This window comes from Elaeis guineensis, chromosome 4 (assembly GCF_000442705.2).
Source record: "Elaeis guineensis isolate ETL-2024a chromosome 4, EG11, whole genome shotgun sequence".
Classification (NCBI taxonomy): domain Eukaryota; kingdom Viridiplantae; phylum Streptophyta; class Magnoliopsida; order Arecales; family Arecaceae; genus Elaeis; species Elaeis guineensis.
Window position 1 is genome coordinate 128,649,964 of NC_025996.2, and position 66,608 is coordinate 128,716,571.

Sequence of the window (66,608 nt, forward strand, 5' to 3'; positions counted from 1 at the left end):
GTCAACTCAACCTTCTTTGAGTTGGCTCAGTTCCTCACTGGGTCGACTCACAAACCCTCTGGGTCCACTTAGTATCAGGTGGCTGAAAATTGACTTTTTGTTTTGACTTCTTCAATGCATTTTGATCGACTTAAACCCTGTCTGGGTCACTCAGTTGATATCTGGATCGATTCAGTGACCATTTGGTCAGCTCAGTAGATTTGATAAAAAAATTCATATTTATGTCTCTATCTATCTTCTAAGACTGGATCGGCTCACTGATCTTCTAGGTCAACTAACTTCCTATCTGGATCGGCTTATCTGAAACTTGGTTGGCTTACTGAATATTGCTTAAAAATTTTGTCTTTGATCTTTTATTGCCTTCTGAGACTGAATCGACTCAAACTTTTATTGGATCGACTCAGCTAGCATGCCAAGTGTGCCATGGGTTCTTAAATAATCTTTCTTCTCTAATTTAATTTCTAGACTAGATTTGCCTTCTTAACTTGATTTAATCTTCATTAAAATTTCTTTCAAGATGTGTCTAGTCCAGAGTTTCTTTACTAAGCTCTTGAGTGGTGGTTCTTCATTTAGTTATCAAAAAATATTTAAAAATTATGGACACTTGAAATTTGAAACTACACATCCTCATAAATAATATTAGTAATATAATAATTTATACTCAAATACTTTTATTATCATCAAAATCAATTTAGGGGTCAACAACCATAGAGGCAAAGTATATCGCAGTAGCAGAGGCAATAAAGGAGATTATTTGATTGCGAGGTTTGATTGGTGATCTTGACTTACAATAGATATGACTATTATTTATTGTGATAGCCAAAGTATCAAATATTTGACTAAAAATCAAAAATATCATGAAAGGACCAAGCATTTTGATGTCTGATACCACTGTATTTGGAATGTTGTATCACAAAGGGTTATTGCACTAAAGAAGATTCCTATAGTAGATAAGATGACCAAATCAATTATCATTGTCAAATTTAAGAATTGCTTAGACTTGGTTCGTATTTTGAGATATTGAGCTAAGTCCTTTGGGGTATTATCGAAGGAAATAGAGAGGAATTCACTAATTTGTATTGCAATTTGATGGAATTCAAGTCTAGATGGAGATTCGTTAAGTGTGGCTTAAATTTTGGTGTGACCTAGTTTATCACCCGATCTGACTATTTCAAGGACACAACGATTGGATTTGTCATGAGGTCTATGGTGGTAATAAATTTTGGTGTGACCCGATTTACCACCCAACCCATTTTGGACTTTGGCCCATTTGGATATTTTGATCTTTTCCTATTGTCTTAGGGTTTAATAGGCTATATATATATATATTATAATTAAATTTTTTTGTTATTGGACCTACCACACACTATAGGGATTATTTTTCTTTTATTCTATCTTTTTGATATAATGAAATCTCTCTCCATCTTAGCGTGTGTGTGTGTGTATGTATTGTAATTAAGTTTTTTTGTTATTAGAGCTACCACACACCATAGAGATTATTTTTCTTTTATTCCATCTTTCTGATATAGTGAAATGTCTCTCCATCTTAGCCCATGGACGGAGGCTAAAGGCTGAATCATATAAATCACCATATTTTATTTTCTATGTGTGATTGCATGTTGTTATTTTTGGATTTCATACTAATTAATATGTAATCTTGTAACAATAAATTATGGCAACATTCATGGAAATCAACTATAAGGATTAAATGAAGGTCTTATCAAACCTCATTTCACTTAATTATGGAGTGAATGAATGTATGTTCACCATCCTATCAAAATGATTGAAAGTGACATTTTGAATATCAAATCACATGCGAAATACCCTTATCTCAACATAGTTAAACAACGTTGGAAATTATTGGCAAAAAGATAATGCATAATGCCATGATTTGATGGTATACCATGAATGGCTAAATGGTTCTTTACTTGATGGAAATAATATTACCTCCAGTGCCTTGATTGTTACTTCTATGGCTACAAGTACTCGATATGGGAAGCAATATTTGTTGATGAGTGATTATACAAAGGTGGTCTTTATGAGCTAATTGTTCTACACTTCTTATTTGTTGTAGCTTGTTATATGGATCATGAGTGGGAACTTAGTTCTTATCAAGGTATGCATCCTTGGATTGCTATTATAATAACCCAGATACAAATTTTTTACCCTAAACAAATCTTAAGGCACAAAAAAATAAAAAAAAATATATGATGAAGAAGACTCCCACTGGGAGTCTTCTTCCACCCGATCCCATCGTAGAGGAATCAATTCAAGGGAGGATTTGGCCTCCCCTCCACTCTATTTAGATGTAGGAAACCCCTCCAAAGTAGCCACCACAAGCACGAGCTCTCCTCTCTTCTTCCCCATTCTTTCTTCTCCATTTTTACCAATCTTCCAAGACCCATGCTTGCTAGAAATCTCAATCATAGGCTTGTTGGAACCAAGGTATGGTCTCGACCTCACCTCTCCTCTCTCTTACCCTCCTCCCCACAACCTTAGGCATCCCCACTGACTGCCAGATTCATCGAAATACCATCAGATTTTTATCAAGAATGCTTTTCCCTATTTTTGGCCCTTTTTTTGTGATTTTTCGTCAGCCGATCCTCGCTACCGACTATTCCCTATCCCACCGCCCACTACCGGACTTCTAGCTGTGCCACTGCATCTCATCTGAGCACCAGCCACTACTCGTATCCCTCCTCTATTGAGCCAAGAAAAGGAAGAAGAAAAGAAAAGAAGAAGAGAAGAGAAGAAAAGAAAAAGAGAGAGAGAGAGAGAACCCTTTCTGTACCCTCTCATTCTCTATTCTCTCTTTTTCTCTTTAGGATTTCTCTCTGTACCCTCTCATTCTCTCTCTATCTGATCTAAAGACCCCAATAGAGAGTCCCATGCTCTTCTACTATGATCTAAGATGATCTTTTGAAAGAGATCTGAAACTGCTTGATATCCATGCAGCTTGTCGAACCAATTATCTCGACTATCTTTGAAATTTATTATTGATGAGCTCTATTGATTGATTTTAATCTTGATCCAATCCATATTTCATAATTCTTTGATTGAATTACTTAGATTTGACCCTCGGCTAGGAGGTCTTGAATTGCCTTAGTGTCCAGCCAATCTGTTGGACCGACCACCCAACCTATAATCTTCATTTCTCATGATTGAATTTATCGAATAAAAATTATTTATATTTTTAATATGTTAAATAAGTTCTATTCATATCAAAAAAAAAAGTTCAATAAATTTATCTAGTGAAGTTTCAAGGATTAGGATGGAAGAGATAAGTAATCCTAATACTTCTTACTTCTTTTTGAATTATCAATTATTTTATCATAAAAAAATTATTCAATATTTTTTAAAATAAGAATCAAGAAATACATTTTGAAATTCATGATTTATCATAAAATAATAGTGATCCTATGACTATTTTAATATGAATGACTTATTTATAAAATATAAACTACATATTTATAAAATTTATATTTTATCATGAAAAAAATAATTTCATAATTATTTTACTGTTAAAAATTATTTATGGATCATGAGCTCTATAAAATTATCTAATATTTTATTTATACATGATTTAAAAAAATATGATTCAATGAAATATAATTTAAGAATATTTATTTTAAAAATATGAAAAAAAGCTCTCAGATAGTTACATATGTCTCCTAAAAATGGAGAAGATCAACATCCAGAGCTAGCATCCATATGATTCTACCAATGGATAATAGTAGTTGGTATATAACTCTACCATCAGATAATAGTAGTTGGCATATGATCCTACCAATGGATATTAGTAGCTAGTATATGATTCTACCTGTTGGTGCAGAATTCCATCGACGCTAGAGAAGCTGGAGTCGAGGGGATCGCGTCTGCCATCGGGACCTACAAGAAAAGTCTAAACTGGAGTTGGGGGTGCTCCGATAAGATCCTCCGATGCTCAAGTCAGTACTCTGCCTCAACAGAAATAGAGCACTCAAATGAAATTTTAGCAGAGTTTCGAGATAGAGTTTAGAGCTTAGAGAAGAACGTATCTAGGGGTCCCTTTTTATAGACGGAGAGCGTAACTGATTGACAGTGACGTCTGTAACTGCTTGGTAGTGGGCCGTTCGGAGCCACGCAGAGTTTGTTACGGAGAGTAGTGGCGTCAGGGGGCCGTTCAGGGCCACGTGGAGTTTGTTATGGAGAGTGGAGTGGTGTCCGTTGTCGTGACTTGCCAGAGAGTGGTGGGGCCATGTGGAATCTGTTACAGAGAGTGGAGTGGGGTAGTGGCCAATTGTTGTGACTTGCCAGAGAGTTCGGACCTGATGGCTAAAGCTCGACTGGGACATCTGACGGAGCAGAATGGCTCTCTCTCTCTGCAATCTAAGAGAAGCTTGGATGTTTTTGAGGTTGCTGACAAGTCCACTGTTGTCGGGTGCCTTGGGCGCTGATGCTACAGGAGGAAGTCATCTGCTGTAAAAGCTCGAATGAAGACTTTCTGTTAGGTTGTTGATGAGTCCACTGTTGTCAGGTGCCTTGGGTGCTAATGCTGCAGGCGGGAGTCATCTGCTGTAGAAGCTCGGACGGAGATTTTCTATTGGAGAAGTTCGGTAAGAGTCTGATTGCTAGAGGAGTCCATTTAGAATTTGCCTAATGTAGAAGCTCGTCTGAGGACTATCCGTTGGAGAGGTCCAGTTTCATGAGGAATCTGACAGAGGGTCGACCGACAGTGGAGTTTGGATGGTGCTGTGGAGGTTCGTCCTTTGGAGGAGTCTCGAGGATACTGGGGAAGGTCGAACGTTGGAGGAGTCTGGGATTCAATTCTGTTGTAGAAGTTAGGACGAAGATCAGTTGTCATGGAAGTTTGGATGGAGACTTCTTATTGTAGAAGCTCGGATGAGGACCGGCTGCCGTGGAAGCTTGGATGGAGACTTCTTATTGTAGAAGTCCCATTGCTGGAGAAGCTCGATCATTGATGAAGTCTGGAAGAAGTTCGGAGTAGAGATCCAGCTGGTGGAGCCCATCCATTGTAGGAGTTCGTCTAGAATCCATCCGCTGTAGAAGTTCGGTTGGGATCCGGCTCTTGTTGGAGCTCGGATGAAATTCGAAAGGCGGTCGACCACCGTAGAAACTTGGATGGAGTCTGGTTACTGTAGAAGTCCTGCTGTTGGAGAAGCTTGGACATTGACGAAGTCCGAAAGAAGTTTGGAGTAAAGTCATTCATGGCCGAAAGAAGTTTGGAAGAGATTCGGAGAATAGTCGATCACTGTAGAAAATCGGCTGGTAGTGAAGCTCAGAAAGCATTTGGAGCAGCCCGATAGATGAATGGAGGAGCTCATTATCGGAGAAGTCCGAATGGTATTATGGAAGCTCGGACGGTCGGAGGAGTTCAGAAAGATGCCGCACAAGGTTGGAAGCCGGAAGAGCCCTGGAAGGGTCGGCCTTTTATGAACTTCGGTTGGGGTTATTTTATACCCAACACCAGTCCCCCTACTTTCGAGTTCGGGTTTCGAATGAAGGAAGTACAGAAAAATTTTCACAGTCGAAGTTGCCTCCCTCGATTTTCATACTCGATTGTTTTCAGATATTTTGGTGTTTGGTGCGCTGGTGCTGGAGCCTTTTCAAATCGAGGCGATCCGAAAAGATTTTTTTAGAATTCCCACTGGAGCGTTGCTTTAGGCATGGCGCAATAATGATTCTATCAGTTGTCAGCTACCTTTAGCCGCCTACCATGATGAGTGGGCCATGCGACGGTTATAGATCAGCCAGAGGAAATCTGCGGTCATTATTGCGCCGGACCCTGTCGCCTATTTTAACCCACCTCCCTCCTTTAGGGGTCTCACTTTGCCTGGGAGTTTCTTCGATCCCTCCTTCTTTCTGAGAGTTTCGTTCTTCTCCAGCATCCTTCTCGGCCTTAGGTGTTCTTCGAGTCATCCCCATCTCTGCATCTCTGCATCCTTCAGACCAGCCTAGGTTAGTTCCAGAACTCCCCATTTTTTCGTGGCTCTGTTTCTAAGCTGTGCCGATCTTCTTTCGTTGCAGATATGGATGCGGATGCGGCTTGGATGTTAGCCAAGAGTCTCAAGGCCCACAAGAGAAAAGGCACTACAACTTCTAGGTCGGCGAAGAAGGCGAGGGTAGAAGAGACAGATCCGGCCGTGCTTCGCCTTGATCGTCCAGAGCCCGCGCTTGTGGTACATCTTTGACCGCGAGTACTTCCCAATCTCACGGAAGGGGGAAACAGAAGGGGGACTAGAAGAATAAGTTAAGTACTTAAAGCAATCCTCGTTGATGGCTGGAACCGAGAGTTCGAAGTCTGAAGAAGTCGAGCTTCCTTAGAGCTTTTTTACCTTTTATTCTATGTATTCCTTTTTTTTCTTGTTGCTTTTTTTTTGGCTTTCAAAGACTTTGTAACGCGCACTTTACTAATGAAATGAAAAGAAAATTTTCCATTATCTTGTCCATTCTTGCATTAAGTTGTCGTTTACCAAACTTCTTTTGTCTTCTGTCTTATTCGATATCGACGTTGTTTGAAGATTCTTGATCATCATCGTATTGATTCGCCCTTAGGGACTAGAGATTTTCGACAAGGATTTTCTTCCTCGTTGAGACGAGGTCCCTTGAACCTTGGATGTAGTTTATTTTTTTTTTTTATCTCTGGTGTAGCTCGTCACTTTTTCTTCTCCTTTTTTTTATGTTAGGGCGAAGGTTTTTCTTCTGCTCCTAATGGGATTGTAGGGGTGTAGAGGAGTTGCTGAGGGGCTTTTTTCTTCATCCGATCTCAAACGATCAGATCTTCGTTTGTGTCAGAACGAGGTTCTCCTCCTGTTCCCAACACAATCAATTTTAGCTCATGTTAGGATGAGGTCTTCCTCCTGTTCTTAATAGAGCTGCGGGGGCACATAAGGGCCGTTGCAAGGGCCTCTCCCTCCATCCGATCTCTAAATAACTAGACCTTCGACTTTGCTCATGTTAGGATGAGATTCTCCTCCTATTCCTAACATGGCTGTGGAGGCGCATAAGGGCCGTTGCAAGGACCTCTCCCCCCATCCGATCTCTAAATAATCGGACCTTCGACTTTGCTCATGTTAGGACGAGGTTCTCCTCCTGTTCCTAACATGGCTGTGGGGGCACATAAGGGCTGTTGCAAGGGCCTCTCCTCCCATCCGGTCTCTAAATAATCAGGCCTTCAACTTTGCTCATGTTAGGATGAGGTTCTCCTCCTGTTCCTAACATGACTGTGGGGGCACATAAAGGCTGTTGCAAGGGCCTCTCCCCCCATCCGGTCTCTAAATAATCAGGCCTTCGACTTTGCTCATATTAGGACGAGGTTCTCCTCCTGTTCCTAACATGGCTGTGGGAGCGCATAAGGACCGTTGCAAGGGCCTCTCCCCCCATCCGGTCTCTATATAACCGGGCCTTCGTTCGTGTCAGGACGAGGTTCTCCTCTTGTTCCTGACATGCTTAATTTCGATTGTCTGAAGGAGCTTATCCCTGTCGTCATAAGCTCATACCAAAAGAAAAGATATGCGAATATAAAAGAAACTTTTATTTAAGGCAAAGTTATCGGTAATATATTCGTAGATTTTTCGAATTCCATGGTCGTGGAAGGTCTGGTCTTTCAAGCTCTTTTAAATAGTATGTTCCGGGTTGAACCACCTCCCTGACTTCATACGGACCTTCCCAGTTAGGGGCGAGTTTCTCTTGATTCTGAGGTTGTGAGACAGCGGCTCGCCGAAGTACTAAGTCCCCCACTCTGAAGGCCTTGCTCTTGATCCGGGAGTTGTAGTAGCGGGCCACTTTCTGCTTGTAGGTGGCTATTCGAACTTGAGCTGTCTCCCGCTTTTCTTCTAATAAGTCGAGGTTGGCTTTGAGATCCTGTGAGTTGCGCTGCTCGTTGAATATCATAACTCACGTCGACGGAAGTTTGAGTTCGATCAGGATTACGGCTTCTGTTCCGAAGGCTAAGGCAAAGGGGGTCTCCCCTGTGGGCAGTCTTTGGGTAGTTCGGTATGCCCACAATACATGATAAAGCTCATCTGCCCAAGTTTCCTTTGCTCTTTCAAGTCTCGCCTTGATTCTTTGCAGCAGAGTCCTGTTAGTAACCTCGGCTTCACCGTTTGCTTGCAGATGGGCTACTGACGTGAAGTTATGGGAAATGTTTAAGTCCTCACAAAATTCAGCAAACCTTGTCCCAGTAAATTATCACCCATTATCAGTAATAAGAGTTCTGGGTAGGCCGAACCTACAGATAATTGACTTCCAAATGAAGTCCTACATCTTAGCTTCTATAATTTTCACCAAAGGTTTAGCTTCAACCCACTTGGTGAAGTAGTCAATTGCCACCAGAAGGAACTTTCGATGCCCGAATGCCATGGGAAAATGTCCGAAGATATCCATCCCCCATTGTGCAAATGGCCATGGGGCACTCAAGGGTGTAAGTTCGGAGGCGGGTTGCCTTTGGATATTTACATATCTCTGACACCGATCATACCTTCTGACATATTCGATGGAATCGTGGTACATGGTAGGCCAGTAATAGCCTTGTCGGAGTAGCTTGTGGGATAAAGATCTGGCCCCCAAGTGACTTCCGCAGACTCCCTCATGTACCTCCCATAAGGCGAAGTCAGCTTTAGAAGGCCAGAGACATTTTAGAAGGAGCAAAGAGTATGACCTCTTGTACAGCTTGCCTTCATAAAGAATATATTGGGAGACTTGGTTCCTAAGCTTCCGAGCTTCTTTTGCATCAGGAGGAAGAATCCCATCCTTGAGGTACACAACCAGTAGGTCAATCCAGCTGGGTTCATGGTTGATCTCTATCATAAGCTGTGGCTCTTCCGTACTTGGGCACTTCAGAACTTCGAAGAAGACTTCCTTGGGCAGTTCAGCTGGAGCCAGTGTAGCCAACTTGGAGAGAAGGTCGGCCCTGATATTTTCTGCTCTTGGAATCTACTTGATATCAAAGCTACCGAAGGCAGGGACGATCTCTTTTACCTTTTTGAGATACTTGACCATACTGTCCTCTCGAGCTTCATAGTTTTCACTGACTTATCCCACAACCAATTGGGAGTCACTGTAGACTTGGAGCCGATCTACTTCTAACTCTTTGGCGATCCTCAATCCTGCAATCAGAGCTTCATATTCTGCTCCGTTATTTGTCGCAGAAAATTCGAAGCGCAGCGCGTACTCCACAATAATTCCTTCTGGATTGATCAAGATCAGGCCCGCGCCTGTGCCTGACATGTTGGAGGAACCGTCCACATAGAGGGCCCAAAAACCATCAGGGAGATCTGTTCTTTCTTCAGGAGAATTCGACTTGAGCCCTGAGTTGTCGACTTCACCTCGTTCAAGTTCGGTCTCTTTCGGAATGTGCACTCCACTATGAAGTCTGCTAATATCTGGGCTTTAATCGCCGGTCGAGGTTGATAGTTGATGTCGAATTTCATGAGCTCGACTGCCCATTTCACTATCCTTCCGAAAGCATCCGCTCGATGCAGAATCGCCTTGATCGACTGGTCGGTGAGCAATGTTATGGTGTACCCTTGAAAGTAAGGTCGGAGCCTTTGAGCTGCAATCAACAAAGTGTAAGTTAGTTTCTCTAACTTAGTATACTTGATTTCGGCGTCTCTCAATACTCGGCTAATGTAGTAGATCGGCCGTTGAATTTTTGCTTCTTCCTTAACCAAAACTACTGTGAGAGCCACAGGGGAGACCATCAGGTACAGGAACAACTCCTCTCCGGGTTCAGACTTTGCCAATATCAGAGGTGAGCCAAGGTAGCTCTTTAATTTTTTGAATGCTTGCTGACATTCAGTAGTCCAACAGAAGTTCTTTAGCTGCTTGAGGGTCTGAAAGAAAGGTAGGTATCGTTCGGTCGATCTTGAGATGAAGTGATTCAGAGCTGCTACTTTTCCAGTAAGGCGCTAAACTTCTTTTATTGACTTCGGGGCAGTCATTTCCTGGATGGCACGAATCTTTTTCGGATTTGCTTCGATCCCGCGCCCTAATACCATAAAGCCCAAGAATTTTTTTGAGATTACTCCAAAAGTGCACTTGGCCGGATTCAGCTTCATATTATATTTTCGGAGGATGCTGAAGGTCTCCTCAAGGTCGGCGACGTGGTTCTTTGTGGATTTGCTTTTTACAAGCATATCGTCCACGTAGACCTCCATGTTGTGGCCGATCTACTCTTTGAAGATCTTGTTCACCAGTCGTTGATAGGTCGCCCCTGCATTTTTGAGGCCAAAAGGTATGACCCTGTAACAATAAAGACCACGGTTAGTAATAAAAGTAGTTTTTTCTTCATCCTCCGGTGCCATCCTGATTTGATTGTAGCTGAAAAATACATCCATGAAAGTGAGAAGCTCGTGGCCCGAGGTTGCATCCACTAATTGGTCAATTCTGGGCAGAGGGTAACTATCCTTCGGATAGATTTTGTTTAGCTTTTTGAAGTCTATACACATCCTCCACTTGCCGTTCGCCTTCTTGACGAGAACCACATTGGAGACCCAGTTCGAGTAGTTGACTTCTCTGATGAACCCAGCTTTCAGGAGTTTATCAACTTCCTCAGCTATTGCCACTTGCCTTTCCGATGCATGACTTCGGATTTTTTTCTTTGTCGGTCGATGTTTGGGATCAACAGCCAGGCGGTATTCCATGACTCCCGCATCAATCCCTGGCATGTCTGTCGGAACCCAAGCGAAAATATTCTCATTCTTTTGTAGAAAATTGATGAGTTGTATTCGTACCTCTTCTCCTAGGTTAGATCCGATCTTCACCACATGCTCCTCATTTTCATCGTTCAAAGGAATTGAGACAAGATCTTTAATTGGCTCACCTCATTCTTCAGCAAGGTCGTCGTGGGTGTCCAATCCATCAATCGGATAGGGGTCGGACTGACCATTTATTTGAAGGACTATGTTGTAGCAATGTCTTGCCAAGGCTTGATCTCCTCTGACCTCTCCGATTCCTTGGCTAGTAGAAAATTTCAGCTTCAAGTGGTAGGTCGATACCATAGCTCGGAGGGCGTTGAGGCCAGGTCGGTCGAGTATTGCGTTGTAGGCAGACAGTGCCCTTACTACCAGAAAATCCATTTGCGCTCTTGATTGCTTTGGGTACCGACCTGCAACCATGGTTAAAGTTATTACCCCTTCCACTGGCACAGCATCGCCAGTGAACCCTACCAACGGAGAGTTTATCGGCCCTAATCGACCATCCAGAATGGATATTTTCGAGAATGCATCATAAAACAGAATATCGATCGAGCTTCCACTATCAACAAGAATGCGGCATACATCATAGTCAGCAATATTTAAAAAAATTACAACCGCATCATTATGGAGGAATTAAATCTTTCGGGCATCTTCTTCAGTAAAGGTTATAGACTCTTCAGTCCTCTGCCGCTTGGGTGGTACGGTCGATCCATCGGCTGCTCCCCGTTGGGGTCCTCCAGAGATGGTGTTGACGATCTCAGTTGGAGGTCGATTTTCAGGCTGTTCCTCCCTCTTTGGTGGCTCTGGCTGTGGTAGGGCCCTCGACCGATCCTCCCTACTTTCAGGTCGGCGTCGGATGAATCTATCGAGCCGACCTCGTCTGATGAGCTCCTCGATCCGTCGGTTCATCTCTTGGAACCTTTGATCCTAGAGATCTTCTCGACTGTGAGTCTCGAGGGTCTCCTGGTGGAACGGAGGTAGGGACCCTCCGGAGGTGGAATCGTGATCAGACGGAGGGCTCTCTGCCTTCTGCTTCCCCTTTTCGGGGAAGACAGGGCGACTGGCCCAAGTGGCCCGCTCGATCGTTGGATTCTGGAACTCTGACGATGCTCTTTCCAGCCGCACTGATGCCTGCGGCTGTTGCGGCTACTACTGCATGGCCTGCACTGCTTTGGTGAGCCCCCTAACCTGCTGAACCAGCAAGTCGAATTTTTCCATGCCGACTGCCATTGCCGGAGGAGGAGGAGCTTGAAAAACTAGAGACGAGGTCGGAGCTTGCAGGTCTCGCTGAGATCTGGCCGCGGAGGCCATGGATCGCCTGGTGGATGCCTTTCGGGGAGGCATCAGGTGGAGATCTGGCAGGAGAAGAAGGAGAAAATGTCGAAGAAAATGACCAAAGACAATCCCGTTGAGTACTCCTTTAAGAACAAGGGTACTACGAAGACACAGCACCCTTCTTCTAGCATCAATTCTGTTGGTGCAGAATTTCACTGATGCCAGAGAAGCTGGAGTCGAGGGGATCGCGTCCGCCGTCGGGACCTGCAAGGAAAGTCTAAATCAGAGTTGGGGATACTTCGGCAAGACCCTCCGATGCTCAAGTCAGTACTCTGCCTCAACAGAAATGGAGCACTCAAATAAAATTTTAGCAGAGTTTCGAGATAGAGTTTAGAGCTTAGAGAAGAACATATCTGGGGGTCCCTTTTTATAGACGGAGAGCGTAATTGATTGATAGGGATGTCTGTAACTGTCTGATAGTGGGCCGTTCGGAGCCATACGGAGTTTGTTACGGAGAGTAGTGGCATTAGAGGGCCGTTTAGGGCCACATGGAGTTTGTTATGGGGAGTGGAGTAGTGTCTGTTGTCGCGACTTGCCAGAGAGTGGTGGGGCCATGTGGAATCTGTTACAGAGAGTGGAGTGGGGTAGTGGCCATTGTCGTGACTTGCCAGAGAGTTCGGGCCTGACGGCTGAAACTCAACTGGGACGTTTGATGGAGCGGAATGGCTCTCTGTCTCTGCAATCTAAGAGAAGCTCAGATATTTTCGAGGTTGCTGACGAGTCCACTGTTGTCGGGTGCCTTGGGCGCTGATGCTGTAGGCGAAAGTCATCTGCTGTAGAAGCTTGGACGAAGACTTTCTGTTGGGTTGCTGACGAGTCCACTGTTGTCGGGTGCCTTGGACGCTGATGCTGCAGGCGAAAGTCATCTGCTGTAGAAGCTCGGATGGGGACTTTCTGTTGGAGAAGTCCGGTAAGAGTCCGATTGCTAGAGGAGTCCATCTGAAATTTGCCTGATGTAGAAGCTCATCTGAGGACTGTCCATCGGAGAGGTCCAGTTTCATGAGAAATCCGACAGAGGGTCGACCGACAGTGGAGTTCAGATGGCGCTGTGGAGGTTCGTCTGTTGGAGGAGTCTCGAGGACACTGGAGAAGGTCGAATGTTGGAGGAGTTCGAGATTCAATTCTGTTGTAGAAGTTCGGACGAAGATCAATTGTCGTGGAAGTTCGGATGGAGACTTCTTATTGTAGAAGCTCGGATGAAGATCGACTGCCGTGGAAGCTCGGATGGAGACTTTTTATTGTAGAAGTCCTGCTGCTGGAGAAGCTCGGTCATTGATGAAGTCCGAAAGAAGTTCGGAGTAGAGATCTGGCTGGTGGAGCTCATCCATTGTAGGAGTTCGTCTAGAATCCATCTGCTGTTGAAGTTCGGCTGGGATCCGGCTCTTGTTGGAGCTCGGATGAAATCCAGAAGGCGATCGACAGTCGTAGAAACTTGGATGGAGTCTGATTACTGTAGAAGTCTTGCTGTTGGAGAAGCTCGGACATTGACAAAGTTCAAAAGAAGTTCGGAGTAAAGTCGTTCGTGGCCGGAAGAAGTCTGGAAGAGATTCGAAGAATAGTCGATCACTGTAGAAAATCGACTGGTAGTGAAGCTCAGAAAGCGTTTGGAGCAGCCTGGTAGATGAATGGAGGAGCTCATTATCGGAGAAGTCCGGATGGTATTATGGAAGCTCGGATGGTCGGGGGAGTTCAGAAAGACGTCGCACAAGGTCGGAAGCTGAAAGAGCCCTGGAAGGGTCGGTCTTTCACGAACTTCGACTGGGGTTATTTTATACCCAACACTACCAATAGATAATAATAGTTGCTATATGATCCTACCAATAGATAATAGTAGTTGGTATTTTATCAGTAACAATCTTATCATGGATATAATAGTGACCATAATATTTAATTTGGGAGAATTATGAAGAATTAAGATTTATCAAAATGGCAAATGATTTATGACTTTATCTATAAAGTGAATATAATTTATAAATTTTTTTATGCTATGCATTAGAAACTATGTTTATATAAATAGCATAATTTATGCATATGCAAGAGCATCATTGATTTATGACATATTATTATTATAAAAATTTATATTTTAATGATAATCATCTTCTCTAAATGATTTATTAATACATATACAAACTTTTGCTTAATCTGGATAAGATAGTATAGGCTTTACTTACTGAACTGATGTAGCTCATTTTTTTTTTTTTTTTTTTCTATCTAGATGAATAAAGTTAGGAATGAAGGATGATCCATGCTTAGAGGTCTATGCTAGTGAGCTTGGCATATATTGGATGACAATGGACTTATAGTTAACTATTTATGAATTTTAAGATATGAGTTTAGTATTTGATTTTAAATTTAGATGCTTCAGATCAATCTTGATTTTTTGCATGATGAATGATGGAATTAAATTTTTTATTATATTTTATTTATGATGGATTTTAAGTAATTATAATTGTAGACTTTGTGTTATCGAGGACAGCACCCCTCGGTAGCATGATAGTATTATGTCTTAGATTTGAGATGTGATAGCTATTGCATATTCAGTTCGTATTGTAGGTACTACTACTATTTTCTTAATTTACCCTATTAGTCAAGAAAGTTTCTTTTAAGTCCCCTTCTTTTGTGGGTAAAGAACTCACTTAGGAATCTATATTTTTCTAGTAAATACTTTTCAGACAATATTTAGGTAGAAAAATAATTTATCCTTATTTCATGCAAGAAAAAGTGACTTCAGAATTTGTTATTCATATTCTTCTGTATTACTATTTTTTTAAATAAGTTGCTAAAATTTATCTATATTTTTTATAATACCTTTTATATTTTTTAGGTTTGGAAAAAATGGATGACTGAGTTATTTGGCATTGAATGATAGAGGCATTGAAAATGAGGATGGAGTATTTTAGGAATAAAATTAAATACCTATTTTACTGACTGATAGTAAAATAATTTAGCCATCCCTTAGGTGGAAAAGATTTTTCTCTTATTTTATGGAGAAATGCTATCTATGAAAAATAACTTATCCATCTTGAAAAGTATGAGAACATAGATAAGTTGGTCAATAAAAAAGCTGACCAACTTATATATGATATTGATCCACAAAAGAATGGGCCCATAATGGTAGGCCTTCAGGAATATCTGATAATTTCAACAAGATTGTATTTCAGGCAGAACATAACGACCTTATGAATCAATTTCACATGTTGGATGTCACTAGTGTTTCCGATGACTCCCTATTTAGTGCTATGCATGGTTCCTTAGTGACCTGTAGTCTAATTAGCGAAACCATTGAAAATAAATTTACTAATGAAGGTTATAGATCCAATAAAAAAACTTTAGTTTCCATAGCTCAAGATATTATAATCTTATATTTCTTGACTGATATCACATCTTATTTCTATTACAAGGGCTTAGAGGTTTAATTTTTGTTGGAATGGCCCCAAAAGCTAGATTAGCCTCTCTGAGTCCCAAATAAAAGAACACCATAGTCCCAAGATTCTACATGTGCGCTCTTAGAAAGTTAATCAACTTCTTACCATTGCTCTGACATGAAAGACAAAGACTTTTTCTTTTTCTTCTCTCTTTTGATTTTTTTGTCTTAATTTTTGATAACCCAATTCAATTAAGATCAATCACATGAATTTTAAAGCGGACCCTAAGGCTCTTTATTTATAGCCCCCATGACCCCCAATGACTCTCCACCGACGATCATCAAGCCTTGTACTCTCCCTTTTCTCCCATTGAAGCTGCGACCTCCTGTTTTTATGCTCGTTGGAAATCAAGGTCGAAGACATCGTCGAAGCCCAAGGTAAGCCATGATCTCACCTTCTCTCTCTATTTTTCTTCTTCCCATGACCTTGTGCACCATCGTCGGGCATCAATTTCACTAAAAAACCCACCGAATAGAATAATCCCTATTTATCCCCTATTGTTGGCCTACTTTTCTTCTTTTTTCGGCCACCAGCACTGTCACCACTCGACATTGGTCCCTTAATCAGGTTGTCTAGCCTCCCTACAACATGTTCGATAAGACCATGGCCATCGGTGAGCGGCTAACAACCAAAAATTCAAGAAAGGGGGGCAGTCAGATCCCCAGTTTTCATGCCTTTCCATGATTTTCTTGATCGATAGCTACTGCCACCAACCATCTCCTACCTCACGACTGTTAGCCATCGGCCACCCACTATCGAACCTTCGGCTATGCTGCCGCACCCTGTCGGAGCACCAACCACCAAATATCCCTCCCCTGTTTGGCCAATAAAAGAAAGAAGAAAGAAAAGAAAAGAAGAAAAGAAAAAGAAAAAGAAAAAAAAAAGAAGAGAGAGAATTTCTATCTCTCCTCTCTCTCTTGTGTCTCACTCTTCTTCTCTTTAGGATTTCTCTCTCTCTACTCTCTCTTTCTCCCTCTATTTGATCATGGATCCCACCAAAATCAAATCTAGGAAGATCTTTGGAAAAGATGATTTGAAAGTACTTGGATATCTGAGCCGTGTGTCAACCGCATCTTGGTTATGTGGAGCATCTTTAAAACTCACAATTGATGAATCCTATTGATTGATCTTAGCCTTTATCTAATTCATGCTTTATGATTTCTTGATCGAGTTGCTTAAATCTAACCGTTCGTAAAGAGATCCTGAATTGCTCGATGTCGGATCGCCTATCAAACCAGCCATCCGATTAACAGTTTTTTTTTTTTATGATTCAATTCTATTGAATTTATGAAATAAAAATTGATCATATTTTGGATATTTTAAATAGGAATAACAAATTCACCTAATGAAGTTTGAAGATCTAGGACGATCAAGGTAAGTAGATCTTATGCTCCTTATTTGTTTCTAAATTTTTATATTTTTCATGCATATGATATCTTGTTGATGAATTTATATTTTGAATAAAATAAAAGATCAGCATATGTGCATGAAAATTCATGTTTTATTATGAGAATTGATTTTATGACTATTTTTATGAAAAAGATTTGTTTATGAAGTATGAATTGGATTATATCATTCAATATTTTTCTCACCAATATATGTTTATATTCTAAAAAATATATATAAATATTTTAAAGACTCTCTGATTTCTATGACGGCCTTACTGAAGTGGAGTCAATCGACAAACGGCCCTATACCAATAGGTATAAAGTTGATAACAAATGTGAATTATAATATCTTGTCGATTATGATAATGATCCTATCACATATAAAATATGACCACAGTACGAATATCTATGAGTAAAATTTTAAAACATGATATGAATACATGATCAAAATAATTTATGAAGCATCATGTTTGCAAAATGTTCATGATTAATATATGCATGATTATCTTTATGATTTGTTTTATTATATATGTACTCTATGCAATACTTTATTTTATAAGATCTGTTATGTTCTAAATATTATATTATCATAAAAAAATTTATGTTTGATTTAGTAAGGAAGTGTAGGTTTTACTTACCAAGCTAGTATATCTCATATCTCTTTATTTTATTTTTTTATAAAAAAAATATTGGAAATGATGGAGGATCCAGGTTTAGGGGTTTGCATAGTAAGCTTGAATAATTTATAGCTCAACTTAGTTCATTGGATTATTATATATTTATAGTCCATTATTTATGAATTACGAGACAGATTTTGGTATTATTTGATTATGGATTTAGATGATCTGAACAAATCTTGATTTAATTATTTGATAAATGATGGAATTAAATTTTTTATTATATTTTATTTATGATGAATTTCAGATGATTATAATTGTTAGACTTCGTGTTATCGAGGACAACATCTCTTAGTAGCATGGTCATGTTATGTCCCAAATATGATGTGTGGCATATTTTTCTGCTGCATACAAAAGAAGCAAACATCCATGGACACGCATCCCAGAAATTTCTGTGACACATATTAGATATGACAGCTGCAAGGAAGAACTTGCAAAGACTATTGTCACATTTATACAAGGGACCTAGGTTTGATCCCAGTCTTACCCTGATATCAACTCAGGCTTCTGTCCATCCTGGTTCCAAAAAGAAAACTAAAAATAAATGACTGAACTGAGTGATTCCAGTCCTAATGGATTTTGTAAATTGAGTTTTGCCCAGAATCACTATAGAACATGTATTCTTTTCTATAGAAAGACCCAGGAATAGGTCTAGCATTTTCATCCACAAGGACTTGCGTGGTCCTTGTGCAAGCAAGTATTCTACTTGGACAATCTTTCAACATGAAATGGGATGTGGATGGATGCATTACACAAAGACTTTTACTCTTCAATGAGATGTCTACCTCCCATAATGAATAGGTTAATAGTTAGCCATCATAACATTTGGCAAATAACCACAGAATTGCTCCAAAAGAAAATCCCCATTCTTCTCAAAATGGAGGTAAAACTATCCTTACTCTCGGTGATATGTCTGCTTACAGGAATCACAGCAACCAAATATGAAGAATTCACATACAACGGATTCAAAGGGAGTGAGTTATACCTTGATGGCATGGCAGAGATCACACCTAGTGGCCTTCTGAGATTAACCAACACTACAAGGATCCAGCAAGGACATGCATTCCACAAAGTGCCACTGCACTTGAAGAACAAGTCAGACGGTAATGTTTACTCTTTCTCTACTTGCTTTGTCTTTGCAATGATCCCTGAATATCCAGATGTGGGTGGCGATGGACTTGCATTGGTGCTCTCCCCAACCAAGGGGCTCCCTGGGGCTTTGCCCAAACAATACCTTGGCCTCTTCAATTCTACCAATAATGGCAATTCGTCAAATCATGTCCTTGCTATTGAGCTAGACACCGTCTTCAATATGGAGTTTGGAGATATTGACAACAACCATGTCGGAATTGATGTCAATGGATTAAGGTCAAAAAACGCCACAACAGCATCATATTTCATTGAGAAAATTGGCAAGTTTGAGAACCTCAGCCTCATAAGCGGGAAACCTATGCAGGTATGGGTAGATTATAGCAATCTAGAAAAGAAGCTAAATGTAACAATATCCCCCTTCAGTGTGCCCAAACCAAGCCATCCATTCTTGTCTTATTTCATTGATCTCTCCTCGTTAATATTAGACACCATGTATATTGTCTTCTCTTCTTCTACAGGCTCCATTCTACCATCCAATTATGTTCTGGGTTGGAGCTTTAAGATGAATGGGCAGGCGGCTGCCCTCAACCTGTCCAGTCTTCCTTCACTTCCATCTGCAAAGCATGGTAGAAAACTAGCATCTTTGATAATATGGCTGTCCTTGGGAGTAGTGGTGTTCATAACTGTAACTGCCTTCAGTATTGCTTACATAATAAGAAGAAAGGCAAGATATGCTGAAGTTCTTGAAGAGTGGGAGCTAGATCATAGAACTCATAGATTCTCATATAAAGAACTATTCAAGGCTACCAAAGGATTTCGAGAGGAAAATCTTTTGGGAGTTGGCGGTTTTGGAAGAGTTTACAAAGGCAAGCTACCCAGCTCGAAAACAGAAATTGCAGTGAAGAGGATGTCTCATGATTCTAAGCAAGGAATGAGGGAGTTTGTTGGGGAGATTGCGAGTAACAGTCAACTCCGTCACCGCAATTTGGTCCAACTTCTTGGCTATAGCCGTAGGAAAGGGGAACTCCTTTTGGTCCATGAGTTCATGTCCAATGGAAGTCTTGACAAGTTCCTCTATGATGCAAACAAGCCAACATCACTTAGCTGGAGTCAGAGACTAAAAATTATCAGAGGTGTGGCTTCAGGTTTGCTCTACTTGCATGAAGAGTGGGAGCATATTGTTATACACAGAGATATAAAAGCGAGCAATGTCTCAATGGATTCAGTGGACCAAACATGGGTCTAAATAGAGATCACCTCCAGAGGCATTATTAAAGTCACCAATGACACCAGGGATGCAGAGGGCTACACCTATGCAATGAACAGCAAGGAAGCAAAGGGCTTCAAGTTCTATCCCATCCCACTTTGAGAATTCTTCAAATGGTAAATCCACCTCATCAACTACTTCTGTCCATGCAGTCATGCTGAGTTTCTGGCATAAGCAGTCATGTAATTGCTTTTGGCCCTCCAAGAATTTTCGCTGGAGCCATACCAAGTTAGCATCTAGGCCTCTCAATGTAACAGACAATGGAAATCTATAGATCATATTGTAGACACTAAGCTTGACATGGTCAAACACCATGGAGTTCAGAGACATCAATGACAACCATGTTGGGATTGAAAGTAACAGCTTGAGTTATTCATCTTCACGTTCCTTTTTGGTTGTGTTTTTATTTCTATTTTTTACCTCGTTTTTCTGTTTCTTTTAGGAGTGTTTGGTTTGCAACCGGAATCAGAAAGGGAATGGGAATCAGAATGGCTTAGAATCGGAATAGGAATAGCCAAATCTCCCAAAGCGTTTGGTTCGTGATCGGAATCGGAATGAGAATCGAAATTAGAATGGAAATTTGAATCCATAGAAGAGAGTAGGGATTGAGTTCTATATAGATTGAGTCGATTTCGATTTCAGAGTATTTTCATTCCACTCTGGAATCGGAATCGGAATGGAACTCTTCCCAATCAAACGGTTGGAATGGGAGTCACCCATTCCAATTTCGATTCCAAACCCCCACTCTCTCCAATTAAACACCCCCTAATTAGAGTATAGATTAGAAACTATTCATAATCTGTGAACAAATCCTCAATGGCTTATTTTGATAGTAAAATTGGTGCCATTTTAAGAAAATCCCAACGTCAGAACACAGAGCTCCATGTGCATTATCTTAAAGATTGAATTTGAAAGGGCATTTGATAGATGGAATTGGACTTCATTTTCTAGGTGCTGTTCAACAAAGGATTTCCCCTCCTATGGTTCAGTGAATCAAGAATGCGATATTCTTCTAGTAAATTTAGTATTCTCGCAAATGGGCATGTAAGAAGTAAGATTCCATGCTCCGCATGGATGGCCTTTTCTCTCCTTTCCTCCAAATCATTGCAACAGATTGCCCAGCTGTAATATTTCACAAAGCTCAGAGTAAAGGTCTGCTTGAGGGACTTGGTATATATATAAGTGGAGATGACACAAGCAAGATTATGCTGCAATATGCTCTATTCCTGAAGGCTTTGAAGGATCACATCTTGTAACTAAACTAATAATTTACTACTTTCAGATTGTGTAACACCCGGCCCAATTGGGCCCTGAATCAAGCTCATATGAAAAAAAAAAAATTTGGAAGAAGACTCCCGTTGGAGTCTTCTTCTACTTCCCCGCGTCCGATTGGGAGGAGGACTCCTAGGGCCACAAGGAACCCTAGGAAGATCTCTATAAAATCTCCCTTCTCTTCTCCATGGCTAGCCACGACGAGCACCGGATTTCTCCTTTTATTTTTTTCAAATTTTTTTCATTGAAGCCGTGGATGTGCTCATCGTGTTCATCTCAAATACTCGCTGGAGACCTCACTGGAGTTGGAGGTAAGCTCTTCTCCTCTTTCCCCTCTTCCTTTCCCTCTTTTCCACGGAATGGTGCACCCTCACTAGCTGTCGAGCTCGCCAAAAAATTCATGAAAAAGGTGAACCCTATTTTGCTCTATTTCGACCAGGCCCTTTCCTCTCTTTTCCAGCCATCGGCGCCATCGATTGCGGCGTCTAACCCCTACAATAGGATCCTTACCTCCTAGCCTTCCTTCCTTATGGGTTTTGGCCGCCGGCGACCAGCCAATGATCGAAAAATAAGAGGTAAGGGGTGGATCCCCTGTTTTTCAAATTCTTTAAATCTCCTGCCGGCCGAACCTCATCGCCGGCCATCCTTGGCTCCACCGTCGCCTCCATCTATTGCCGGACATCTGGCCATGCTGCCACCCCTCACCGGAGCTGAGCCATCGAGCCCCCCTCAGTCCGTCCTCTATTCGGTCGGGAAGAGAAAGAAGAAAAGAAAGAAGAAGAAGAAGAAAAGAAAAGGAAAAAGAAAAAGAAAACAAAAGGGAAAAAAAAAGAAAAAGAGAAAGAGAAAAAAAAAAGAAAGAGAAAATCTCCTCTCCCTCCTTTATCTCTCTTTCCTCTCTCCTCTCTCTCTACCTTCTCTCTCCAATTTCTCTCTCTAAAGTCTCTCTCTATTTTCTCTCTCTAGACCTTTCTCTCTCTTTATGGATTTTATCTCTCTAGGATCTTTCTCTTCCTCTCTGATTGCATCACAGACCCTAGGATAAACTTGAGATGAAAATAAGATGACTTGAGCTTGCTTTGAAATTCGTGCAGTAGTTGGATCCTAGTTCGGTCTTTATTTGAAATTTATAACATCAATCATACTTAATCCATATTGAGTTACCTTGATATGTTCTCTAATAATCTCGATCATGATTACCTCGTCTGAAGGATACAAAAATTTTCTCTCTCTACCTTCTTTCTCTATAAAACTTTCTCTCTCTAGAATTTTCTCTCTCTTCATAGATTTTCTCTCTCTAAAAGTCTTATGGACCAATGGAGGGTCCCGATACTTAGACAAATTCTAATTTTGGTTAATCCTAGGAGAGGTCCTAGATTTGTGTTATTAGGATTGATTATCAGTAATTTCTCCGTATATGATTTTTATATTTGATCAGGATCATGAAGAGATATGATTATTTGTATAAGATATCGAGTGGAATATCTTATTTTCAGAATTGATAAATCGAAGAAGACCATTGATTTTGTGCTTGGATCAGTCACTGATAAAGATAAGAATCCCTGTATATGATCACTATTATATATGCTATTTTACTGTTGATCTTGCATCATTGGTTTTGTATCGTTGGATTTGAGATCGATGAATTTGCTATATTCGAGACACCATTATTTGCTTATATGATTTTGAGTATGAGTATGTTATGTCAATATATATGTATCAGAGATTGATGGCATGATTATATGGATATGACATATCTAAATTGATCATAATGTAAGTCGGAATTGATTTGATGAAATCAACACATAATGATGAAATAAAAAAAAGAGATATGGTATGGACTAGCCTTGTCATGTGAATCAGCCAGTCAGGAGCTTATGTCTGGGATAGCCTGCCAGAGGCTTATGCCTGGGATAGCCCCCACTGGCTTATAGGTGGATCAGTCAACCAGAAGCTCATGCCTGAGACAGTCCGTCAGGAGTTTATGCTTGGGACAATCTCTCACGGACTTTCATACGTGGGACAGCTGGCCAGGAGCTCATCCTGGGACAGCCTTGAAAGATTTTTAAGTAAAAATTGATTCGGATGATGACTGAGGTATAGACTTGGTTAGTCCAGAACCAAAAAAAAAAAAGTTTAAAATTATATGATAATGAAAAGAGAAATAAAAGATAAGGCATGAAACAATTGTTGAACAAAAATATTTCACCTATTAATATATGACGATGCATCTCTTTTGACAAGACAGATAATTTATAGATGTTTGAATTATTCTAAATATTGAACATTGAATTTTATATTTTATTATTTATCCTTATTTTTAGATTATATTATTATATCGATGTGATATAAAAATTCTTACTGGACTATAAAGCTCGCACCCCTTCATTTTTTTTTCTCTCAGAGTTACAGAATGCTCGTGATTGGTTGTGGTATGGATTTGCGGGAGAGCAGATGGATAGATAGAGTGTCATAGTATCTGATCAGAGATTGAAAAAAATTAATTTATAATTATACAAGATTTTATGAATTATTGTTGAAATTAATTTTTATGAATGTTGAGGTTGTAATGAATTACTTTTGGTCTTGCATATTCTTTAGGACTTGCTCTAAGGAGTGTGTGGCTATCAAGTATCCGATCCAGATATTGGGTTCGGGATGTGACAGAATGGTATCAGAGCATAGGTTATGATCATTAGGGATTATGATATAAGTGATTAGAATATTACAGAGTGATATCAGAGCTCAGGTTATGATCATTTGGAGATTATGATATAAGTGATTAGGATATGATAGAATAATACCAGAGTTCAAATTTAAGATCACTAGAGATCGTGACATAAGCGATATCAAACTTTAGGATCATGATCAATAGTGTGATAGATAATATCAAAGTTTAAGTTTATGATCATTAAGGATGTGATAGAATGATATTAAAGTTTAGATTATGATCACTAGAGAATATGACTTAAGTGGTATTTGAGTTTAAGGTTATAATTATTTAGGATTGTGACTCTAGTGATATATGAACTTAAAGTTATAATCATGAGGAACATGATAGACATAAAAGAAAAGATTCAATATTTAGATTTCAAATCAATAGATATTATGATGAAATTTATGCATAAGTGGTATATGATATCTATAATAAAATTGATGAGTATATATTGGATTTCAATTAGTAAGGTTGACCTAAGTATGAGAAGAGTTGACCTTGGAATGAAGTGCAAGGTATTGATAAGTTATGTTGACTATACTAGATGATTTTGAAATGTTAAACTTATATGATTGAAGATCATGATACTTGTTATAATTTTGATAACAATTATTTGAGTATTATAAATTTTGGACTTATCAAAAAAAAGTTAATTAGGGTATGGTCTAAGAAGAAATTACATCATATGAGAAAGAAATATTTTCGAATGTTAAACATATAAGAGGTCATATATGAAACTTAATTTTAGATAAAAAAATATATTTGAAATTTAATATAAGAATATAAGATATATATCTTGGTGAAATCTTTGGTTATTCAAAATATCATATTGTATTGAATTTCAAGTCAAAAATTTGATTTTCTAAGTGGATCTAGGATATTTTGATATTGTTGTTAAATTAAATATAAAGAATTAGTTTTGTTATGATGAAATTTTTAATAATTCATATTACTATCTTTGGATTAGATTCTTTAATTTTTCTTGTGATTGTTGAAGATGGTGAAGTGTATTAATTATTTAAGTCAAAGTTCGGATTTCTGAATTGAGCTAAGATATCTTGCTAGTGTTAAATTTTGAATGACTTATACAAGGGATAAGATTTTGTATAGATTTATCGATTAATATTAAGGGTTGTGATGAAGAGAGCTCTACAAGAAATAATCAAGTTGATTCTACTTACAAGGATGTTGATTTGAGTTTTTTTAGTTTGTTCGAGTTGGAGTTAATTTTTTTAAAAAGAAAGAATAATTTGAGATTTATCTAAATGATTGTAAGGTAAATTTAAGGTTAACTCCAATTAATTCTTAACATGTTGGATTTTTGAGAAGTGATCAAGCTTATGTAATGATTTCAAACATAGAAAGTGGATCAATATTTAATTTTGATGTGCTATGCCCAAGGAGCAATAAAGATAAAGAAATTTAAAGTTTTACTCTAAATTTTATATGAAATTTGAAAATTGGATCTATCTTTGATTGATCTAACATACAAGGATATTTTTATCTTTGATAGCTTATATAATTTGATAAATTAAGATTAGAGTATGCAGCAAAAACATGATGGATTAAACTGATTAGAAATATTAATTTTTTGATTTAAAAGTTATTATAATGGAATACATTAGTTGCAAATAAGGAATGATTTTATTGATAATGAAGGGATGCTATAGATTTTGATCTAATCTGATCATAGCCGGATAATTTTTGTCAGTAGGTTGCTTCATTGTAGATAATGCCAAGAAATCCTAGATATCTCAAGTTTATTATTAATAGCTGATAAACACTTAATTTAAGTTATTTAAAGTAGAAAATTATATTTAATTTATTTTATTTATTAAGAATTTGATGCTTCTTTTTATATTTTACAGGAAAGGTGATCGTCGATACAAAGAGTCTGATTCATAGATCAAAAAGACTCAAGTTTGAAGAAAATTGGACTTAAAATAAAATTAAAATAAAAGAAAGATGCATACGGTATTATAGAAAATGAAGAACTATGCAAGGAATCCAAAAAGGATATTGATGTCATTTTAAAGAAACAAAAGTTTTTTTTGGTAATCAAAAAAAAAGGGGAGCGCTTCCTAATAGCTAACGCGCGTGCGGCATTGAAGCAGTGCGGGCGCGGGCATGGGCGTGCGCGGGCGAGCGCGGGCGCGCTGCATGGCGGAGCGCAGGGAGTTTTTGCTGGCGTACGCGAACAGACGAACAGATGCTCATTAAAAGGAAAAAATATGATACTTGGAAATACTTCAAGAGAAAGAATTTATATTTTCTTTTATCTGCTTGTGATCTTTCCATTTTATCCATCCATCTTTTAGTCCTTAGTATTTCCTTTAGTCCCACATTGAAAAATCATGTAAAACTCCTCCCTCCTAACACCTATAAAAAGGCTTTTGTACTCTCATTGGAGGGAGAGCCCAGAAATTCTTCTAGAGCCTTGCATAGAGGAATAGAAAGGGACTACTTCATGAGCAGCTAAGCTAGCAGTCTCAGGAGTGGAGAAAAAATTTTGTAACGACATAGAGTGGGTTTATTATTCTAAACTTTCTTGTATTTCTTTATATGCAATAAAGATTATGCTTTTTATTTAAATCGTCATGAGTTCTTTATTTGCTCTCTTTCATATGCTTTTATTTATGCTTTTCTATTAGATTAATATTAGGAATAACTTTTACTTTTCGGAGACGTACCGTGATCTACGGGTATGGGGCAAGCCGAGAAAAGAAGAGTTGTTTACCTAGTACTTTCCAGAGATACACCGTGATCTACGGGTATGGGGGTGTGCCGAAAAAAGATAGATATTTTTTTTAAGATTAATCGCATCTATTTAATTAAAAAAGAGATACAATTCTGCTAGTGCAAATTAATTCAAAACTCCCGAGCTCTTTATTTTCTAATTACATCAATTTTAAGATAATTTATTTTCTAAATCAAAACAACGCTTCTTTCTTTTATTTTATAATCTCAACTTAGCCCAAGGTCTCTGAGGATACGATCTCGACTCATCCTACCTACGTAGTGAGTAGAGTTATTTTTGGTGCTATCAACGACTACGCATCAAATTTTGGCACCGTTGTCGGAGATCTTGGCACGATTGAATTAAAAAAAAAAGCCACTGATATTTCATAACACTTAAATAAAATAGCGTAACCTCAAATATAAAAATTTCTAATTTGATTGGACATCTTGTTTCTTTGCATTGCATCTCCATAATTAACTTTAAGGGCGCAACCCATTAACTAAGATAAGGTGGAGATTTGATCACCCTTCCTTGATCCACAAATCACTCTCTTGCATTTGCATAACTTAGACCTTAATCTAAAATTAATTAAACGTTGACCACTAAATATTTCGAGCTCATTAGGACAAGTGACCCTGAGAGTTGAACCAGGTTAGACTTGATCAGTTAGCTAGTGTCTAGGCAAGTGGTTTACGGGACGTTGGACCCGAAGGAAGGTGGTTTTTAATTGGTTCCATTCGCTGACCTGGCCAATTTAATTGATGTCTAAAGAAAGCAACGGGGGGACTCCCACCAACCTTACACTTATATGGCCAGTTGGTTGGTCAAGCTCCGACTTGGAGGGCTTGAAGGCTAACTACAGTTAGGAGCTGTCTAGAACTAGGGTAACTTTAGGATAGAGAGTCCACTGCGTGCTAACTTGATTGTAATTAAAATCTAACCATAACTAATTCTTCTATTAGTTTTAGGACTTCTTAGGATCTTTTCTTTAGAACTCTTTTCTCTCTTTTCTTCTCCTCTTAATAAAAAAAAAATCTTTAACAGACTAGGATAGTCCTACATAGACCTTTTAGTTGCATGTTAGGTCGACGATTACTAAAACCTGATTTGCAACCATTAGACAAAGAATTAGAAAAGACTCTTAGGACTATCCGAGTTAGAAACGTGGCTGCACCTGGTGAGGCTAATCCTCCACGCTCATTGAGAGAATATTTCACTCCAACCTCGTATACCTACTCTCCATGCATTCAAGCACCTCCAGTAGAAGCTACCCAATATGAGATTAAGTCTAGCATTATTCAAATATTACCATCATTCTATGGACTTAGTAACGAGGACCCATACAAACACTTGGATGAATTTCTTGAAATTTGTTCCACAGTAAAAATCCAAAACTTCTCTGATGATGCCCTTAGGTTGAAACTATTCCCTTTCTTACTTAAGGACAAAGCCAAGCATTGGTTAAACTGCTTAAACTCTATAACCATTTCAACTTGAGATCATCTTCAGAGAGAATTTCTCAAGAAATACTTTTCAATTGAAAAAATAAATCAAATTAGAAAAGCTGTCAGTAGTTTTTTCCAATTGGAGGGTGAACTTTTTCATGAGACATGAAAAGGGTTAAGGGACCTCATTCGTAAATGTCCACACCATGCTGTCCCTAAATGGCAACTTTGTTAGTGTTTTTATGATGGTCTATCGGAGAAATACTGACAAATGGTTGATGCATCATGTGGTGGGACATTCATGCTAAAGAGTGAGGATGAAGCCTGACAGCTCTTTGAAGCACTTAGTTAGAATTTTCTACATTATATGTCTGCCACTTCTAGAGAACAACCCATGCTTCAATAAAAAAGAAGTGGAATTTATCAGATTGGAAACGTCATGGATATCCGCAGTAAGGTAGATGAACTGTTCCAAAAATTAGACCGTCTTCTAAATACTGGACAATCTCTGATTCCACCTAACCCAATCCAAGAAGTTTATGCATTGTGTGCAAGTCTGAACTATTTTGTTAGTGAATGCCCACCCGCACCTCAATTTTCTGAGTTTGTGCACGAGCAAGTTCAGCAAGCTCAAGTCCAACAAGCTCGCAAATCAGGAAACGATCCTTATTCGAACACTTATAACCCCAGCTGGAGAAACCATCCAAATTTTTTCTGGAGACCACAACCAGTGGTTGGCCCTGCCACACCTCGACCTCAATATCTGGACCCAACATATAGGCATAGACCATGTCATCAATTTCAAAATATTCCTCAACCGTCTACTACTGGTCACAGCTCAGCTTTTGAGGAAAAAGTTTTGAAAGCACTAGAATGATTAGAAGTCAACACTCAGACTCTTAACTCCCACACACAATCCATTGTTAAGCTAGAGACCCAAATAGGTCAACTAGCGACTGCATTCAGTAGGAGGGAAGGAGAAAAATTACCTAGCCAACCCGAGAGCAACCCAAGAGGGCAATTTGTGATTGAGAGCTCTAATACCCCATAAGCTTTTTCTGAACATGCCAAATCAATCATGAATCTGAGAAGTGGGAAGGTCATTGAACACACTAATAAAACCAATGAGGCCGACCCTAAACCTCTAACCGAAGCCAAATCATTCAAGAACAAGGAGGACCTTTGTTGCCCAGCTATGCAACCCAAGAGGGGGGGTGAATTGGGTTTTTAAAGAATTTAAGCTTAACTAATTACTTATGAAAAGTATTTGTTAAAAGCTTGATGAATGAGGAGAAAGACTTTAGTTCAAGATTAATTATCTAAAGCAAGAATGCAAGGATATAATAAAGAAATAAAGAGAAACAATAAAGCACACCACAAACACAAGGATTTATAGTGGTTCGGTGCCAACCTTGCACCTACATCCACTCCCCAAGCTCCTACTTGGGAATTCCAATCCACTATACTTGTATTCAACCCGAATACAAACGTCGGAACCTCCGACACTAGCTATCCCAAGTTAGTCCACTTGTTTTTCGGGTACAAGCCAACCCAATACACTCCGATTTCAGGTTCGGATCAACCTTCCCTTATTTTGGAAACCCTCCAAAAATAAGAACAATTACTCACAAAGAGTAAGACAGTTTAGAGCATAAATAAGTACAAGAATAGCTTCTTAAATGAGCGAATATAACATTAAATGCACTTTACTCAAATGAAGAATCTCCTTTTTGATTTCCTCAAGGTGGATGAAGAGTTGAATGAATGCTTGAGGAATAGGTGAGCTTTGATTGAAGGCTTCTTGAAGGCTTTGAAAGAGCTCTTGATCAAGGTTGAAAAGTTGGCTTGAAAAACCCTCTCTTTGAATGCTCTTGAATGCCCTTTTGAACGCTCTTGCTTTTCTCTTTCAAAATCTCTTGTATCTCTCGTGTATATTGTAGATTCCCTTTTTGTTTTTCACCTTTTGAAACCTTTTATAACTTTAAGAAACAAGAGAAAACATTTTAGGCAGAAAAAGAGCCGTTAGAGCATTTAACGTGAGCATTAAAGGCAACTAAAACGGACAAAAAACTAGCCGTTGCAGACAATTCTCGTCGCAGGGGTCGACTCATGAGTCGACTCATGCTTCAGGGGTCGACTCATGAGTCGACCTCTGTTGCAAAAACCAGAGATTTGGGTTTCTGGATATTTTGGCCCAAAACAGCAGAAGTCGACTCATGAGTCGACTCATGCCTTGTGGGTCGACTCATGAGTCAACTCACAGGTCGTGCCAAGCCAAAAAACCAGCGTGCCAAGAGAAATTTTAGCGTGCCAAACAGCTCATTGTGCCATGAGTTGACTCATGAGTCGACTCATGCACTTCAAACATTCATAACTTCAAAAATATAAGTCCAAAAATAATAAAATTTTTACCAATAGATTACAAATCATTTGTTCTACCAAATGATACTATAAAATCAAGATTTTAGTAAAATTACGATTTTGCCCTTGAAGAGCATAAAGACTTTTTCAAATAAAAATATTTGTATCCCTTCAATCTGCTTTGTAATCATCAAAATCAATCTAGGAGCAACAATCTCCCCCTTTTTGATGATGACAAAATACTTGAACAAAAGCATTTATGTGAATGCATTATAGATTTATATGCTTGAAAAGAGTATGATTCTTTTGGCATGTGATATAAATGGTCATATGCAAGAATAGTTTGCCCATTTGCTTAAAGATTTGAAGATATGCTCATTTGATTATGTGATTTTGGTGTTAGAGCAGAAAACTTGTTTTTGTTATCAGATCAAGCTGTATTTTGAAAATTTGCTCATTCTCATTTAATTTTAGTTTTAGCATCAGAGCAAAAAATAATTATGTGTGCCAAAGCATGTTTAAGAGTTGATTTGGAAAGTGTATTAGATCATTTTGAGCAAGAGAAAAAATAAATTTTGCAATGTATCAGAGCAAGAAAAACAATTTTACAATGTTATCAGAAAAAAAAATTTTACAATGTATCAGAGCAAGTTAAAAATTTTAAGATGTATCAGAGTAAGTTAAATTTCTTAAGATGTATCAAGGCAAGTTGAATTTCAAAAGATGTATCAAGGTAAATAAAATTTCAAAAGATGTATCAGAGCAAGTTAGAATTTTGAAGTATATCAGAGCATATGTAAATTTTTAAAGCAAATCAGAGCATATGTAAAGAAGTAATTTAAAAGTTACTTATTTGCATTGTACTTAGCATTGTACTTTTGATATTGTTCTTTAAATTCTCCAATTCATTTATTAATTTCTCATAATTTGTAGTTTTGCTTTTGATGGGTTGCTTTTTTTTTAATTGCTCATAATTTATGGTTTTGATGGTTTTGTTTAATTTCTCCCCCTTTTTGACATCATCAAACATGGTTAACTCCTCTTTTTTCTGAAACATTCTTTAATTTCTCCCCCTTTAGAGTTTATCACAGATGTTTGCTCCCCCTTAATACAGCAATTATTAACAGCAAACAACAACAAAGAGAAGACAATATTTCAACAAGGAGAATATATATAACCAAAATATGATCGACATCATTACAAAAGGTAGAAATATAAGTAAAAGATGATACCATAAAATCATAATTATTTCAATACATAGTTCATAATATAAAAGTCAACCAGCTAATTGTCAATACATGGCCCTAAAATACAGATCCTAGAACAAGACACTAACACCTAGGATCTAGTAATGATCATGACAAGTCATGGATCGGAGTCATCAGATATGGGATGAAAAGCTGATGGATCTCGATCAGAAGTGCGTCCTCTACCCCGTCTGCCTCTGGCATGAGCAGGAGAGTGAGATGAATTGGGTGGCTGAGAACGCTGAGAGGCTAAGGACTGAACAGAAAGGGTGAGTCTGATGGAATCAAGTACGTTCAGTGCTCTGGAAACAGACTGAAGTAGAGCAGTGAACTGAGTGGATGCATGCTCACTCGATCCTCGGATCTCTCTCCTCAGTAACTCATATCCACCCTCCAGTGCTCCTCTGAGCCTGCCAGCCTCTGCAGTGAGGTCTGTGACCTCAATGGTGGACTCCTGTGGCTGAGGATGGGCCAAAGCAAGGACTTGCCCCTGCAAGTCAAGAACTCTGCCAGTCAGTCTCCAGACGGTGTCCTCAAGCTGCTGAATCCGGATGGACTGATCTGATATCATCTGAAACACAGTGGATATGTGGGGAGTCATGGTCTGATCAGAAGAAGTGGCTCCTGGTGCAAAAGTAGTACTGCTCCACTGACTAGATAGCAAAGAGGCCACACGCTGTGATATCTGCTCGATCTGATCGTCAGCCAGTCTGAACTCTGATTGAGGTGCTCTGCTCTCTAGCTGATACACTGGTGTGGGCATCCTAGTAAACTTTGAAGGGCCAGCCTCTGTATCAGGAATGAACTGGATATTTGGTGATGCTGCCCTGAAGTCATGGATAGGAGATGATGGACCTTCTTCTTCAGCTCTGTCTTCAACTCTATCTTCAGTTCTCTCCCCAGCTCTCTCCTCAGTTCTCTCCTCAGATCCCTTGATCCAACCACCATCAGTCTTTGTAAATCCCATTCGGTGCAGGGTGTGTTGGTTGAAGGTGTCCACATGAGAGAGCTTAGTAGATGCCTCCCCCTCACAGCTAACTCCAAACCTCCTAAATACTCGAGTAAGGGCCATACCAAAAGGCAAGTGTGCCTTGGATCTGTTCAAAGTCTCTCTCATGGCCTCTATCATAAGTGCAGGGAGGTTCAGGGGGGTCTGAGTGATGACATGAAACATGATACATACATCTCTGCTGGAAAGTAAATCATGCCTACCACTCCTAGGAAAGAAGAGCTTCGTTACCATCTGATGCAGGATCCTCATCTCAATGGACAAAATCTTTGCTTCCAATTTATTTAAACTCTCTGAATAAGTTCCTCCTAGAATAACTCTGATCCCCTCTTCTTTTACTGGGAGTTCCATATAAGAGTAACCCTCACTAGGCAAATGAAGTATTTCTCCCAATATACTAGAATCCAAGCAAATATCAATACCCTTGACTGTTGAAGTCACTGACCCATTTCCATAATGTAGATTCTGGTAGAATTCTCTAACTAGGTCAACATAGGTGACTTCCTTAAGGGAGCAGTAGAAACCTCATCCTTGGTTTTTAATCTTAGTTGCAAATGTAAAACCCTCTTTTTCAAAGAACCAAAAATCTATATTCTTCCCGATTTCAACTTTTCTATCAGAAAGAGGATTCTTACTGGGGCTTAGGGAGGATTGAGGGGGACCTTGAGCAGATACTGAAGCTGGAGTGGGAGCAGTGGAAGACTGAGCAGCTTGCCTTTTCTTTCGGACATTTTCTTCAAGCTCACGGACTGACTTTCTTCTTTGGGGAAGCTTCATCTTCGGAGCCATATTCACTACAGTAGCAGGCAAGGAGACTTGGAGGAACAAGTGAATGAGTGGAGGAGGGATCACAAGAGAGTGAAGAGGGATTTTGGTAGAGAAAAGAGGTGGATTTAGGAAGAACGGTGGAGTGCTAGGGCACGCTCCAACCGTGCCAAACAATGGGAGAAAGCACAAAAATCCCTTTCCAAGGTGGCGATTTTTGGTGGAGAGGAGGAGGGAGAAGTGCCTCGAGCTAGATCCTTGGATTTGGAGCAAAAGGAAATGGGGAAGTCGGCTTTTGGAAGGAGGAAGATGAAAGGATGAGTCGGCTCACGAACAGGATCCCATATAAAAACAATGAGCCCGTGGGAAGTTTGAGGAAATAACAAGTTTGCCATTGAGTCGACTCATGGGGGTCGACTCATGAAGTTCAGAAATTCAGAAAAAATGTGAATAAATTCCAGAAAAATTTGAAATTTTGGGAGAAAGAGTTTTGCTCAAAGATAAGTTTTTAGAATGATAAACTTGAGCTTTTGGGACCAGGATAGATATTGGAAATTGAGCTCTAAGAATTTTTGACATCAATTCTTAGAAATTGAGAAAAATTTAGGCATATGGATCTAGAATTCCTAGATTTCTCCTAATTTCACAGAATCTATCCTCACTAAGGGCCTTTGTAAAGATATCAGCTAATTGATTTTCAGTGCAAATATATTCAAGAATTATATTTTTGTTTTGAACATGTTCTCTTATAAAATGATGTCTTATTTCAATATGTTTGGATCTTGAGTGTTGAATTGAATTTTTAGATAGATTTATGGCACTTGTGTTGTCACATCTTATTGGTGTTTCATTAAGTTTGATTCCAAAGTCTTCGAGTTGTTGCTTAATCCACAAGATTTGAGCACAACAACTTCCGGCTGCAATGTATTCGGCCTCAGCCGTAGACAGTGCCACCGAATTTTGTTTCTTGCTAAACCATGAGATTAGGTTAACTCCAAGAAATGGGCAGGTTCCACTTGTGCTTTTTCTATCTAATTTACATCCAGCAAAATCAGCATCTGAATATCCTAATAAATCAATTTGTGAGTCCTTAGAGTACCATAACCCTAGAGTTTGAGTACCATTTAAGTATCTAAGGATTCTTTTAACAGCATTCAAATGAGATTCTTTAGGATTAGATTGATATCTAGCACATAAACAAACACTAAACATGATATCAGGCCTACTTGCAGTTAAATATAATAATGAGCCAATCATATCTCTATAGTATTTTAAGTCTACACATTTACCTTCATCATCCTTGTCAAGCTTACATGAGGGACTCATTGGTGTGCCAATTGGTTTGCAGTTCTCCATTCCAAATCTTTTGAGTAGTTCCTTGGTGTACTTGCTTTGGGTGATGGAGATTTTCTCTTTTGATTGTTTGATTTGGAGTCCGAGGAAGAAGGTGAGTTCTCCCATCATGCTCATCTCGAACTCCCCCTGCATAAGCTTAGCAAAGTCTTAACAAAGGGATTCATTAGTAGACCCAAAAATTATGTCATCAACATAAATTTGTATAACTAGCATATCATTTTGATTTCTTTTAATAAAGAGGGTTGTATCTACATTACCTCTTGAAAAACCATTATTTAGTAGAAATTTGCTTAGCCTATCATACCATGCTCTAGGTGCTTGTTTTAATCCATATAAAGCTTTATTTAATCTAAAGACATGATTAGGAAAAGCATGATTTTCAAATCCAGGGGGTTGTTCTACATATACTTCTTCAGCAATATATCCATTTAAAAATATACTTTTAACATCCATTTGAAATAATTTAAATTTCATAAAGCAAGCATATGCAAGTAGAAGTCTAATAGCTTCTAATCTAGCAACAGGTGCAAAGGTTTCATCAAAATCAATTCCTTCTTCTTGATTATATCCCTTAGCAACCAGTCTTGCTTTATTTCTAATTACATTTCCATGCTCATCTAATTTGTTTCTAAAGACCCATTTTGTGCCAATTATTGAATAATTTTTAGATCTTGATACTAAGGTCCAAACATTATTTCTTTCAAATTGATTAAGTTCCTCTTGCATTGCATTAATCCAATTATGATCATTTTCAACTTCTTCAAAATTTTAGGTTCAAGATGAGATACAAAAGCACAATGATTAACTACATCTCTAAGTGAAGAACGGATTTTTACCCCATGCATAGGATCACCAATAATTAACTCCTTAGGGTGGTTGTGAACATACCTCCATTCCTTGGGTAGGTCATTTGTACCTTGAGGTTGTTCTTGAATTTCTTCACCTCTCTCATCTTGTTTGTCTTCTTGATCCTTGTCTTCTGGAGTTGCTGAATCTTTCAGAGTGATCTCCTTCATACCTTCTATTAGTGGATCTGCATCATCAACACCCTCATTCTTCCTTGAAGGAAGATCATTAGATTCATAAAAAACAACATGTATGGACTCCTCAACTACTAAAGTTCTTTTGTTGAAAACTCTAAATGCTTTACTAGTGGAGGAGTAACCTAGAAAGATTGCTTCATCTGATTTTGCATCAAATTTACCAAGTCTTTCTTTGCCATTATTTAATACAAAACATTGGCAACCAAAAACATGAAAATATGCAATATTTGGTTTTCTTCCTTTCCAAAGTTCATAGGGGGTTTTCTTTAAAAATCATCTAATCAAAGCGCGATTTAAAATGTAACATGCTGTGTTAATTGCTTCCGCCCAAAAATATCTTGGAAGGTTGCTTTCACAAAGCATGGTACGGGCCATTTCTTCTAAGGTTCTGTTTTTCCTTTCAACTACCCCATTCTGTTGGGGTGTCCTAGGAGCAGAGAAGTTATGGCCAATTTCATTTTCATCACAAAAATTTTTAAAGTTTTGATTTTCAAATTCAGTTCCATGATCACTTCTAATATTTTGAATTGAAAACCCTTTTTCATTAGTGACTTTTCGGTGAAATTTAGTGAAAATATGAAAAGTTTCATCTTTGTGTGCCAAAAAGAAAACCTAAGTAAAATGAGAGTAATCATCTATAATTACAAAACCATATCATTTTTCTCCTAGACTAGTGGTTCTAGTTGGTCCAAATAAGTCCATATGCAAAAACTCTAAAGGTCTAGAAGTTGAAACAATATTTTTGGATTTAAATGAAACTCTAGTTTGTTTACCTAATTGGCATGCATCACAAATTCTATCCTTTTCAAAATTCAGTTTTGGCAAACCAAGAACTAATTCTTTCTTAATTAATTTTGAAAGAGAATGCATGCTAATATGTGCAAGTCTACGATGCCACATCCAACTAGTCTCATTAACTTTAGCATTCAAGGATACTAGGCATTGCATGTCTAATTTGGCTAAATCATTCAAATCTACCATATAAACATTGCCATGCCTATGTCCTATAAATTTAATGCCATCGTTAATAGGACTAGTCACAATGCAAACAGATGATTCAAAAATAACTTTATACCCTTTATCACAAATTTGACTAATGCTAAGTAAGTTATGCTTTAAACCTTTAACTAACAAAATATTTTTAATGTATTTGGAGGGAGTGATACCAATGTTACCTATCCCGATGATCTTTCCTTTGCCATTATCTCCAAAGGTGACCATCCCTCCATCCTTAGCATCAAGCGTGATGAATTGTGATTCATCACCAGTCATGTGTCTCGAGCATCCACTGTCAAGATACCATTTCCTGCTTCCTCCTTGGGATGCTAGACACACCTGCAAGCAAAAGTCAAGTTTCTGTCTTAGGTACCCAAGCTTTCTTGGGTCCTTTTAGGTTAGTCAAAATGGTTCCTTTTGGAACCCATATTTTCTTTATAGTTGTGTTTGCAGATTTGTTAATAAGGCATGTGTATGATTTATGTCCTATTCTACCACATTTGAAACAAGTAATATTTGTAGACTTGTTACTTGAATAATTTACATAAATATTCTTCAGAAATTTTTGTTTCTTCAAGGGGTTATAGCCAAGTCCAGCCTTATCATATACAGCTTTTTGATTATCAAGAATCATATTTAGTTTGTTTGAACTTAAGGTGAACTTATCTACTATAGGTTTCAGCTTGTTAATTTCATTCTTTAAGCTTTGATTTTCTTGAATCAAGGTGGATTTTTCAATTGAAAGGTTTTCAGCTTGTTTCACTAAAGACTGATTTTTCAATTTCAGTTCTTTATTTTTCATCCCTAGTTTCTTTAATTCATCAATTAAATCATAGAATGCTTCATGCAATTCTTCAAAAGTAAATTCACTAGGGGATTCAGAAGTTACCTCATTTTCGTGTGCCATAAGGCACAGGTTGGCTTGTTCTGTTGAGGTTTTCTCATCGAAGCTTGAGTCATCACTCGCACTCCAAGTCACCATCATTGCTTTCTTTTTGAACTTTTTGGGACCTTTCTTCAGTTGTGGACATTCGGATTTGAAATGTCCCGGCTTCTTGCACTCGTAGCATATAAGGGGTTGATCTTTCTCTTTCTCTTTGCTTTGTTCTCCTTTTGTGAATGACTTCTTTCTCATCCCCTGTTTCCTTTTTCTTAGAAACTTCTTAAATCTCCGGGTGATGAGTGCCATCTCTTCATCCTGTTCTTCATCTTCAGTGTCATCCGTTTCATCATCAGGCGAAGCTGTGGATTTGAGGGCAATGGTTCTTTTCTTTTTGACTTCATCCTCTTGATGTTGCTTCATGCTAAGTTCATGAGTCATCAAGGATCCAAGAAGCTCTTCTAGAGGTAGAGTGTTCAAGTCTTTAGCTTCTTGGATGGCAGTCACCTTGGCTTCCCAAGTTCTTGGCAATGATCTGAGAATCTTTCCTACAAGCTCACTGTTAGTATAAGATTTGCCAAGACTCTTCAAACCATTAATTATATCAGTAAAATGAGTAAACATAGCAGTTATGGACTCATCATGCTCCATTTTAAACAATTCATATTTATGCACAAGCATGTTTATTTTAGACTCTTTTACTTGATTTGTTCCCTCATGGGTTACTTCTAACCTATCCCATATTTCTTTAGCAGATGCACAAGTAGAAATGCGATTAAATTCATTTGCATCAAGTGCACAATAAAGAACATTCATAGCTTTAGCATTTAATTGTGCCAATTTTTTATCAACCTCATCCCATTCTTTCTCGGATTTGGTTGACTCCTCACCATCTATAATCTTGGTGAGTGTGTGAGGACCGTTCACTATGATACTCCACATATCATAGTCGAGTGCTTGTATGAATATCTTCATCCGAGCTTTCCAATAGGTGTAATTAGACCCATTGAAAAGTGGAGGTCGGTTGGTAGATTGCCTCTCGGCTAGAGAAGTACCGACATGGGTTGCCATAGATCTTTGGCTCTTTGATTGTTAGATCAAAGAAGGGCTAGAGCACCAGACTCTGATACCACTTGTTGCCCAGCTATGCAACCCAAGAGGGGGGGTGAATTGGGTTTCTAAAGAATTTAAGCTTAACTAATTACTTATGAAAAGTATTTGTTAAAAGCTTGATGAATGAGGAGAAAGACTTTAGTTCAAGATTAATTACCTAAAGCAAGAATGCAAGGATATAATAAAGAAATAAAGAGAAACAATAAAGTACACCACAAACACAAGGATTTATAGTGGTTCGGTGCCAACCTTGCACCTACATCCACTCTCCAAGCTCCTACTTGGGAATTCCAATCCACTATACTTGTATTCAACCCGAATACAAATGTCGGAACCTCCGACACTAGCTATCCCAAGCTAGTCCACTTGTTTCTCGGGTACAAGCCAACCCAATACACTCCGATTTCAGGTTCGGATCAACCTTCCCTTGTTTTGGAAACCCTCCAAAAATAAGAACAATTACTCACAAAGAGTAAGACAGTTTAGAGCATAAATAAGTATAAGAATAGCTCCTTAAATGAGCGAATATAACATTAAATGCACTTTACTCAAATGAAGAATCCCCTTTTTGATTTCCTCAAGGTGGATGAAGAGTTGAATGAACGATTGAGGAATAGGTGAGCTTTGATTGAAGACTTCTTGAAGGCTTTGAAAGAGCTCTTGATCAAGGTTGAAAAGTTGGCTTGAAAAATCCTCTCTTTGAATGCTCTTGAATGCCCTTTTGAACGCTCTTGCTTTTCTCTTTCAAAATCTCTTGTATTTCTCGTGTATATTGTAGATCTCCTTTTTGTTTTTCACCTTTTGAAACCTTTTATAACTTTAAGAAACAAGGGAAAACATTTTAGGCAGAAAAAGAGCCGTTAGAGCATTTAACGTGAGCATTAAAGGCAACTAAAACGGGCAAAAAACTAGCCATTGCGGACAATTCTCGTCGCAGGGGTCGACTCATGAGTCGACTCATGCTTCAGGGGTCGACTCATGAGTCGACCTCTGTTGCAAAAACCAGAGATTTGGGTTTCTGGATATTTTGGCCCAAAACAGCAGAAGTCGACTCATGAGTCGACTCATGCCTTGTGGGTTAACTCATGAGTCGACTCACAGGTCGTGCCAAGCCAAAAAACCAGCGTGCCAAGGGAAATTTTAGCGTGCCAAGCAGCTCATTGTGCCATGAGTTGACTCATGAGTCGACTCATGCACTTCAAACATTCATAACTTCAAAAATATAAGTTCAAAAATAATGAAATTTTCACCAATAGATTACAAATCATTTGTTCTACCAAATGATACTATCAAATCAGGATTTTAGTAAAATTATGATTTTGCCCCTGAAGAGCATAAAGACTTTTTCAAATAAAAATATTTGTATCCCTTCAATCTGCTTTGTAATCATCAAAATCAATCTAGGAGCAACAACCTTAAAATAGAGAATGAACCAACTGCACCGAAATCATCTTACTTGCCTAAAGCCCCATTTTCAGATGTCCTGAAAGCCCCTATTTCTGCAGATAAGAAGGGAGAAAAACTCGATGAGATGTTGGAATTGTTTAAGCAAGTCCAAATTAATCTTTTTCTTCTAGACGCAATCAAACAGGTCCCTGCTTATAACAAATTTTTGAAGGATTTGTGCACCCAAAAATGTAAATCTAGATCATAAATCCCAAAGAAAGTATGCCTCACTGAACAGGCTAGTTCTGTCTTCCAGCATGCCACTCCTCCAAAGCTTAAGGACCCAGGAGCCCCCATCATTTCCTATGTTATAGGAGATTATCACATTGAAAAAGCTCTTCTAGATTTAGGAGCAAGTGTGAATCTTTTACCTAGTTCGGTGTATGAACTTTTTGGATTCGAAGAACTAAAATCCACATCTGTCACACTACAATTAGCCGACAGATCAATTAAGGAACTACGTGGAATGCTTGAGGACATCTTGGTCAAAGTAGATGAGTTTTACTTTCCAGTTGATTTTCTGGTTCTCGACATGGAACTAAGTGGCAACCCAAGATAAATTTCCATTATCTTAGGATGACTCTTCCTAGCTACGGCAAATGCATGCATTAATTGTAGGACAGGAGTCATGGACGTATCGTTTGAAAATAAAAAACTGAGACTGAATGTGTTTGGTGCTTTTCAAGGACCATCAATGGATAGTTGCTTCGAAGTAGATACACTAGAAGATATTATAGAAGATGCAACACCCACAATTCTAGCACCAGACCCCTTAGATACTTGCTTGGCTCACTTTGGAGTGTATGACTTTAAGGGATATATGAAAGAAGTTAACACCTTGTTGGATACACCACACGATAAAACCACTCCTTCATGGACAATCAAGTATGAGCCATTGCCCACATTAACCAGTACACCAATAGTCCCATCTTTAGAATCACCACCTACATTAGAATTGAAACCTATTCCTGTTATGCTCAAGTATATATTTCTAGGACCCAATGACACCCTCCCAGCAATCATTGCATCAGACTTGACCCTTAATCAGGAAGCACAATTGGTTGGTATTCTGAAGGAACAAAAGAGGCTATCGATTGGTCCATTGCCGATTTAAAAAGAATTGACCCCTCCATTTGCATGCACCATATTCATTTTGAGGCAAATGCCAAACCCCATCGAGATATACAGAGGAAATTGAACCCAAATATGCATGAAGTAGTAAAGAAAGAGATGGTAAAGTGGTAAGATGCTGGAATCATCTACCCCATATCCGATAGTAAATGGGTCAGTCCCACTCAAGTAGTACCTAAGAAATCAGGTATTATTGTGGTTGAGAACGAAGAAGGTGAACTGCTTCCCACTCGCATATCATCTGGATGGCGAGTATGCATAGATTATAGAAAACTAAATATCGTTACTAGGAAGGACCATTTTCCATTGCCGTTCATCGATCAAATCTTAGAACGGTTAGCAGGACAAAGTTTCTTCTATTTTCTTGATGGTTATTCAGGGTACAATCAAGTACCTGTATTTTCGGATGACCAAGAAAAGACTACCTTCATCTGCCCCTATGGCACATTCGCTTTTCGGCGTATGCCATTCGGGCTCTGCAATGCACCCACTGCATTTCAACGGTGCATACTGGCCATTTTTTCGGATATGGTGGACAAATATCTTAAAGTTTTTATGGATGATTTTTTTATGTTTGGAACCACCTTTGAGGATTGTCTCCATAATCTTTCCAAAATTCTTAAACGGTGTATGGAGATAAATCTTATCCTAAGTTGGGAAAAGAGCCATTTTATGATGCGGAAAGAAATTGTATTAGGACATATTATTTCTGAAAGAGGGATCGACACTCATGTTAAGATTCGAGCAGGAATAGGATAGACACTCTTTTAGCGTCTGGCTGAAGATGTTAAACTTAATACTTTTTGGGAGGCAACCCAAATTTCTTTTATTTTATTTTAACTGATCTTTATTTTTTTTTGAGAATAAAGGACCACTCTGTATTGAAGAGTCTGTCAATAAACTTGACGTCTGGCTAAAGACGTAAAACTTAGCGCTTGTTGGGAGGCAACCCAATAATTTTATTTTATTTTTTTTTACTTTACTGCAACTGCAGGAATTTAGAATAAGAACCTATTAATCAATGAAGCTATCTTCAACTTTCGAAGCAAAATTATCCCAAGTGCACTCTCTCCTTTTATTTTCTTTGCTTTCCTACTCCATTGAGGATAATGTAGATTATGTTGGGGGGGAAGGAAATAGAAATTAATCAAATCCTCGAGTATGGTCAGAAATAATTAGTTTTGTATATCTGAATTTTATTTTGATTAAGAGTCAATTAGGCATCCTAATCAATGAATGATTAACGATCAAGATAATTTTAGAGATACTGAGGAATAAATTATTAAGAAAACCTAATGAATAGTAGGGTTTAGACTAGACCAAATTTTAGGAGTGATTCTACAACCCTCTTCTTACTAATCTCAATAAAGAATCTGCTTCATGAGATATTGGGTGGAAATATTGAGGTATGCAAAAATTTTTCTTAAAATTTACTTAAAAAAAAAATATTGGTTTCCTACTGAGTAATCGGGCCCCTTCGCCTAAGTAAGCGTTGTGCTTCGCGTAAAAAGGTGGGCAATATTAAAAAAAAAATAGTGGATAATAAGGGGACTAAATTGCAAGAAGATAATAAACCTCTCTCACATTAAGTTAGAGGATTTAAAGAGTAAAGTGGAGAGTTGGTGAAAGAAAAGCTCTTGAAATTTCTTTAGTTAATACTCAGCCATTAATTGGATCAAATTGATAATCCAATGAAGTATCTCTTTAATGGTCTGACCAAATATCATCTACCTTTTGGGATGCCTAACCTAACTTTTTATTCAAGATCGAGTCGGTACACAATGCTGATATATCTATTTTACTTGAGGACGAGCAAAATTCAAGTTGGGAAATGTGATAAACACTTAATTTAAGTCATTTAAAGTAAAAAATTATATTTAATTTATTTTATTTATTAAAAATTTGATGCTTCTTTTTATGTTTTACAGGAAAGGTGATCGCTGATACAAAGAGTCCGATTCATAGATAAAAAAGACTCAAGTTTGAAGAAAATTAGACTTAAAATAAAATTAAAATAAAAGAAGGATGCACACAGTATTATAGAAAATGAAGATACTATGTAAGGAATCCAAAAAGGATATAGGTGTCATTTTAAAGAAACAAAAGTTTCTTTTTGGTAATCAAAAAAAAGGGAGCGCTTCCTAACAGCTAACGCGCGCACGGCATCGCAGCAGCGCGGGCGCGGGCATGGGCGTGCGCGGGCATGCACGGGCGTGGACGAGTGCGGGCGCGTGGCATGGCGGGGCGTGGGGAGTTTTTGCTGGTGGACACGAACAGACGAACAGATGCTCATTAAAAGGAAGAAAATATGATACTTGAAAATACTTCAAGAGGAAGAATTTGTATTTTCTTTATCTGCTTGTGTTGCCCAGCTATGCAACCCAAGAGGGGGGGTGAATTGGGTTTCTAAAAATTTTAACCTTAACTTATATCTTATGAAAATTGTTTAACAATAGCTAAATAAATAAGGAGAATATAGTTGATTCAAGGCTAGTGGTTAAATGCAAGAATGCAAGAGAATAAAGAAGTTCTAAAGAAGAGCAATTAGGCACAACACAAACAAAAAGGATTTATAGTAGTTCGGTGCCAACCTTGCATCTACATGCACTCCCCAAGCTCCTACTTGAGAATTCCAATCCACTAACTTGTATTCAACTTGAATACACTCGTCGGAACCTCCGACTCTAGCTATCCCAAGCTAGTCCACTTGTATTTCGGGTACAAGCCAACTCAATACACTCCGATTCAAGGTTCGGATCAATCTTTTCTTGTTTTGGAACCCTTTCAAAACAAAAACAATAACTCAAATAGAGTATTACAATCAATAGCACAGAAAATACAAAAGAAGCTCCTTTAATGAGCGAATGAGGCTTTAAATACACTTTACACAAAGAGAAGAAGGCTCTTTTCAATTTTCTCAAGGTGGTTGGAGACTTGAATGAGCACTTGAGGAGTTGGTGAGCTTGAATTAAAACCTTCTTGAATGCTTTGAGTGAGCTCTTGCTTAGGGCTGAAAAGTATGCTTGAAATCCTCTTTTCAAAAATCTCTCTTCTTGATGATTCCCACCTTTTTGTCCCTTTTATAACTTTAAGGAATGGTGGAGAGTAATCAAGGCTGAAATAGAGCCGTTAGACCACATTAAATGAGCATTAAATGCACTTAAAACGGATTAAAAACTAGCCGTTGCGGAACTTTTCCGTCACAGGGGTCGACTCATGGGTCGACTCATGGGGTCGACTTCTGTGGAAAACGGTAGAAAATAAAGATTCTATAATTTTGGCCTAAAAACAGCAGAGGTCAACTCATGGGTTGACTCATGCCTGGGGGTCAACCCCTGGGGTCGACTCACAGACTGTGCCAGCCAGAAAATTCTGCGTGCCAATCAGCCCTTTGTGCCATGAGTCGACTCATGGGGTCGACTCAAATTTTCAAACATGGATATCTTTCAAAATACATGTCCAAAAACTATAAAATTTTCATCAATGGATCACAAATCTTTTGTTCTAGCACTTGATGCTTTCAAATCAGAGTTTGGTAAAATTATGATTTTGCCCCTGAAATGCAATAAATCTTTTTGAAGCGAAAATCATTAGTAACCCCTTCAAATGTTTTGTAATCATCAAAATCAATCCAAGGAGCAACAACTTATGATCTTTTCATTTTATCCATCCATCTTTTAGTCCTTAATATTTTCTTTAGTCCCACATCGAAAAATCATGTAAAACTCCTCCCTCCTAACACCTATAAAAAGGCTTTTGTACTCTCATTGGAAGGGGAGCCCAGAAATTCTTTTAGAGCCTTGCATAGAGGAATAGAAAGGGACTACTTCATGAGCAGCTAAGCTAGCAGTCTCGGGAGTGGAGAAAAAATTTTGTAACGACATAGAGTGGGTTTATTGTTCTAAACTTTCTTGTATTTCTTTATATGCAATAAAGATTATACTTTTTATTTAAATCGTCATGAGTTCTTTATTTGCTCTCTTTCATATGCTTTTATTTATGCTTTCCTGTTAGATTAATATTAGGAACAACTTTTACTTTTTGGAGACGCACCGTGATCTACGGGTACGGGGCATGTCGAGAAAAGAAGAGTTGTTTATCTAGTACTTTTCGGAGACACACCGTGATCTATGGGTACGGGGTGTGTCGAGAAAAGATAGATATTTTTCTTAAGATTAATCGCATCTATTTAATTAAAAAAGAGATACAACTCTGCTAGTGCAAATTAATTCAAAACTCCCGAGCTCTTTATTTTCTAATTACATCAATTTTAAGATAATTTATTTTCTAAATTAAAACAACACTTCTTTCTTTTATTTTGTAATCTCAACTTAGCCCAAGGTCCTTGAGGATACGATCTCGACTCATCCTACCTACGTAGTGTGTAGAGTTATTTTTGGTGCCATCAATGACTACGCATCAAATTTTGGCACCGTTGCCGGGGACCTTGGCATGGTTGAATTAAAAAAAAAAAAACACTGACATTTCATAACACTTAAATAAAATAGCGTAACCTCAAACATAAAAATTTCTAACTTGATTGGACACCTTGTTTCTTTGCATTGCATCTCCATAATTAACTTTAAAGGCGCAACCCATTAACTAAGATAAGGTGGGGATTTGATCACCCTTCCTTGGCCCACAAATCACTCCCTTGCATTTGCATAACCTAGACCTTAATCTAAAATTAATTAGACGTTGACCCCTAAGAATTTCGAGCTCATTAGGACAAGCGACACTGAGAGTTAAACCAGGTTAGACTTGGTCAGCTAGCTGGTGTCTAGGCAAGTGGTTTGTGGGATGACTGGGCCCGAAGGAAGGTGGTTTTTAATTGGTTTCGTTCGCTGACCTGGCCAATTTAATTGGTGTCTAAGGAAAGCAACGGGGAAACTCCCACCAACCTTACACTTACCTGGCCAGTTGGTTGGTCAAGCTCTGACTTGGAGGGCTTGAAGGCTAACTACAGTTAGGAGCTATCTAGAACTAGGGTAACTTTAGGATAGAGAGTCCACTACGTGCTAACTTGATTGTAATTAAAATCTAACCACAACTAATTCTTCTATTAGTTTTAGGACTTCTTAGGATCTCTTCTTTAGAACTCTTTTCTCTCTTCTCTTCTCCTCTTAATAAAAAAAAATCCTTAACAGACTAGGATAGTCCTACATAGACCTTTTAGTTGCATGTTAGGTCGACGATCACTAAAACCTGACTTGCAACCATTAGATGAAGAATTAGAAAAGACTCTTAGGACTATCTGAGTTAGAAACATGACTACACCTGGTAAGGCTAATCCTCCACGCTCATTGAGAGAATATTTCACTTCATCCTCATATACCTATTCTCCATGCATTCAAGCACCTCCAGTAGAAGCTACCCAATATGAGATTAAGTCTAGCATTATTCAAATATTGCCATCATTCTATGGACTTAGTAACGAAGACCCATACAAATACTTGGATGAATTTCTTGAAATTTATTCCACAATAAAAATCCAAAACTTCTCCGATGATGCCCTTAGGTTGAAACTGTTCCCTTTCTCACTTAAGGACAAAATCAAGCATTGGTTAAACTCCTTAAACTCTATAACCATTTCAACTTGAGATCATCTTCAGAGAGAATTTCTCAAGAAATACTTTTCAATTGGAAAAACAAATCAAATTAGAAAAGCTATCACTAGTTTTTCCCAATTGGAGGATGAACTTTTTTATAAGACATGGGAAAGGTTAAGGGACCTCATTCGTAAATGTCCACACCATGCTATCCCTAAATGGCAACTTTGTCAGTGTTTTTATGATGGTCTATCGAAGAAATATCGACAAATGGTTAATGCATCATGTGGTGGGACATTCATGCTTAAGAGTGAGGATGAAGCCTGGCAGCTCTTTGAAGCACTTAGTGAGAATTTCCTACATTATCTGTCTGCCACTTCTAGAGAACAACCCATACTTCAACAAAAAAGAAGTAGAATTTATCAGATTGAAAACGTCATGGATATCCACAGTAAGGTAGATGAACTGTCTCAAAAATTAGACTGTCTTCTAAATACTGGACAATCTTCGATTCCACCTAACCCAATCCAAGAAGTTTGTGCATTGTGTGCAAGTCCGAACCATTTTGTTAGTGAATGCCTAGCCGCACCTCAATTTTCTGAGTTTGTGCACGAATAGGTTCAGCAAGCTCAAGTCCAACAAGCTCGCAGATCAGGAAACAATCCTTATTCGAACACTTATAACCCCGACTGGAGAAACCATCCAAATTTTTTCTGGAGACCACAACCAGTGGTTGGCCCTGCCGCACCTCGACCTCAATATCAGGACCCAACATATAGGCATGGACCATATCATCAATTTCAAAATGAGGCATTATTAAAGTCACCAATGACACCAGGGAAGCAGAGGGCTACACCTATGCAATGAACAGCAAGGAAGCAAAGGGCTTCAAGTTCTATCCCATCCCACTTTGAGAATTCTTCAAATGGTAAATCCACCTCATCAACTACTTCTGTCCATGCAGTCATGCTGAGTTTCTGGCATAAGCAGTCATGTAATTTCTTTTGCCCCTCCAAGAATTTCCCTGGAGCCATACCAAATTAGCATCTAGGCCTCTCAATGTAACTGACAACGGAAATCTATAGATCATATTGTAGACACTAAGCTTGACATGGTCAAACACCATGGAGTTCAGAGACATCAATGACAACCATGTTGGGATTGAAAGTAACAGCTTGAGTTATTCATCTTCACGTTCCTTTTTGGTTGTGTTTTTATTTCTATTTTTTACTTCGTTTTTCTGTTTCTTTTAGAGTATGGATTGGAAACTATTCATAATCTGTGAACAAATCCTCAATGGCTTATTTTGATAGTATAATTGGTGCCATTTTAAGAGCCGAAAGCTGATTAGTGGAGACTCAATTAGGTTTTCGTACAAATGTTGGAACAAGTATGCATGTTGATTTTGTTATAGCTCTACCAGCATGCCATGGCTAAATTTTTTTGCTTGTGCCTTCAAAGGTTAATCTATCATCAATTATTTTAATCGTATTGATTCTCAGCACCAACTACTCAGCTACAGGGTCTCATTACGTTCTAAGATGGAGCTTTTGCTTAAATGGCATTTCAGCAGTTAATTAAGGATAATATATGAAAGCTCTCGAAACAGTTGTGTGAAGATAATTGAGAGTTTTCAATGAGAGCACACGTATCTTGCACTGATGCTGAAGGAAGAGGCAACAATGATCCTAATTGGTTTGATCACAGTGTTATAAAGAGAGTAAATGTATCTAAGATTTTGACACCGAGATTGGCTCCTGTTCTGCTTGATTTCCTAACTCACAGTTAATCTTCAGAAAAAGAAGGCAAATCCAAGACTGCTGCATCTTTAGAAGCAAGATATCATCCATCAAAACAGGTTACTCGGAGAGCGAGAAATTATATTAAAGATTGAATTTGAAAAAAGTTTGTTTTTTCTTTTTTTCTTTTTTTTTAAAATTTATGTAATGGGAGGTAGGCATAACACCCAGATTTTATTAAGAGTGAATGATAATAACATGATATCGTGCCTGCAGAGCAGCCCAAAGCTGTTGTGGGCAATAGATATTTACAAAACTGCAGCTCTCTGCAGTCCACTCGAGATAAGAACAAAGAAAATCCCAACGTCAGAACACAGAGCTCCATGTGCATTATCTTAAAGATTGAATTTGAAAGAGCATCTGATAGATGGAATTGGACTTCATTTTCTAGGTGCTGTTCAACAAAGGATTTCCCCTCCTATGGTTCGATGAATCAAGAATGCGATATTCTTCTAGTAAATTTAGTATTCTCGCAAATGGGCATGTAAGAAGTAAGATTCCATGCTCCGTATGGGTGGCCTTGTCTCTCCTTTCCTCCAAATCATTGCAACAGATTGCCCAGCTGTAATATTTCACAAAGCTCAGAGTAAAGGTCTGCTTGAGGGACTTGGTATATATATATATAAGTGGAGATGACACAAGCAAGATTATGCTGCAATATGCTGTATTCCTGAAGGCTTTGAAGGATCACATCTTGTAACTAAACTAATAATTTACTACTTTCAGATCGTGAGGTCCGATACCCTGGCTCGGTGTAACCCCAAACGGCCCTGCATCACTGCTGGAACCAACTCCTTCTTCGACTTGTCGGATGGTTGGAAACCCCAAATTAACCTCACAAGAGCCAAGGTATTGCCACCTTCATTCAAATGATTTTCGATATCCCCATCAGGAACCATTGCCACCCGCTAGTGTCTCACCGATAAGCATGGGAACTAGCCAAGACTTGAACTTAAATATGTCTGTTTTCTTGATTGACGGACGCGATCATTGGGCTAGGGCCTATCTTCACCTTTTCTTTTTCTTTTTTTTTTTGATTAAAATTGTTGCGGCCGAAATCGGTCGAGGTCGGAGAGAGGGCGACTGAGCCCCACGTAAAGTTGCCAGTACTGGAGTAACCTGCAAAATAAGTCCAAACCGAAGGTTTTCGCTCCGGCAAAGATCCTCCGATGCTTAAGTCAGATTAAGGGAACAAAGAAGTAGCAACAAATTCTCTGAGAGGGATTGATTGATTTATCTGATCCTCAGAGCTTTAATTGCTTATATAGAAAGCTGTCGAATAGCTGGTTGAACAACTGTAAGCGTGTGATCCCGAAATCTGTCGAACATGTCATTACAGGCGAGATATTTCAGCCTTCAATTGTTCCTGCGAGATTAGGAGAGTCAGTTATACTTGAGTCGATTCTCTCATAGCAGACAGCTGTCACGTACATCGAAAAAACAAGTCGATTGAGGCAAGAGGGGCGGCAAGAATGCTAAACGGACCGTATGGGCATCTCAGCTCTGCATAATGGTTGGTGGCCGTAGCGGTAGCTCGACAACTTGAAATAGCCTATAACACCATGCCGATCCAAGCACTCGTTGTAACCGCCGATCTGAGGCACTCATGGTAACCACCATAACATTACCCCCTACTCCTAAGTCTAAGGGTCAGGTAAAAGGAGTATCCTAAAAGTGCCTCAGATCGAAGGGCATACGTGCCTCTGAATTGACACCAGTCTTCAGTATTTAAAGTGAGTAATGTCAGCTTAACGTAACTGACGCAGATGGCCATAAGCGATGGGACCATTCAGACGGTGGTCCTTTCAGGAATTTAATTATCCAGCGGTAGCTTTTCATTTCCTTCCTCTCTTTAAATTTGTGCTTCAAGGGCGTCGAAAGGTGATAGCAACCTTTTCCTACTCTAATTATCTATTGTGATTCCTAGAAGTGAGATGGATCCCCAGCACATGAAGAGGCTTGAATTGATATCGGCCCGTAGGAGGCAGGCCAGGTTCTGCTTGTTGGCCCACTGGCTTCGATAAGGGGCGATATCCAAGTTTTGACCGTCGAATCGGAACCTGGGGTTAAGAGAAATGAGAATCCCGCTCTGATCGTCGAGCCTATGATTTCTTTGCTGATGGTCGCAGCGGTCACACTTGAGGAGACCCCATCGGAGAAGACATTGGTGGAGCAGACACAAGGAGAGCATGCGAGCAACCACCCGCCAAGAGCTTCAGCGGCTAAGATACGAGCAGAGAGCACGGCCAGTCTTCTCGAAGGGATGCTAGAAGCGGGTATGGAGACCGGTGAGTCCCAAAAGTTGGTGATGGCTGCCCGATGTACCCTTATGGCTATCCTCCATGCGGGTCCCTCGCAGTCAGCATCTTCTGCTCCTTCAACGACAGAGGATCCCCAAGCTACAGCAAGATGCCTAAGGGATTTTCTTCCTCTGTCCGAAGGACAACCTTTGGATGGATAAGGAGCACAGCAGCAAATGTTGGGTGCCCTTAGATCTCTCATCCACGTATTAGGTCTCCACATACTTTTCTTTCAATCTTCTACCTCCTGCAATGTTTTTGATGTTTATTTATAAAATTTTGCATAGGTAGGGCATTACCTTGCTAATTTTGTCGGCTCCACCCCCGATGGCCCGTCCTTGGAACTTACAATGATGAGAGAGGAAATTGACTTGTTGAGATATCAATTAGAGCAAATGGAGAGCAAGGACGGTGAGCTAGCGAAGGAGCTCAACTCTTTTGAAGAGGGCCTCCACGAAGCCCGAGAGATAATTAATCATCAAGATGAGGAATTGAAGCAAGCTGAAAAGTAGATTGAGGCTCTTGAGCGATAGAGGTCTAGAGTCGAAAGAAAGGCCGAAGATCTCGAAAAATAGATTGAAGATCTCGAGAGACAAAGATCAGAGATGGAAAGAGACTGTCATCAAATCCATGATGATTTGAAGCACTTGAGGAAGACACTTGGGGGAAGGAGAAGCTAAGATCCCTCCTTCTCCGAAACTCATCCTTGAAGGAGTCTCAAGGAGGGACCATCCAAGAAGGCTAGAACTTCATAAGCGCGAGCCGCAGAGAAAGAACACCTTTTTTTTAACAGACGGATGTGATCATTGGGTTGGGCTTATCCTCCTCTTCTTTTTCTTTTTAATTAAAATAAAGAGGAGATCTCACCTTTTTTTGAAAAACAGTAAGGCTGGTGTGCAAAAGAATTAGAAGACATAGATCAAATAATGAGTTTTATCCTCCAAGTGACCTGTACTTGGATGAATAATAGAGCACGAAGAAGACAAATGAGAAAAATGAGCAGATTAAGCTTCCATGTAACTATAGGCCCTGTCGAGTCAGGAATTTCAACACCAGCTAATCTTCAACGTGATATAAAAATCCTTTCTTCGTACCCTCTATTGTTGAACTCCTTCCAACCCCCGATAGTATTTGCTGATTGTGTCAACTTAATAAATGGCTTCGCGACTGTGAGAGTTAACTTTGTTGAGAGTTGCATCCCGATAAAGACTTGGAGGTTACCAAATTTTTGTGATCCTGTACCAGAGAATCTTATGTCTCTGCTATCTTTTATCCGATCTTTTCAACAGCATTCTCAATATCGAGAAAGAAAAATCTCTAAGGCCTGACCATTTATCTCTTTGGACATCTAGTTATTTTCAGGATTGATGATTGGAAATTGGAGTAGGGATCCATTGAAGGCATCTATTGATCCTAAATGTCACACCTTTAACCTAAGATCATAAGTCAGGATCGTAGCAATTGGCGCATACTCATCATGAACTCTTCCCACAAGTATGTAAGGCATTTCAAGATGATATCAAATATATTATAGTGAAGATTATTTAAATAGCTAAAATTTAAAAATTAATTAATTAACAAATTCAATCGATAAATAATATTGGGCATAAAATAATCCCAGTCGAAGTTCGTAAAAGACCGACCCTTCCAAGGCTCTTCCAGCTTCCGACCTTGTGCAGCATCTTTCTGAACTCCCCCGACCGTTCGAGCTTCCATAATACCATCCGGACTTCTCCAATAATGAGCTCCTCCATTCATCTACCGGGTTGCTCCAAACGCTTTCTGAGCTTCACTATCAGTCGATTTTCTACAGTGATCGACTATTCTCCGAATCTCTTCCAGACTTCTTTCGGCCACGAACGACTTTACTCCGAACTTCTTTCAGACTTCGTCAATGTCCGAGCTTCTCCGACAGCAGGACTTCTACGGTAACCAGACTCCATCAAGTTTCTACGGCAGTCGACCATCTTTCGGATTTCGTCGAGCTCCTACAAGAGTCGGATCCCAGCCGAACTTCTACGGCAAATGGATTCCAGACAAATTTCTACAACGGACGGGCTCCACCAGCTGGATCTCTACTCTGAACTTCTTTCGGACCTCATCAATGACCGAGCTTCTCCAGCAGTGGGACTTCTACAATAAGAAGTCTCCATCCGAGCTTCCATGGCAATCGATTTTCGTCCGAGCTTCTACAATAAGCGGCCTCCTTTCAGACTCCTATAAGAGTCGGACTCCGTCCGAACTTCTACGACAGAATTGAATCCCGGACTCCTCCAATGTTCGACCTTCTCTAGTGTCCTCAAGACTCCTCCAGCGGACGAACCTCCACAGCGCCATCCGAACTCCACTATCGGACGATCCTCTACCGGATTCCTCATGAAACCAAACCTCTCCGGCGGATAATCTACAGACGAGCTTCCACATCAGGCAAATTTCAGACGGACTCTCCTAGCAACTGGACTCTTATCAGACTTCTCCAACAGAAAGTCTCTATCCGAGCTTCTACAGTAGATGACTTCCGCCTGCAGCATCAGTGCCCAATCAGCGTCCCAGGCACCCAACAATAGTGGATTCATCAGTAACCTCGAAAACATCCGAGCTTCTCTTAGATTGCAGAGACAGAGAGCCATTCCACTCCATCAGATGTCCCAGCCGAGCTTCAGCCGTCAGGCCTGAACTCTCTGACAAGTCGCGACAATGGCCACTACCCCACTCCACTCTCTGTAATAGATTCCACGTGGCCCTACTACTCTCTGGAAAGTTACGACAATGGACACCACTCTACTCTCCATAACAAACTCCACGTGGCCCTGAATGACCCCCTGACACCACTACTCTTCGTAACAAACTCCGCGTAGACCTGAACAGCCCACTACCAGGCGGTTACAGACGTCGCTGTCAATCAGTTATGCTCTCCGTCTATAAAAAAGGACCCCCAGATACGTTCTTATCTAAGCTCTAAACTCTATCTCGAAACTCTGTTAAAATCCCATTCGAGTGCTCCATTTCTGTTGAGGCAGAGTACTGATTTGAGCATCGGAGGGTCTTGTCGGAGCACCCCAACTCCAGTTTAGACTTCCCTTGTAGGTCCCACGGCGGACGCGATCCCCTCGATTCCAGCTTCTCCAGCATCGGTAGAATTTTGCACCAACAGAATTAGCGCCAGAGGAAGGGGCTGTGTCTTCCACCTGATGCCTCCCCGAAAGGCATCCACCAGGCGATCCACGACCTCCGCGGTCAGATCTCAGCGAGACCAGCAAGCTCCGACCTCGTCTCCAATTTTTCAGGCTCCTCCTCCTCCGACAACGACAGTCGGCATGGAGCAGTTCGACTTGCTGGTTCAGCAGGTCAGGGGCCTCACCGAAGCAGTGCAAGCCATGCAGCAGCAGCCGCAATAGCCGCAGGCATCTGTGCGGCTGGAAAGAGCATCGTCAGAGTTTCAGAATCTGACGACCGGACGGGCCACTTGGGCCAGTCGCCCTGTCTTTCCCGAAAAGGGGAAGCAAAAGGCGGAGAGCCCTCCGTCCGATCATGATTCTACCTCCGGAGGGTCCCTACCTCCGTTCTACCAGAAGATCCTCGAGACTCGTAGTCGAGAGAACCTCCTGGATCAAAGATTCCAAGAGATGAACCAGCGGATCGAAGAGCTCCGTCATATTCCCACTGCTTACGGTGAGGACATCTGTACTGACCCTCCTTTCTCTCAAATGATTATGCAGGAACCAATCTTGCCAAACTTCAAGCTCCCCTAATTCGAGAGCTACAATGGGACCTTGGATCCGATCGACCACCTGGAGGCCTTTCGAATAATGATGCTGCTCCATGGCGCACTAGACGCCATCTTGTGCCGAGCTTTTCCATCCACCTTGAAGGGAGCAGCAAGAAATTAGTACTTGGCACTGAAGTCGGGTACTATCTTCTCCTTTGATCAGATGAGCCACCAGTTTGTTGCTCATTTCGTCAGCAGCCGGCATCCCCGGAGAGGTTCGGAGTCCCTCATTAACATCAAGCAGAAGGAGGGAGAATCTATCTGAACTTACGTTAACCATTTTAATGCCGTCGTGTTGGAGGTCCGAAACTTGGACCAGTCAGTTGCAATGGCTGCCCTGAAGAGCGATCTTCAAAAGAATGATCTTCTATTTTTTCTGAAAAAGAAGTATCCCAGGGACTTCGTTGATCTGCTGGCTCGGGCCAAAGGATGTGCCCGAGCAGAGGAAGCCTTCAAGTTGAAGGACGAGGAGGCCACGAAGGAGTGGCAGGCGGGTGACTCCAGCAAGCTCGCAGTTGAAAAAGGGCCGAGTGAAGCTCGGTCATGTTCTCAAACTCCCTCCGGACACAAGCATGTCCGCACTCCTCCCTGGGCTCGTAGGTAGAGGAGCCCGGGCCGTAGGGTTCGATGGAGCTCTCCCCCAGGAAGATTCCACAGCTATGCCCCCCTCAATGTTTCAAAAGCTCAAGTGCTGATGGAGGTTAGGGAGCAGATGCCAAGGCCGAAAAGGATGCGCACACACCCTGAGAAGTGCAACCCTAACAAATTCTATCTCTATCATCATGACCACGGCCATGATACGGAGGAGTGTATTCAGCTCTGAGACAAGATCGAGAAGCTCATCAAATGAGGTCAGCTCGACAGGTTCATTCGACGTAGGCCTGAAGGTAGAAAAGATCGGTCGAGGGCCCTGCCACAACCGGAGCCGTCGAGGAGGGAGGAACAGCTTGAAGATCAGCCTCCAATCAGGATCATCAACACCATCTCTGGAGGATCCCGACGGGGAGCAGACCTTCCACGACTATGGGATTCGAAAAATCTATGAATGTATTATCAATAACTTTGCCTTAAATAAAAGTTTCTTTCATATTCGCATATCTTTTCTCTTGGCATGAGCTTGTGACGACAGGGAGTAGCTCCTTCAAACAATCTAAACTAAGTGTGTCAGGAACAAGAAGAAGACCTCATCCCGACACAAATGAAGGCCCGATTATTTAGAGACCGGATGGGGTGAGAGGCCCTTGCAACGGCCCTTATGCGCCCCCACAGCTATATTAGGAACAGGAGGAGAACCTCGTCCTAACATGAGCAAAGTTGAAGGCCTGGTTATTTAGAGATCGGATGGGAGGAGAGGCCCTTGCACGCCCCCACAGCCATATTAGGAACAGGAGGAGAACCTCATCCTAACATGAGCAAAGTCGAAGGCCCGATTATTTAAAGACTGGATGGGGGGAGAGGTCCTTGTAATGGCCCTTATGCACCCCCACAGCCATATTAGGAACAGGAGGAGAACCTCATCCTAACATGAGCAAAGTCGAAGGTCCGATTATTTAGAGATCGGATGGGGGGAGAGGCCCTTGCAATGGCCCTTATGCGCCCCCACAGCTATGTTAAGAACAGGAGGAGAACCTCGTCCTAACATGAGCAAAGTTGAAAGTCTGATTATTTAAAGACCGGATGGGGGGAGAGGTCCTTGCAACGGTCCTTATGCACCCCCACAGCCATGTTAGGAACAGGAGGAGAACCTCGTCCTAACATGAGCAAAATCGAAGGTCCGATTATTTAGAGACCGGATGGGAGGAGAGTCCCTTGCAACGGCCCTTATGTACCTCCACAGCCATGTTAGGAACAGGAGGAGAACCTCATCCTAACATGAGCAAGGTCGAAGGCTCGATTATTTAGAGATCGAATGGGGAGAGAGGCCCTTGCAACGGCCCTTACGTGCCTCCACAGTCTTGTTAGGAATAGGAGAAAAACCTCATCCTAACATGAGCTGAAATTGACTGTGTCAGGAACAGGAAGAGAATCTCATCCTGACACAAACGAAAATCTGATCATTCAAGATCGGATGAGGGAGAAAGCCTCCTCAACGGCTCCTTTACACCCCTACAACCCCATTAAGAGCAGAGAAAAAATCCTCACTCAAACACAAAAAAAAAGGAGAGAAAAAGGGAAAGCGATGAGCCACGCCAGTGATAAGGAAAAAACAAACTACATCAAAGACACAAAAAACCTCGTCTCAATGAGGAAGGAGACTCTTGTCAAAAACCCTCAGTCTCTAAAAGGGAACCCAACACTGACAGGAGAAAATTGACTTCCTCAAGATAACGAGAAGTTTGGACCCCCAAGCTCGAGTACCGGAAGAAAGCGTCAAACTCGAGTGATCTCGAAAAGACTTTCGATCATGAAAAAAAAGTAAAAATCAGTACGGCGACGATCAGGAACCTTCAAATGACGTCGACATTGAACAAGATAAAAGACGAAGGAAGCTTGGTAAACAACAACTCAAAGCAAGAGTAGACAAGGTCATGAGAAAATTCCTTTTCATTTCATTAGTAAAGTGTGCATTACAAAGCCTTTGAAGGCCAAAAAAGAAAAATGACAAGAAAAGAAAAGAATACATGGAAGAACAAAAGGTAAGAGAAGCTCTAAGGAAGTTCGGCTTCTTCCAACTTTGAACTCTCGGTTCCAGTCATTGTCAGGGATTGCTTTAAGTTTTCGACTTCTTCTTCCAGTTTCTTCTTTCTTAAAAGCATCTCCTGGTACATCTGGTGGAACCACCGACTTTCCCCCTTCGACTCCCGAAGCCTCTTCCTTAGAACCTCAGACTCTGCCTCGGCATCCCTGACCACCTGCTGCTCGTAGGCTAGCTGAATCTTCAGCCGCTGCAGTTCGGCCTTCTCCTGCCCAAGGGCCACGGATAGTTCTTCCATGGTCCCCCTCAAGGAGCGGAGCTCGTCAGAGCCTTGTGCAGAGACGGCCTGGACTCTCTCAGACAACTACCTCTGAAGGTGGGCAACCTCGTCGGTCGCCGTCTTGAGCTTCCTTCGGTAGTCATCTATTTGCCCGCACCAGCCGACTCGGTAGGCGTTGTAGTTTGCCTCGATGTCCTGCAGCTGCTTTTGAAGGTCAGAGAATTTCTTCAACCAGTCTCGATCGTGGTCGGACTGAGTTACGAATCAGGATGAGCTCCCTTCCAACTGGATGATCTTTTTCCGTACAGCCACCAGCTCGACTTCAAGGGAGATGATCTTGGAAGCCTGAGTCCAAGATCGGTTGCTGGTACATTTTCGGAGTTTCTCAAGCTCTGTCACAAAGTCAGCCTTCCTCCGGGTGTAGTCTATGAAACTCTTTTTGTGGAGGTCCTGAAAGCGAGCAGCCTCCGCAGTGATTTTCGAATGGCTCTTCCTCAGCCGGTGAAGTTCGTCATCCAGCTTCTTTGATTTTTTCATCAAGTGACAAACTTCCCTTCTGAGGTCTCGGATCATCGACTTCAGAGGAATCTCCTGTGGTAGGGGAAGAGCTTCGCTAGGGCACTGTCGTTGGAAGACAAGAGTGCCACAATGCAAATTAGTGCAAGAAAATAAAAGAGAAGAAAAAGAATGCAGAGTAAGACAAAGGAGCTCTCTGTAAAGGAGAATCTGGTTTCATTAATCAAATAGTTTTTAAGTACAAGAGAACGAAAAAAAGTTGCAATGCAAAAGAAAAAAAAAAGAAGAGAGAAGAATACAAAATTAGAGGTTTCAGACCTCTGGGACAGAAGTGGGGGAGCTCGGCACCCCCGGAAGGTCGGCCGCGGCAGCCGTGGCAGTCGAAGAAGTCTCGATTGGAGGAAGACCGGCAGCAGCTTCAGAAGGCCTGGCTTCGTCATCGGACGCCTCATCCAGGAAGCCGAGGTCCAACTCAGGATACTTTCCGACCACCTTCTCTTGGTAAAGTTTGAAGCCCTTGATGAAGGCGGCTTGGCCGAACTCGACCTTCAGATCCCTCATCTCGGAGGAGGTTTTGAACTCCTTCACTGCCCAGACCATTGTCTCTGAGATCAGGGTCGGGATCTACGCCTTCAACTCGGAGATCTCGGCCTCTGCTTTCTTTCTCTCCTCCTCCAAGGTGGCCCTCAAGTCTGTCGAGATCTGCCCCTCCTTCTGCAGCACCTCTTGGAGACTCACGACTTCGGCAATCTTCTCCTTGAGATGGGCGGCCTCAGCCAGGCGACCTTCCTCCGCCTGGGCGGCCTCCTTCCTAGCATCATTCATCACCTCGATGTTGGCGATGAGCTGGTGTCCAATCTGCAGGAGCGACCAGGGAGTCAATATAAAAGCTGAGGAATAAGCAAAGTAAAGAGGCAGGAAGAAGGAGTAAATTGACCTACCTCGAGAAAGGACCTAGAGAGTCTTAGACCCGCTGCTCAGGATTGACATGAACGATCCTATGGACAACCTCGGGCAAGATGCACCCATGACCAATTTCTTTATTAGATCCCTATTGTTGAAGGGATTCTCTCCCGGATCTTCTTCGGAGCCATCGGCCCCCTCGATGGCAGCCCTACTGCTGCAGCTCTTACGGGCCAATGTTTTCTTTCTCCGTCTCCGTTCGACCCCTGGTACTTCCTCGAGCTGGGCCTCTGGAGTGGAAACCTCAGCCGGGGGGCTCCTTGAAGAGGCCCGGGGGATGCGGGCTCGACGTCGGAGGAAGCGTCGACGGTAATGACCGCCTGGGTAGGCACGATCGAGCTGGTCTCTTCTGCCCTTGCCCTCTTCGCCGCCCCCGAGGATGCTGCGCCTTTTCTTTTGTGGGTCTTGAGACCCTGGGCTAACATTCGAGCCGTGTCGGCATCCATATCTGCAGTGAATGAGGATCGACACAGCTTAACAAAAGAACAAGAAGGAAGGGGAAGCAGTGAATGATAAATATATATATATATATATAGCAATACTGACAGGGTTGAGAGGGCTTAGGCCGACGTTGAACAAGAGTTGTTTCTTTAGGAGGTTGGAGAGAAGAGGAGCTGGATAAGCCTCGAGTTTATTGGAGGCTTCAAGGTCGTCTTGTCCCAAGCTAGAAGCCCGATGGACGAAATCCCTCAGGGAGCCCCAGGGAGGCAACCCCAACTCCAAGGTCGGGCATCAGACGTAGAAGTACCTCTCCTTCTAGTTGTGGATAGAAGAGGGGGCACCTTTCAGCAACCCCTTTTTACCGAACTAAGGAGAGAAGTACCACCAGTCCTTTGCCGAGGGATGACGCTTGAAGGTATAAAAATTTCTAAACAAAGAAAGGGTTGGCCGAACTTCAGCTAAACTACAGAGGGAAAGAAATCCTATCAGAAATCTAAAAGAGTTCGGCACTACAGAAACTAAAGAAATATTTAAGAAGCAAAAGAGAGCAATAACAAAAGGTAGAAGCGAAAGTCGAAACCCAACACGGAAAGCTTCTTGGTATAAACAAAAGCAGCCGGGGGGAGGGGCGCTAGCCTGGTCAGTCAGTCCGGAAAGCTCCAGCTCGTACTCCGGAGGAACCCCGTACTGAATCCTAATCAGTGAGAGTTTTTCTGGAGTCAGAGAGCTAGGGATGGTGTCTGGTACAAAGATTGGACAAGGTTCATCTACAGAACTAAGATTTTGGAGGGTTGGAACGGACAAACTCCTAGAACTGCTAGAGGAGGAAGTGTTGGAGGATATTTTGAATCAAGTGAAAACCCTAAAAATCTCAAAAAAATTGAAAAAAATAAGAAACAGGATGCTCATGGAAAATCGAACAAGCGAAATATAAAGGAGGAAAAACGGAAGAAGAACAGCAAGAAAAAATATATAAGGGGAGAGTTTTGGAACTAACCTAGGCTGGTCCGAAGAATGCAGAGATGCAGAGATGGGGATGACTCGAAGAATGCCTAAGGCCGAGAAGGATGCTGGGGAAGAACGAAACTCTCAGGAAGAAGGAGGGATCGAAGAAACTTTCAGGCAAAGTGAGACCCCTGAAAGAGGGAGGCGGGTTTAAATAAGCGATGAGGTCCAGTACAGTAATGATTGCGGATCTCCTCTGACCGATCTACAACCGTCACGTGTCTCACTCACCATGGCAGGCGGCTAAAAGCAGTTGACAGCTGACAGAATCATTATTGCATCGTACCTAGAGCAACGCTCCAGTGAGAATTTTGAAAAAATCTTTTCGGATCGCCTCGATTTGAAAAGGCTCCAGCGCCCCTATGCGCCAAACACCAAAATATCTGGATTCAATCGAGTGCGAAAATCAAGGGAGGTAACTTTGACTGTGAAAATTTTTCTGTACTTCCTTCGTTCAGAATCCGAACTCGAAAGGAGGGGGACTGGTGTTGGGTATAAAATAACCCCAACCAAAGTTCGTAAAAGGCCGACCCTTCTAGGGCTCTTCCGGCTTTCGACCTTGTGCAGCATCTTTCTGAACTCCCCCGACCATCCGAGCTTCTATAATACCATCCAGACTTCTCCGATAGTGAGCTCCTCCATTCATCTACCGGACTGCTCCAAATGCTTTCTGAGCTTCACTATCAGCCAATTTTCTACAGTGATTGACTATTCTCCGAATCTCTTCCAGACTTCTTCCAGCCACGAACGACTTTACTCTGAACTTCTTTCGGACTTCATCAATGTCCGAGCTTCTCCGACAGCAGGACTTCTACGGTAACCAGACTCCATCCAAGTTTCTACGACGGTCGACCATCTTCCAAATTTCGTCCGAGCTCCTACAAGAGTCGAATCCCAACCGAACTTCTACAACGGATGGATTCCAGACGAATTTCTACAATGGATGGGCTCCACCAGCCGGATCTCTACTCTAAACTTCTTTCGAACCTCGTCAATGACCGAGCTTCTCCAGCAGTGGGACTTCTACAATAAGAAGTCTCCATCCGAGCTTCCATGGCAATCGATTTTCGTCCGAGCTTCTACAATAAGCGGCCTCCTTTCAGACTCCTATAAGAGTTGGACTCCGTCCGAACTTCTACGACAGAATTGAATCCCGGACTCCTCCAATGTTCGACCTTCTCCAGTGTCCTCAAGACTCCTCCAGCGGACGAACCTCCACAGCGCCATCCGAACTCCACTGTCGGACGACCCTCTACCGGATTCCTCATGAAACCAAACCTCTCCGACGGATAATCTACAAACGAGCTTCCACATTAGGCAAATTCCAGACGGACTCTCCTAGCAACTGGACTCTTATCGGACTTCTCCAACAGAAAGTCTCTGTCCGAGCTTCGACAGCAAATGACTTCCGCCTGCAGCATCAGTGCCCAATCAGTGTCCAAGGCACCCAACAATAGTGGATTCATCAGTAACCTCGAAAACATCCGAGTTTCTCTTAGATGCAGAGACAGAGAGCCATTCTGCTCCATCAGATGTCCCAATCGAGCTTCAGCCGTCAGGTCCGAACTCTCTGACAAGTCGCGGCAATGGTCACTACGCCACTCCACTCTCTGTAATAGATTCCACGCGGCCCCACTACTCTCTGGCAAGTCGCGATAATGGACACCACTCCACTCTCTATAACAAACTCCACGTGGCCTTAAACGACCCTCTGACGCTACTACTCTCCGTAACAAACTCCTCGTGGCCCTGAACAGTCCACTACCAGACGGTTACAGACGTCACTGTCAATCAGTTACGCTCTTCATCTATAAAAAGGGACCCCCAGATACGTTCTTCTCTAAGCTCTAAACTCTATCTCAAAACTCTGTTAAAATCTCATTCGAGTGCTCTATTTCTGTTGAGGCAGAGTATTGACTTGAGCGTCGGAGGATCTTGCCGGAGTACCTCCAACTTCGGTTTAGACTTCCCTTGCAGGTCCCGATGGCGGATGCGATCCCCTCGACTCCAGCTTCTCCGGCATCGGCGAAATTTTGCACCAACAAATAAAATTTAAAGGTCTTCGATCTTTAAACCATAAACAATAATGCAAAAAAAATATAATAATAGATCTAGAACTAAACTATATGGATGTTGATGAATTTCATTTCTACTTTCACTCCCAAATTAGTACCTATGTCCATAATTAAATATCTAAATTTGAAAAGAAATAATAGATAATAAGCTTGACAACTTAGTAAGTAATAAAATATCCGAACCAGATAATTCAGATAACATCATCTGATACAATATTGAAATATAAGTTACCATAAATCAATAAAAAATATAATCAATTCTATTTCAAAATATAAATATTAACACCAATATCTTTTAAATATTTATATACATAATTATAAATCTAATTAAAAATGAATCATATTCAACTCAAAACCATTTAAATATGATAATAGCTATACCATATGGCTAGGCTAGAAATAGAAATAGAACGGCACTTATTCCCGATGTAGTGGGCCAGAGTAAACCCTGCAGTGTGGGCCAAAGTACCATATTCACACCCTATGGTGGGGCGAAAAATAAAACAATAAGTTCAGTAGTGGTCAGAGTGCTAATGGATAAACCCATTTGCATAGTCCAAACATAGTAGTACAAATCCGATATGTATCAAAGTTCTATTTACAAAATAACATATATTCCGTAATCCAATATTCCATAATCGAATCGAAATATGCATATATGATGTAAGATTAGTAAATAATATAGTAATAGCCTAAGAAATATTACTTCAAAATTTCATATCAATTTTTCATTAAAAATATATTTTTATAAAATTCATAAATCACATATAAATTGATTATCATTTCATTTCATGTTAAAATAATATTATATAAATAAAAAATCTAGAAAAAGTAAATCATTACTTACCTTGCATGAACAACAAATAAACAAGTCTGACTGATCTTGAGATTCAAAACCTAATATCAAAAATTATATATTTATCAAAATTCAATCATGATTATTTGAAGAATAAAAATTCTAAGTTTTGACACCTTCATAGGGCTGGCCAAGTAGGAGTGCTTGACATCCCAATCAATCCAATTAAAATGATTCCATTTGATCATAGCTAGATTAAGATACAAGTGGGTCAGCAAAGATCAGGGGTGACCAAATATAATAGTCTCTGACAAAGATTAAGGTGGAGGCTGATATGCTGCCAGTAGCCATGGATCACGACCCCTCTTTACTAGGATCAATCAAAATAATTGAGAGGAGGCCTTTCTCTAAGATCTAGAAAATCCTAACGGAGAGAGAAATTACATAGAAACAGAAACTAGAGAGAGAAATAAGAGAGAAACCAGAAAGAAAGTGGAGAAGAGAGAAGAGAGAAGAAGAAGAGAAATAAAAGGATTCTCCCTTTCTCCCTTTACTTATTATTTTTCTTTTTCTTTCTTTCTTTTATTTTATTTTCTTTTCTTCCTATCTCTTCTTCCCTTGGTTCCTTGGTGGAATAGGGTACTCATTGATTGCTCCTTTTCCCTAACATAGGGGAGCCCCTCAATTGGCAATGGCTATGGTCAGTGATGCTTGCCATGATAATGCAACAACCAACAGTCAACAGCATCTATCTATGCTAAAAAAAATCAAATAAAATAGATGAAAAATTAACTGATATAGGGCCTTTCTTCAAAACTAAAAGCTAGCAACAGCTAGATAGAATCAAGACTCCAACGCTAAGAAGGATGGATAGAAGGATTAACTGAAGTATTAATCCTTTTATTATGATCCAAGATTATCACCGACCTCGATGTGGACTTTGATTATTATGGACAAAGCTGGATAGGGTCCAAGTGGAAAATTTGCCATATTGGGAAATCAAGTTGCAAACCAAACTTTTGAAGGCCGTAGCTTTGTCGTACAATGTCTGATTTTGATGATCATTTTCTTAAATTGGATAGTTTTCTAAGATCTATGTTTTAATGCCATGTTCTTTGGGGCAATACCCCTAATAATCAAGCTCAAATTTCTTGCATTTGGGGCCCAAAATGGGCTAGTCAAGTCAAAAATTTTTATTTTGGATAAAAGTTTGATCAGTGGAACGATACAAAATAGAGTTGATACATAAATATTTCTTCTAAACATATTTATTTTAGATAAAAAAGTTCTACTAGAACTAAAAAGAGAAATATAATCCAATTGTATAAGGATGGAAGTCCTTCTAGAAGCTAAGAAAAGGAATCTGACTCGAATTATGCAAGCAAAGATCTCGGCATTATAAATAGAGGATGTGTATCTTACTTTTAAATCAATAAAAAAAAAAAAGACTTAATCCTTCCTTTCGAAATTCATCTCTTTTATTCTAGTTTTTTTTTACAAGATTCAAGCTAAGTGGGTTGAGAAAATCTTCTTGAATCCCTATAGGACTATATTACCTTGTCTCCAATGGTGTTCGGCCGCTATTCCAGCACGCACAATGAAGGACATCAAGAAGAAGTAGAGGATAAAGAGGAGTTCTTCGATAATGGTTTGATGGCCGACAATGGTGAGGCTCGAAGGGGATGATGGGGTATTTAAATAAAGTGGGAGGAGGCATCAGAAATCCTCCTTGATGTTGGATTCCTTCGGGCGAGGTTAGGAGGGAGTCTTCTTCCTTGAGCGCACATGACGAGCATATGCTGCCTCTTTTGTTTGTTTGGCCATTACCTATATCTGGGCAATCAAGTGGACTGCTCCCAATTTCTATTAGAACTATTCAGGCTGAGCTATCACAATAAGCCATTCGATGGGAAGCAGTGACAGAGTGGCTCCAAAATGCAAAAGCAAAATCTTGATGATATTTATCATTCAGGGAAATTATGTTCAAGAATGGAAACATGGGAAGAAAGTCAACCCTCTCCACATCTCAGCCATTACACTTGGAGTGAAAAAGTCTTCATGAAAACTGTAAACCTAATTCAGGTTTAGGTAGATATCCATGATAGATCAAGTTGGAAGATGAAGAGCTCAACAGTCTTCTTCATTAACTCCTGCAAATTTCGAAAGCAGAGGGGACTTTATCTACTCTCCCTTGTGGAAGTGTGTAACTCCAGAGAACACAAGGATCTTTATGTGTCTTCATCCTAGAACAAAATTCACACCAATGGGTATGTTGGCATGGGAAGGTTGGGCTGTTTCTTGAGGGTTCTTCCTCTACAATTCCCCTGAGGAAATGGTGACTCATCTTTTCCTTAGCCGCCCCTTCTTAAGATCCCTTTAGAGGACTAATAAATATAAAAAACGGGATCAAAGGGTGAATGCCATCGATGCTCTCTCTTTGGATGAAGTAAACGCAGAAGAGAATTCCTAATGAACTTGGCTAGCTTGGATAAGATATTATTTCAATTTTTTGGTGCATTTGGAAGGAGAGGAACTGGCATACATTCCTCAAGATTTCATGTGCGAAGGTGTTCTGTCCAAAGATGGCCCAACTGATGGAAGGGGAAAAAAAAAAAGGAAAAAGAGGAGGAATAGAATTGCCGCTGGTATCACCAGACTGGCAAACACTCTAGTACGCTCACGTGGATATGGATGGACTTGTTTTAATGGTTGCGTCTCACTCGATCTTAGAGTCCATCTCTTATAGAAGCACTCCAAGTTTTGGATTTCATAACTAGAGGAAATTTGCGACAACTGCATTCCATCTCTTCTCCAACAGATAGATTAGTTCTACAATGGAGAGGTTTCTTTCTAACTCAAGTATATTATTGCAATGGAGTACTGAGATACTCCGTTTATTTGGATTTCATGGCCACAACGGTCAATACAAATTCTTTACCTATTGGAAAATTCTGGTTAACATGAAACGGATTCACAATTCTAAACAAGTATTAATCTTTTGATTCTACAGCAGTGGTTTCTTTCTTTCTTCTCTTCTGATATCCCTCAGATTGTATTTCTTTCTTCAAGAAATCAATTA

At 40.2% G+C, this 66,608-nt stretch overlaps 1 protein-coding gene and 1 non-coding gene across 2 annotated transcripts; one reads left to right on the forward strand and one right to left on the reverse strand.

Annotated features, from left to right (window-relative positions):
- Positions 1 to 18,285: 18,285 nt before the first annotated feature.
- On the forward strand, positions 18,286 to 20,241 carry LOC140857578 (L-type lectin-domain containing receptor kinase IV.2-like). Its single transcript, XM_073256786.1, has one exon. The coding sequence runs from the start codon at positions 18,295 to 18,297 to the stop codon at positions 19,858 to 19,860; it is 1,566 nt and encodes a 521-aa protein (XP_073112887.1). The 5' UTR covers positions 18,286 to 18,294; the 3' UTR covers positions 19,861 to 20,241.
- A 26,815-nt stretch (positions 20,242 to 47,056) lies between these two features.
- LOC114914154 (small nucleolar RNA R71) lies at positions 47,057 to 47,162 on the reverse strand. Its single transcript, XR_003800773.1, has one exon. It is a non-coding gene; the product is annotated as a small nucleolar RNA R71 (small nucleolar RNA).
- Positions 47,163 to 66,608: the final 19,446 nt, after the last annotated feature.

Coding starts and splice junctions, on each gene's coding strand:
- LOC140857578 (XM_073256786.1), top strand. CDS start 18,295: ATGAGATGTCTACCTCCCATAATGAATAGGTTAATAGTTAGCCATCAT.